The following is a 60,948-nucleotide window of genomic DNA, read 5'->3' as shown; positions in this document are numbered from 1 at the left end:
GAAGAGATTTAATAAATAAGGGATGTTAGGGCTTTGGGGAGAATTACAATGCAAACGCCATGGCTTAATCAGGCACCATTTCAACACCTAACTCTACATTCAAGTCAACCAGTCCTACAACAGGATTTATTTTCCAATAAGCGAAATCCCCGCCCGCCAACTCCGAGGCGCTTGGATGCTAGCTCTGTGGGAAACAGCAGCGATGAGGAGAGGCTATTTTGGGTGTGGGAAGGAGGAGGGAGGAGGGGCGGCGCCGCCGGGCTGGGCGCGGGTGAGCGGGGAAAGCCTCCAGCTCGGGCTGCCACGGCAACCGCGTCCAGGCAACGCGCCCGGAAGCGGCTCGGGCTGCGCGCGGCTGCTCGCGCCGCGAACCCGGCCGGGCCGCGCGCGGGGCCAGGCGGCAGGCGCGCGCTGATTGGACGGCGCTCCCCGCGGCGCGGGCCCGCAGCCGGGCGCCCTGCACAGCCCGCGCCAGTGGCCGCCGCACCCAGCCGCGCCGGCGAGGATATGGGCAGCCGCGGCGCGCCCGCCCCCCGCGCCGGTGAGTGCCGCGCCCCGAGCCCCCGGCCGGCCACGCTCTGGGTCCCGGCAGCGGGCGCTCCCTGGGACCGCCGGTGACCTTGGGGCCCCAGCTTAGTAGATAGGCATGGGGAAGAAAGAGAGCTGCGCGTGGCCCATGTGACATGCTGCGGGCGAGAGGGTTAACTGCATGCTGACGCGAAGGGGAGAAGTTGGGCACAGAGCGCAACTGGCATTGCATTTTCGCGGGGGTTGCATGCTAGCAAACCAACAGGCCGGGAGAGACTGTTTGGGGGCGCTAGGTGGTCTACAGATTGCTACCGGTAAGGGCGAGTCAGCTGTCCCACTACTCAGAGCTGAGTGACCTTGGGCAGGTTAATCATTCTGTTCCCTCGCGGCTTTTCTTTTTCTCATCTTTGAAAAGAAGGACTCAGGTTCTTTGCATTGTACTGTGAGCTGAGAAGGGGCCGCAAAGTACGGTTTTGCGGGTACTGTATATACAAGGCTTAACCATATTAATTTTACTAGGGGTTTTTGTTAATTGATTCCCCAAACGGCAAGAAATGTTATTGCTTAGTGGAAGGTTAGTAATGGAGAAAGCAGTCGTGGTCTAGAGAGTGGCTTGCTAAAATGCACAGGTTAAAACCCCTAAGGTGCCCTAACATAGTGAACAAAATCAGGATTAATGCTCCCGGAGTACTTCTTTCCTGAAGTTGATCTAATAGAAAACTTTGTGTTTGAACAGGTAAAATCAATCCCAGTAGTGGCAGGCAGCAGCAAATTAAGTGAGTCATTTCTTCAATGTGCATGAGGTTTTGTGTGTGTGTGCGTGTGTGTGACAGTGCGCACGCGCAAACCCTCAGCTTAAAATCTGTCACTGTTAGAAATTATTTCATAAGAATAATCAGAATAATTATTTGAATCCACAGAGCTGTAACTCTCTCAGAAGCAGGGACAAACATTTGCAGCTTATTCTTTAGATAAGAGGTCTGTGAGTGTAAATATGTTCTTTATTGAGAACCTTTCCTAGGATTTGCACATAGTATCTGTCATGAAGTGTGTATGTGTGTGTAGGGGGTTGCCAAATAGGCTGTGGTACTTCTTTTACTTTAGCGCTAGTTAGTACTAAAAAAAGATACTCAGGCCCCTTTCCATATTCTGCTTCCATAAACCTTCTCCTGAGAGGGAAAGAAGAAGTGTTCTGGATTCCTCTCACAGATCCTTGGGATGCATGCCCCTTTTGACTTTCTGCTTCAAGGATGCCCTTGATAGTCATTCAAATTTGATTTTATCTGTATAAAAATATGAGTTAGGAAGATAAAGTTGTTAATATTAAATAAGCTTCTGCAAGCTTGTTTACCTGAGGGCTTAATAATCTTTAATGGTTTGCATCTTAGAAATCTGATAGCATTCAAATAGGAAAATCTTTACTGTTCAGAAATTCAACCACTAAACCCTACAAACTCTTCAATGAACTATATCTCATTGTACTTGGAACCCTCATAGCAAACTGGTCTTCCTCTCTCTGCAGGGCACTGACCTGCATGACTCCAGACTGCCTTTCAGTGTCTTTTTTCTTGCACCCTGCAGCCATACTTTTTTATTTTCTTGCTGAGCCTATCTTTTCTCTCTCCCCTCACATCAGAACCTGAGTGAACAACTCCACTCAGAAGAATCCTCTCTACTATCCTCTCCATTGCACCAGAAGGGGATGTTCTTCTCCTTGCTCCTTAGTGCCACCTCATTCCCAGCCAAGTCTTCTCTTAGAAAGTAGTTCTGTTTTCCCAGTACCTTCCTTCTTATCTTCTGGTTTCTTTCTTATCTTAAACCTGGTGGCTCCTCAGAACATTTTGAAAAGCCTGGCTTGTTAGACTCTGTTAAATATACCATATTAGAATCATGAGGATGAGTGAGACCTAAATGATCCTTATTTTAATAACAAACCCCAAAAGAAGGAGGAGTGATAGGGGAGGGAGAGAGAAAACAGAGTTTCCTGGATGGTTCTGATGTTCACTCAGGTTTGGGAATCACTTCCCTTGATGCCACAAAAAAGTAAGAAACAGTGTGAGCAGCTAGCTTCTTTCCCTTCTCTGTCTTGTCTGTTGCTAGTGACTTTGTGGATACGTTGAGGCTCTTTTAATTCATTGACTTTGAAGTTCTTCAACATTAACTTCTATGGCTTCAGTTTTCATTCTACTTCAACTGCTAATATCTTGGACCTATTTAGACTTGGGAATTTTTCTACCTTCAAGAGCTGAAACTTGGACTTCTGCCACTGACTGTGCCCTATTTTAACCATCACTTAAGACTCTGGTCCCTAAATCGCTTGCTGTTCCAAAGCTTCAGCCCCTCATGGCTCCATTTTTCCACTTGGAATGTATAGGTAGCCAGCCATTTCAGTTCTGTCTGGAATCAAGAATCCTTTGTCTTAACATTTTGGGCTTCTCATATTCTAGTCCTCAATCCAAAATCATCCTTGTTATCTGTATATTCTTCTCCCATCCTACAAGTTATCCAGGAGAAAAATCACAAAGACCTTCAGACTAGTTACTGTTGCAAATTATGCTGGTTCTAATTTCACTGAGATCTTGCTTGTCTATGAACAAAACCAAAAAAAAAAAAAAAAAAGCACCATTTATTAACTCTGTCTGCATCTATTTAGAGGTTGAATGCCATATCTTTCCATTACTTAAACTTCGAGGTACTTCCATTTCAGGAAGTAGCCCCTTTTTACTGTTAAGATTAAGGATGTCTGCATTCTAGTTTACTGTCCTTACCTCAATGTAAATTCCCACTGCACCCTCCTCAGTACCTCTGAACACTTTTCTCTGCTTCTCCCTGTCCTTTATCTTCTCTTTCTCCATGGAAGAAAATGTCTATAAGTCCCTTCACTAAGATTAGCCCACATATACCACACTGTCCATTCTCTGGACTTTGTTCCTTCCTTCTTGCCCCTTTTGGGAATTTTTTTCCAGTTGTTATTCCCTTTCTCTGTTTTTATTTTGGTCCCTCCTTCCTCTGCTCCAGCCCTCACTACACCATGTATTCAGGACATCTTTCGTATAACAAATCCTTCCAGAGTCCCCACTCTGTCCAATAAAACTTTCAGTGGTGAGGGAAAATACTGGATTGTCCACATGGTAGTCATTGACCCATATGTGACTATTGAACTTGCAAAATGGGTCTTGCTTTGTAATTTAGGTTAAATTTTAAAAAATTTACATTCACGGGGCTGAGAGTAGGGCTCACCGATAGATCACACGTTCAGAGTGCATGAGCCCCTGTGTTCGATCCCCAGCACCCTTGCCCCACACAATTTGAGTAGTCACATGGGGCTATTTGCTGGCATATAGGACAGCACAGTCCTCTACTCTGTTGCCCTGTCCAACTCTCTTCAAGTTTCTCCCTTTGACTGCCCACTTGTCTCTGGCTTCACTCTTACTTTCTGTTGAATCTCCTTCCTGAAGGGCTCCAGCAGGGGTGTTTTGGCAGCAGATCTGAGCCTGTGCTGTCCAGAGCTCCTGGATGGTGCCCTTCTCCCCTGCATTTGCTGCCTGTGTCAGCCCTCCTTCTGTGCTTCCTTTTCCCTGTCTCTAAGGCCTGGCTCTCCAGGTCCCACTCAGACCTCCTTTGTTCCTTTCTTCTTCTGGCCTCTAGGAGTGGGGATTCGGTGAGACTCTGTCCTTGTCTGTTTCTCCTCCTTTCCTGGCCTCCTCCCTTCTGCCTCCCAGCTTCAATCTCACTGCCAGCCCCTGATAGCCAAGAGGAGTGGGCACTTTCCCTGTGCTGCCCTGGGAGCCTGGTTCATCCGTGTTACCCTTTAGTGCTCCATCCGTCTCTGTGTGGCCAGCTCTTCTTATTGCTGTCATATAGTGAGGATCCTGGAGTAGAGGGGAGTAGAATAAGCCAAGGGGGGGGGCATGCTTTTGGGGAGCAGATCTGGGAAAGGAACTCTGGCATCATTCTGACCTTAGAGCCCTGGTTTCAGCCCTGATTTGCTCAGCTCCTCAACCCCTTCTCTCAAATTCCATTTAGAATTTAATACCAGAAAGCCTGACTGTTTTGTCATCTGGCTTCCATAAGCATTTTTCCTGTTTCTTAATTGTTTACTTTGAAAAAAATTGAGATTTACAGGAACATTTCAAGAATAATTTAAGTAATTCTGATATACCTTTCAACAAAATTCAATAAATATTAGCTTTGTATTACACTTGCTTAGTCTTTCTTACTCTATCACATTCTCTCATTCTCGGAATCTATATACATCACATATGTGTCCGTATACACACATACTGATATCGAAATTTTTCCTTGAACCATTTCAGAGTAATGTAGACATGATATACCTTTATCCTCCTAAATACATAAGGGAATATTTCTTTCTTAAAAAAGGTCATTTCTTGTATAACAAGTGTCAAAATCAGGAAACTAAGATTGATTCAGTCCTGTTATCTAAGCTACAGACCTTATTCAGGTGTCACCAATTGTCCTAATAACATCCTTTATACAAAAAGAGGGGAAGAAAGATCTCAAAACTGAAAAACCAAAACCAAAAAGATTCTGTCCAGGAGTCCATCCAGGATCATTGTTACATTAGTTGTTATGCTTCTCTGGTTTCCTTTAATCTAGACTATTTTCCCAGTTGTTCTGTTTTTTGTGACCTTGACCTTGACACTTTTGAAGGGCACAGGCTGATTATTTTGTAGGATGCCCTTTTCCTCCTCCTTTTTTTGTTTTTTTTAAGATACTGAGAGTTAAACTTAAGAGTGTTCTACCCCTGGCCTACTTCTTCCCTAGCCCTTTTTATTTTTTATTTTGGGACAGGGTCTTGCTACATTGCGAAGGCTGGCCTTGAACTTGTGATCCTCTTCTCTCAGCCTCCCAAGTCACTGGGATTTTAGGCATGTGCTGTTGCATCTGGCTGTAGGGTGCCACTCACTTGGGCTTGCCTGTGTGTTCTCCTGAGTGGCCCTGTGGTGCCCTTGCTGATGGTTTAGAGCTGACATTCTCTGCCCTTGGGGTTAAGCTTTCTGCTCTTCTTTCCTCTCCCACATCCAGTTGTCATCTAGTGCGAGGTGCAGTCTCTCTCAACTTCTTTCTTCCTTCTGTTCCTGCTGTCTCTCCTGTTTCTAGCAATCGTGGAGTGAGGGCCTCTGCACACGGGCCACACTCAACTCTTCCAGCCTTACCTCCGCTATTTACCTGCTGATTTCCACTAGTCAGTATTTCCTCTGCTTTGTCCCCTCTTCATCTTTCCACTTGCTGCCCTGAGTTCACTTAGCCCACCCCTTGGGACATTGGACTCAAATGCCTGCTCCTCAAAGGCTTTTCCTGATGCCCAGTTCAAACTGATCCAGCCATCCTTTTGTCCCGTAGCCTTGGCTGGTTTGTTCCTGGAGCCCTTAGCAGCCTCTCCAGTCTTGCTTGGTGGTCTGCTACTGCTATTTCCCCGTTGAGTCAAAGCTCTTGCAGTGCAGGGACTGTGTCTTGTTCAGCACTGAAGAGTGTCAATGAATGTTTGTTGACTTGACTAAAGTATTTGGTTAAATCATGAAGTGAGCGCACACAGTGACGGCAGAGCTGTCCACTACCATCCAGTCCTTGATGGAGGATGTCAGACCTGTGCCTTCCCCTTGGAGTCAGATGAGCATTGGTTCAAACTAGAATCTTTGAGGAAAGTGGTGGAAAATTTGGGAAGGTATTTCCATATTGTAAGTGGGAAAAATGATTTCCCCTGATGATATCTTAATTTTGTGTTTATGTCAAGACAAAGAAAGAGCATATTTGATTAAGAAAATGAGTAGACAAACCTCACAGAGCATATTAAATATGGCCCATCTAGTTCTTCACACCCCAAATGAGCAGCTGAATGTGAGAGGAGCAGTTTCTCAGGCGTCCTCCCTTTGGAGCCCCAGCCACCTGTTCTTTGCATTGTCTGGCCTCCTGCTGTCCCTCCTCGGGCTCCCTCAGTGCTGCCTCTTCTCCTCAGCCTTCCCCTGGCTCATCCCCTCTTCTTCCTTATTTTCACTTTTCCTGCCTGTTCCTTCTGGTCAATATGCTTCTGTTTCCTCCCTTTCCCTACATTGGTTACTTCATTTTTGTCTGATTAGAAGTGGTTTTATGTTCCATGAATTTTTTATATGAAAGCAGGTATTTTTTTGAAAAAATAGGAAACTCAATTGTGTGTGTGTATGTGTGAGACTATTCAGTTGTCTTTTGTTGATTCTTTTCCATGGCTCAGTGGTTCTTGGTATTTTATTGACTTTTTACAGTGCAGGGGATAACCTAGGTCTTTCAGCATGCTAAGCAAGTGCACCACCCAACCCCTTTACTATTTTAAAGATGTAGTTATTGGTGATCATCAACTACCTGTTTCAGAAATAATCAGCTCTTTCTGGAACACCAGGAAAGTTACTGGGAATTTGCTGTTTGACAAGCTTCAAAAGACCTGAATTTTTTAGTCTCTGCTAAAGCAACATTTGTTCTTGTTAAAAATCAGATTTTCGTTTGGTGAGTGGTTGAGGTTGTGGGGAACTGCTGACATCCCTCCTCAGGGTGTGTCTGCCCTTGCTGACTGGTGGTCAGCTCCGCCACCTCTAGTGCTTCTATGGAGATGTCCTCCCTGGACAAGGAACCGCAGAGGTGAAGGCAGAGATCCTGCTGCTGCAGTTCAGAGTGGCTTGAATAAAGAGCGTGTTTGTGTGGGAGAGAATGTGTGGGGGTTGCTTTCGCATTATGGAATTCTTAAAATTGTTTAACCGGGAAGATGTTATTCAGAATCCCCTGGTGTCTTCAGCTTGTTTTTTTGTTTAGTTCAGATTTCTTTTTTTTTTCCCTGCATTTTTAATTATCTGTGGAAGAGCTCAAGAGTCCTCCCCTGCTCTCTCTAAATAGTTATAAAATTAATATGCTGTGCTCCAGTTGTTACTCCAAATAAAAGAATCTCCTGGAGTCTCCCATGTGGGGCAGAGCAGTGCCACCACTCCCTCTGCATGTGAGGAAAGGGCACAGGCTGGGGCAGGGTCCTCGTTCAAGTCCACACCCTTGGCTTTTCCCTCAGCGATTCCACAAAGCCACAACTAGCATTTTGCCTGCACAACACAAAGTCGTGCCTTCCCCTCCCATGTGAGCCCTGGTGCATCTGGGGGTGTAGGTAGAGAGTTCAGTAGGTAGAGAGTTTATGCCGGCTTTAAATAATATTTTTTTCTGTTCTTGCTATTTCATTTGGCAGATTCCCTTTTTAACATTTGGTAATGTGTCTTCTGTAATGCTAGAAAGAAAAGTTGCCAAATATAGCTGTTGATAAAAGTAATATTAAGACATTTCTTTTTTGGTGTGGGTGTGTGCACGTGTGTATGCCTGGGCCCGTTGCAGGGTGACCTCAAGCAGTCTGCCAAGTTCACAGCTGGAGGGGCACCTTGAGTCAGCCATCAATACGTCATTTGAGCAGAGCAACTCAATAATTAAAATGATGGGCCTTTCCAAATTAGAAAAACAAAAAGGCAAATGAACACATATTTATGAGCATCTGTGAAGAGGCACTCTGCAGGCTTACATAGGATGTGGTCCCTGCTGCCCTGAAGCAGCTCAGTTGGGGAGACATAATCCATGAAAAGTTCAAATAACAATAGAAGATTTAAATAGTATTTCAAAATAGCTGTTATTAATAGAGTAGAACAAAAACCAGCCTGTTTTTACTGGGGTTCTTCTAGAAATGTTAATATTATTCTAAGCTGTGGAGAGTGGCTTAAGGCAACATCAATGGCTGTTCTTTGGGCTCCAGGGGTTCATTTGTGAGTCTGTCTGTATGTGGCAGAGTCCACATGTATGTTACAGGATTACTGGATCCCTTCAGTTATGCAGTGACCACTGGTCTGGCTGGAAGACCACTGTAAATGTTTTAAGCATTTTGAAACCCATTTTTGTGAATCAAACACATTCTCTTCTTATCTTTCTATCTCCAATGGAGTTCCCTTTGTGAATGTAACAGAGTGGAGGGGAAAGGAAGCAAGTCTTACAAAGTAGAATCAGGTCATTTTTGCAAAGGACATTGGGAATATCTGCCTGGGACCCTGTGGAGGGATCATACTTTCCCTGGAACTAAGGCTTTTATAATGCTGGCTGATGGCACTCTAGAGCCACTGTATCCGTGCCACATGCCTGATCTTCTTCTACAGGCAATCCAGGCTGCAATCATGACTTTGCTAAGGGTGACAGGCTCAAGCCTTATTATGTGCCCACAAGAGAATGAGGTGAAGGTAAAAATTGACAGCACAGTTGTTTTAATTGAACCGTAAGCTCTTTCAGACTCAGAATTGGGCTGGTTTCTTGGTTTTGATAGCATTAAATGAGCACTGTCTGCATTTGTTGTTGTTCATTGGTCCATTCTTTTACTCAAGAAATACCCCACTTATTAAAGTTCTGAAAATAAGAAAGAGCAGAATAAAAATGTACTCTGTGCCACTATTAACATTTTGACTTATTTCTTTCCACTATTTACAAAGATACTACTATAATAAATTTCCAGTGTGGAACTCCTGCCCTATCCTTTCTAAGATGGTGGAGGGATTTCTGGGTTGTTGGGGTAATGTAAGTTTGAAAAAGCATCAGTATATAACAGATGAATGGACGCTTCATCTGCCATTGGTCTAATATCCTTTGGTAAGGATACTCAGTACCTTAGAGGCCAAGGGTGGCCTTGAGGACTTACCAAAAAATTCCCTAGATCCATCTCACATCCATCATGCGTTCTACATCTCTGATTATGCAAACACAGGATATTTCATCCAGGATTGCTCATTTATTCTCCAAATTTCTAGTCAGGGTTGGGAGCTGCCTGTTAAGAAGGTAGCTGTGTTTACTTGCCATTTTTGTTTGCTTGGCACACAATTTGGAGTACTTAAAGCTCCTGTGGTGAGCAGTGGCCCTTCCCTTCGCTTCATCATGCTGGGTATACTGGCCTTGCAAAGTAGGTATTGAGGCTTTAGTTGCACAGTCCTCCTCCTGCTCTCACCAAAAACAAATGATATAGCCAGTTACTGACTACCCACACCACAGGGGAAACTCCAGAAATTTGGCATGGGAAGAGTGGAATGGTGTATAAGAGGGGGGAAAAGGAAATAGCATTAAAAGTAGCATGAGTCCATGAAAGCATCCATGCCTTGGAAAAGGGACAGGAGCTGGTGTGGGGAGTGGGGGAAGGCAGATAGCTGGTGTTCTGTGCACACAGTAGGACAGTGACTGCTTGGCTCTGGCCCTGGATCTCCTGCTCCAAACACCTCTGCTGGGTTAGGATCTGGTTGACTTCTCACCATGGGGAGAAGGAAGGGAAGAGGAAGAAGAAAGTGGGGTATAGCAATAGTGGCATTGGTAGTGGTGGTAGAGAATTGGCAGGATTCTTTAAACATAAGTTAAAATATTTGTACCACCTAAATTGCAATGCCAAGGAGCAAAGCTTGGGATTCCAGACCCTGATTATGGTTGTATATAATACTGTAAATTCAATTTGTTTTGGTCTTAAACCTTGGCATTATAACTGCACATAAATATTTCCTATGTTACTTCATAGTCTGTATAACCATAATTTTAATGAGCTATTGATATTCTATTGATAAATAGCTGTAGATGTCTTTGATAAATAGCCATTGATGCTTTAATTAGCTCCTCTTCTATTACTAGACACTTAGCCTGTAGCCACTTATAGAAATATTAACATCTAGTTAATATCATGGATAAAATGCTTTAAGGGTAGACATTTAGTGCAGATTAGTTACCATTGCCATGAAATTCCATTTGTGGGCCTAGAAAGTATAGGGCAAGATTGAGTTCTGGGCATGTCCTGGAGAGTCTAATAGTGTGACAAAAATTTACATATTTTGTCATTTTTTAAAGTGGGAAATGGAAAAAGTAATTTTCTTTCTTTTTAAATGATAGTGTAGAAAATTGAGCTTAAGAAGTAAAACATCTGGGACTGGGGTTGTGACTTGGTGGTAGAGCATTTGCCTAGTATGTGTGAGGCCCTGGGTTCAATCCTTAGAACCATATAAAATAAATAAATAAAATAAAGTTATTGTGTTCAACTACAACTAAAAAATAAATATTAAAAAAAAGAAGTAAAACATCTGTCAGTTTATCCAACTCCCTCAGTATTCTGCTGATTCCCTCTAGCTCCAACTCAGAAAAAAACATAACCCTGGTTTGGTACTGGTTGTTTCCATGTTCACCTTCTTTACTTGTTATAGATTTGGCTTATTTTTGATATATTTTAAGATGGCATCATAGTGTCCATATCATTCTTTAATTTGCCTTTTTCACTTCATGTATTTGTGAGATTCTTTCAAATTTGGCTTGTAAATCTAATTAGTTAATTTTCAATACTGTTTATTATTTTATTATTTCATTGCATGAATATGTCAGTAGGTTCACCAGTGGCCTAATGATGGGTGTCTGGCTCCCAAATGCATTTTTTTGCTATTAGAAACAACACTATCTCAGAGGGAAGGCTGGGAAAAGTAGGTTGGATTTGACTAGTGAGCACTATATGCATGTATGGGAATAGCGCACTGAACCACATTAACATACATAAATTTTACTGAACCATGTAAAATTTATGTATGTTAATCAGAAATAAAATAATTGTTAAAGAAACAACACTATCTTAAGTATCCTTGTAAATGTGTCCTTATGAACATATTTGTAAAGTTTTTTGAGTAGTTCTCAGCAGTAGAATTTTGGGGTCATGGGATTTCTGCATCTTCAGCATTAGTAGATATTGAGCATTGCTTTCCAAAGGAGTGATACCAATTCTTATTTTCATCTGGTGTTGCTGTTGTTCCATGTAGATTCTTGTCATTAGTTAATCTTATCAGACATGATTTTTGCCAATGCAGTGGAATGAAATGATATCTCTTGTGATTTTTCTCTGGTGGTGAATTAGATTCATTTTGTAATTTACTTTCACTGCCAGAACAGAAGTATGTATGAGTGGTACGAAAAAAACTTGTTAAAGTTCTTGTTGTTTTCAGTCTTCTTTTGATATATTTTAAGCAAGATATCCATTTGAAATTTGTGAAAGGACTTAAAAATTAAATTATAAAATAGCTATTCTATTTCTAGTGAACAGAACTACATCCCAGGTGATTTGGTATCAGAATTGCAGCTAACTACAGCTGCCTACTGTTCTTCCTGCTGCTCTGAACTCTTAGGTTCTTGGAAACAGTTTATCTCTTCAAATTACCCAGTGCAGTGTAGCATGCTATAGTCCAGCTACCTGGGAGACTGAGGTAGGAGGATCATTTATATCCAGGAGTTTGAGATTAGTCTAGGTAGTGTAGCAAGATCCTATCTCAAAGTAAAAATTTTAAAAATTAAAAGAAGAAGAAAATTTGTTTTGACTAGACATGCTGTATGTACCAATCCCCTTTCTTTTTTAAAAATTTTTTTAGTTGTAGACAGACACATTACCTTTACTTTATTTGTTTATTTTTATGTAGTGTGGGGGATTGAACCCAGTGCCTCACGCATGCTAGGCAAGCGCTCTACCACTGAGCCACAACCCTGTCCCCCAATCCCCTTTCTTATTGTATATTCATTTGCTGGTCAAAGTATAATTCAGTTGATCACACCCAGCATTATTAAATTACTTCAGTTTAGACACGTGTCCCTGAGATTCACTCATCCAGCAAACATTTGTCGGTCAGCTACTATGTGCCAGGTTTTGGGGATATGACTCTGGACAATGTGGCTCCTCTTTGAGCAAACAGAACAGAGCCCCAGACTGACATTGAAACCAGCGTGAGTGTTTGCCTTGTTTCAGTCTCCCATGTCATTTTTACAGATCAGCTGGCTTATCACTTCTTGATTCTTCAGATTTCATTAGCAGCATCTCATCTTAACTTGAATTTTGCATGTAGCTTTTACTTTGCTCCATTTATTTCCACATACCTGAATCATTTTGTAGAACAAGGGAAGGAAAACAACATGCCAAAAAGCTGAACTAAATCATGATTATAAACAGTATTTCAGTGTAAATGTCCATCAGTAAGGAGCTGGCTAACAATTATGATATATTTGTTTGGGGGACTATTTTGCCGTTATTAGAAATAGTGATATAGGGCTGGGGATGTAACTCAGTAGTAGAGTGATTGCTTAGCATGCCTGAGTCCCTGGGTTTAATACCCAGCACCCCCACCTCCCCAAAAAAGTGATCCGTATTTTTTTTTATATCAACATCGAGAGATGGGTATAACGGTACAAGTTAGGAAATGCTGAGTACACATATAGTGTGAAGTATGCTTTCATTATTTTAAGAGGAAAATTATATGTACCTGAGAGAGATTTTTTTTTTAAAAAGTAAATTGTTATAACATCAGCAATTTCTCTTTTTTTTTTTTCTTTATTGGTACTAGAAATTGAACCCAGAGCCTCAGGCATGCCAGGCAAATGCTCTACCGCTGAGCTATCCCCAGCCCCAACATTAACAATTTCTGAGTGTCAGCTTTCACTTTATTCTTTTGTGTCTTTGTAGGCCCTGAATCTTAATAATATATTATTTTATTAATCACAGAAAAACCCTGTTTTTTAGTTCAAGAAGATGTGTTTCCCAAAATGTTCCAAATTTCTTCAAACAAAATACATGTTACAAATTGTTCTTTTCATGTGTGTGCTCTGGTTCCCCAACCACCAAGTAACAGCACCATTGCTTCAGTCCAGCTGTAACCCCAGCACACTGAGACCCAGGAAAGACAAATTTGGCCACAAAGAGGCTACATAGTAGGTACTTAACAATTTTCCATTAGCCCCAAACAGAAAACAGTATAATAGTTCTTTAAATATACCAATGAATACTGTTTCCTAGAATCTAGTTTATAAAGTTTTATTTAAAAAGTTTTATTAGAAAACACATCTAGTTTATTAGAAATGTTTTCTATCAGATGTACATGAAGAGACATTAGCCAGGGAAGGAACCAGCATTTTTTGGGAAGCTTATCCAGAAGCGCAAGGCCAGACACTATCTTAGAGGCCCGCACAGCTTCCTTCTGATGAGGAGGTCAAGGCCCTGGGTTCGAATCTCTGCCTTCCTCCTCCCTGGCCTGGATGTTGGACAGTTGCTGAACATTTGTCGGGCTGTTTCCTTCTGTCAAATAGAATAAATGATTGTGAGAATGAATTAGACTAATGCTCGGAAACACACTTCGTCAGTGCCTGACCTAGGTCAAGCCTTAGGTGAGTGTGCACGGCCAGCCTGCTCAGATCACAGGGCCTTTCCCTGTACACTGTCCGTGTTTTCCACCACTGAAAGCTATTCGGGACTGTAGTGAGGAAGGGACTGTAGTGAGGAAAAGGGCGAGTGAGGGGAGGGAAAAGTGGTGGAAGGGAGGGAAATGGAAGTGAAGGCAAGGGAGAGGGCAAAGGGAAGTGAGTGGAGCAAAAGAGTAAGAAAGGACAGAGAGGAGGCAGGAGGAGAGCTGGAGGGAGCTGGGGTGGGCTGGAGGGGGCAGGAGGAGAGTGGGAGCAGCAGCTCCAGGGACCAGTCCTGCTCCAGCAGGATCCCATCCCGGGTGCCTGGATTCCTGGCCTGGCTCCTGTGCTGCCCTCCTCTGACTTCTGCCCACCTGGATGCTCCCGAGCTTGCCCTCCCCATCCTGTTCTTACACTTCCCCAAGACACACCGCCCAACCCCCATGCCCCGGGGAGCCCAGGCTAGAGGCACCTCAGACGGAGTTAGAGCTGCTCCCACCTGTCTTGCACACACCTTCTGCTGCTCCCGCCCTCTCTCACTCTATTTTTAACTATAAGGAAATGGGCTTTTTTTTTCCTACTACCAAATTATGATCATTTTATTCATAAATTCATTGCCGATTTTTTAAAATCTGACACTTGGCATAGCATATCAGCACTACATTTTAATAGTGAAGTGAAAAACGACATTTTTACATGATTGATATTCAGATTTTCAGTACAAGTTGTCATTTTAATTGGTTAAATTCATCCTTGTTTTACATTAGAATATTTCCATAGCATTTCTATCCAGTGTCACATTACTTATAAAAATATAGTAGTTGGCAATAATGTCTTCTTTGGTCATTGAGGTATTAAATATTCATAAGTATGTATACACAGCCTTTATGCATCTTCTTTCACAGAATCCTCATTGACAAAAAAAAAATTTGATTTAGATAGTAGCATTTCCCTTTACTGTTGTATGAGCCTCCAAATTCGATGAATGGATTGCATATTTGGGGCATTATGAGTTTGCCTTTCTTATGCTTTTTAGTTCTTCTCTTTTTGCTTTACCTATCTGTCCCGTCCCCTAATCTCCCCCAAATCATAAAGTGGAGATCATTTATTGTAATAGTGAACCTGATACAATCAGCACAGCACACTACATAGACCTGCTTGGTAAGGCTGTGGACCACTCACAGTATCAGTGATCAGATTTATAAATGCACAGGTGATGATAACCTCAGCAGATAACCCAGAGTTGACAACAGGGAAGATGAAGAAATGCTGCTTGAGGAGGTATTGATTAAATTGGATTCAATAAGGATCTGTGAGTGAATGGAGACTTTTGTCACTGGATTCAGTGATATATTTATTATCAACTCTTATTCCTCTGCAATATAGATCCCATTGTTCTGGCAAAATATCAGGATGCTAACCAATTAAGTGACTTAACAGATGAACAGATCCTCACCATGTTCACGAAAGGGCACAATTCTAAGTAGACAGCAGTGTCACATGAAACTTCCTGTCATAGAGCTAGAGCCATAGCACTGGTTATAAGGAAGGTTTGCTACTGAAAACCTGTTTCCAACAAGTAGTGGTGTACACACTGCTTTTTCAGAAAGTTGATCTGTGGGTGGCACAGGCCAGGTAATTCCAAATGGATGAAAAGAACTTCAAGGGGTGGGGGGTAGCAAAAGTTTCCATTCACTCACAGATCCTTTCTGGGTTTCTAACTGTTGAAATTTTATCTCCATAAAGAACTCTACTTTTTAACTAAAGCATATTTTCAGATGCCTTTATTGCTGCTATTTCTGATGCAGGAACAGTAGCCATTTGCTTATTAACAAACATGTCTGGCATATTCTAGGTCAGTTCTCTGCCTATTAAGGTTTGAAATGTGTGCAGTTTAATAGAAGAGGCAGCCTATTAAACAGCTAAAAACCAATGGTGTACAATAATTAGTGTAGAACACACAGGTAGAGAGCTGGAGAAATACACAAGAGACACTTTCTACAACGAGGGCCTGGAGGCTCTTAAAGAATGAAGAAGAGTTCTTGAGGCAAACAGGGATGGGAAGGCTTTTCCAGAGAGCACAGGACTGTTGCAAGCACAGTTGCAGATGGGGTGGCAGAGGGGATGTTGACAGGAGCAGGTGTCTGTGGTAAGGTATGGCCAGATGTGAGGCTGGAAGAACAGTTTGGCCATAGCTGAGAGTGGAGGAGGAGAGCCAGTGTTAGGAAGCCAAGGAGAGACACTTGGGATCATCTCTGTTCCCTACTCTGGGAAATCCTGCTCATTCACATCAGTTCTTCCCTGACCTGGCTGCCCCCCAGGAAAAAAATGCACCTCTCTCTTTTTGTCCTCCCCATGTGTTTTTGTTCATGTTATTATTTATCTCCCTGCTTTATGGTTGCATTAGCTGGGCTACTTAACAGATGCTAATAAATGTATCTTTTCTTCTTTTTTGTACCATGGATTGAAACCATGGGCGTTTAACCACAGAGTTACATCCCCCACCCTTTTAATTTTTTATTCTGAGGCAGGGTCTCACTAAGTTACTTATAGTCTCCTTAAGTTGCTGAGCCTGGCTTTGAACTTGCCATCCAGCTGCCACAGCCTCCCGAGTCACTGGGATTACGGGCAGTGCTCCACTGTGCCTGGCCCATAAATGTTTCTTAAGTGGTGCTACTCTGTAAATGAAAATTTCAGCTGAGGTGTCTTATAATTTTAAAAGTAAACGATTCTGTGATTCTGAATAATAGCATTCTTTATACCAGTCTAATTTTATTTAGTCTAAATGGCAGCAGTTCTTATCTTTGACACTTAAGAACTCCTGGGCATCATAGCTTGTTTGGCATGAATTACTTTTCTTCTTAAATGACAATTGTTTAAATTTTGAAGTTCTTTGTCTATGAAAGTAAAATGTTCACATTCTGAAACCCTAAAAATAAAACACCAGAGAGATGATGCCAAAACAATGGTGTCAATCAGAAATGCCTTCTGAATTCAGTGTCTGAGAACAATGACTGAGTCAGATCCCAGTTACTAGGCATTCATTGTTTTAAACCAATTAACAGCTAAGAAACCGAAGTAATGAAATCTTTTAAAAACTCTCTATTTTCTAATGAGTTGTGATGATCAAATGTTCCTTATGTGTTAGATGCAATCTGTATGATTATACCTTATAGTTTTACAGCTTTAATTAAGAATATTATTCTCATTCTGTTAGTGGATAGCTAAGTTCTCCCAAATCATATCACATTGATCATGAGTTATTTTATTTTTGATTTAGAAACAAGCATTCTTAATTGCCATGAAACTTACTGAGATCAAATTTACTAAGACAGTTTCCTGCAAATTTCTACAGGGAAGTATAAGATTGAAAAAAAAAAAATCTATTAAAGAAATTACCTTGCCAGCAGGCATGGTATAATCCCTCTGACTCTGGAGGCTGAGGCAGGAGAATCACAAATTTGAGACCAACCATGGAATTTAGTGAGACCCTGTCTCAAAAAGAGCCAGGGATAAATCCCAGTGGCAGAGTTGCAGAGTTCCCTTAGGTTCAATCCCTAGTACAAAAAAAAAAAAAAAAAAAAAAAAGGAAAAGAAAGAAGAAACTGCCTTCTTCTTTCTTATTTCTGAAAAGTGGCTTTTTGTTTGTATGTTTGTGGTATTAGGGATTGAACTCAGGGGTGCTGTACCACTGAAATATATCCCACCTCTTTGTATCTTTTTATTTTGACAGGATCTCACTAAATTGTTGAGGCTGATTTCAAACTTGTGTCCTTCAGCTTCAGCATCTTCAGTTACTGGGTGATAGGCGTGTGCCACTGTGCCTGGCTTGGAAAAGTGGTTTTTCAACTTGAGATATAGTGTAGGATTAGGAAACTTCTGGAAACTCCATTTGACAGTCTGTGTTGATTGGTTCAGCAAAGTTTTATAGTATTAACTTTAGAAGCATGTTGATTTTGCTAAGTTCTTTTCTCCTTATTTGGAAACATTTACTGTTTATTTCATTTATGAGATACAGCCATTCAATAATAGAACTGATCACTGTGTCAGCATAATTTATGAGCCACTTAGTACTAATTTCATAATAAACTTGGAGGTCACTTAAAGTTCCAGATATAAGCTGTTAAATAATTTAGTGCTTGTTTTTTCAACAGATGTGAATTATTAAAAAGAAAATGGCCCAACGGAACACTGTATTTCCTAATCTTGTCACCGAGGAAAGGTATAATATATGGAAAATATGCATCTAAGGTATACTTTTCCTTTACACCAATCCCATGAGGGCTGCTAGTGGGTGTGATGGTCTTTATAAGTGAAGCTTTGTGGCTGTTGCATTATCCAAGAATAGTTTTGTCCAAGGGCAAGAGAAGTATTATAGTGTCCCCACTCCTGGTTTCCAGTTTATTGGATACCATGGACCACTCCATGACCCCAAGAGGTGGAGATTTCATAGTTTCCCTATAGTAGGATTAAACTTTCTATCAATAGTGAAATATAACTCTGGAGGCTTGAGGTTAATGTCTCTGTTATTTAATTAATTACTTTGATTGATTGATGATTAATTTATACATACTGGGGATTGAGCCTAGGGATGCTCTACCACTGAGCTATATCCTCAATACTTTTTATTATTTACTTTAAGACAGGGTTTCACTCAGTTGCCAAGGCTGCCCTCAAACTTGACATTCTCCTGCCTCCTAAGTCACTAGAATCATAGGTTCATGCCACCAAGCCTGGTCCTTTTTACCTTTTTAAATAAAAAATTGGGGGCCTACATGACAAAATTGGCTCTTGGAAATACATTGCATGGACTGCATGATCTTAAATGCTTTTTAAATGAGTTGTCAACTTTTAAAAATAGGGCAATTTCACATACAAGTCTGAATTTTCTGGCTCATTTGAAAATACCAAATAATCTGAAAAGATGAACCTGTGTTCCCAGATGATCACTTATAGGAGGAGCAGAATTGTGGCTCCCTTTTAGCTGGGAAATGCCCTGTCGAGTTCTCCAAAGTCCCCATCACTCCCTATTGCACCATGCATGGCATGCTTTACTCATTTATGTCACCTGCCTGACCCCTGTAGGCATTTGACTTTGTAACCACTGCTTCAGGGGGAGGGCTGGGGAGGAGATCCTGTCAGGAGAATGTGTTAGTCAGCTGGATCTTGATTTCACAACTTGAGCTGGGGATACCACTCTGCCCGGTTCTGCCAGCCTCTTGATCTTAGAGGTCATAGAGCCTAAGCCTGTGAGCACAATTATCTCAAGATCCTGTCTGGTTAATGGAGGAAACTCTTTGGGGCAGAAACCTTGCCTCAAACCCTATTTACCTTGTAGGGGTAGACAGTATGTATTTTTTTCTCTGTGAAGTCTTGAATCTGGCTTTAAGAATTATATTTTCCCAATGAGCCACTCCCATGCTGTGGTTTCCTTCTGCAGGCGAGTAAGAACCATGCCCCGACACAGCCAGTCCCTGACCATGGCACCCTACTCCTCTGTAAGCCTTGTGGAGCAACTAGAAGACAGGATCCTCTGCCATGAGAAAACCACCGCTGCCCTGGTGGAGCATGCTTTCCGGATTAAAGACGATATTGTCAGCAGTTTGCAGAAAATGCAAAACAAAGGGGGTGGTGACCGCCTGGCCAGGCTTTTCTTGGAGGAGCACATCAGGAACATAACTGCCATAGTAAAACAGCTTAATCGGGACATTGAGGTAAGGTGTGTGCAAGTCATGTGGCCTGTGTCCCAATTGATCCTTATCGTCACCCAACTCTAATTCCCACCTCTCAGGCAGTATGCACGTAGGCCTAAGCTGTCTGTCTTGACTGTAATGATCGCCAAGGAAACAGCTTGCACAAATATCCTAATTAAAGTTATTCCAGTATTTGATAGCAGTTTCTGTCAGTGTTATTTGTGTTTATTCCAAAATTGCCTTGCTGTTTATTAAATCACTTTGTTTTGTTTGGCTTTCAATGGGGAGAGAGAACTAGTCAAAAAGTTTCCTTGTAAAACCCTTCATACCTGTGAAGATAGCTATTAAATCAATTACTAGGTCAGCCTTTGCTACTCCAGATTAGATGTTTCTAGGCCATAATGATTATATATTATGCAATTTATTATTCAGAGAGCTTAGGTATTTGGATTGCTTCTCAGACTCTCCTTTATTGCTCTATTTTGCTCTGAAATGGGCCCCATAAAAAAGCCAATATTGTCTATTTGTAGAATTTAAAGGTTTACTGCTATTTTGGGGGCAGTCACAGAGACCATACAATTTAGTTCAGAAAACTTAGATCATTTAGGGCCTGGGTTTCTATTGCTACATAATGGTAATAGACTTCACATGTAATTATTAAATATAGGAATAAATGTATATGGCTAAATTAAGGAGAATCTTTGTTTCTTCTCATGGGATTGTACATTAATGGTGTTTTCTGAAATTAAGCCCCCACCTTTTTTCCATTGTCAGATTTGTGTTGTTATTAAACAGTTTTATTGAGGTATAATTTAAATACCACAAAAAACACCCATTGTAGGTGTACAATTAAATAACTTTTAGTATATTATTGAAATGTGCTACTGTCAGCACAGTTCTGTTTTATGACATTACCCTCACCTACCACAATTCACACAAGCCCTACTTCTACCCCAGGTCAGGGCTTATCCACTTTCTATAATTATAAATGTGTCTTTTCTGTACATTTCATATAAATGAAATTATACCATATGAAGTCTTTTGCATCTGCCTTCTTTCACTAAGCATAATACTTTTGAAGTTCACACATATCCTCACATGTGTCATGTTCTTTTTTTTTTTTTAAAGAGAGAGTGAGAGAGGAGAGAGAGAGAGAGAGAGAGAATTTTTTAATATTTATTTTTTAGTTCTTGGTGGACACAACATCTTTGTTGGTATGTGGTGCTGAGGATCGAACCCGGGCTGCACGCATGCCAGGCGAGCGCGCTACCGCTTGAGCCACATCTCCAGCCCCAGTCATGTTCTTTTTGATGTCAGAGTAGTATTCTATTGTATAGATGTACCCCTTTCTGTTTATCCATTCATTAATTGATAGATATTTGGATTGTTTCCAATTTTTAGTTACTACCAGTAAAGTTGCTATAAGTATTTGTGTACAAGTCTTTGATATGGAAAAGTTTTCATTTCTTTTGTGTAAATTACTAAGAGTAGAATTGCTGGATCTTTTATCACTATAAGATATATGTTTAACTTTTCAAAGCATAGCCAAACAATTTTCTAAAGTGACTGTACCATTTATAATCCCACTAGTAATGTATGGGTGTTCCAGTTTCTACATAGCCACACCCATATTGTGTGTGTATATTTTTTATTTATTTTTTTTCAGTTCTGGGGATTGAACCCAGGGCCTCAAGCATGGTATACCCCAACCCTTTAAAAATTTCATTTTGAGATGATCTTGCTGAGTTCTCTAGGCTGGCTTTGAACTTGCAATTATCCAGCCTCCTGAGTCTCTGAGATTATAGGTGTGTACCATGGTGCATCCCTACCTCTTAATGCTACCACAGTGGGGACAGAGTCTCAACATGAATTTTGGAGGGGACACCATAATTTAAATCATAGCAAATGAGTATTAGTGAATAAACACCCAATTGAGAGTGAAGGCAGTTGTAGATTTCCTAGTAGAGACTCTTAGCTGTCTCTACAAAGTGCATCCTTTTCAGGATAGACCCAGTTGAAGTGGCCTCAAGTCTCAAAACCATTTAGTGGCAGTTCTGGGACTAAACCCAGGAGATTCAAATCTCCAAAAATATGTTCCTTTCCCTTTTCTTCTTTTCCTCATGGGAGCTGTTCTGGAACCCTGATCTTATATAACCAACTCTCAAATGTGACAGGTTGGCCGCTGTAGCCATTCTCTGCTTTCCGAGGATTTCTGACCCTCCAGAGAGTTGTTCATGAAACCAGGTAATTCCAGCTGTGGTTCTCACTAGTTCTCCCTGGCCTCATCATTCTGTTGATGAGAGTTCACTTGAACTGGGATCAGTAGCAGATATATCATCAATCATTTTATGCTTTGCTAATTATTTCTCACCAAACATATTTCTTTAAGACAGTTTTTTGAACCATTTACAATGCACTGAGTTTTAAAGTAATTGCATTTTTTTATTGATTGTTCAAAACATTACAGAGCTCATGATGTATCATCTTTCATACATTAGACTCAATTGGGTTTTGAACTTCCATTTTTACCCCAAATACAGATTGCAGAATCACATCTGTTACATACTCACATTATTGCATAATGGCATATTAGTGACTGTTGTATTCTGCTACCTTTCCTATCCCCTACTATCCCCCCTCCCCTCCCCTCCCCTCCCATCTTCCCTCTCTACCTCCTCTGCTGTGGTTCAATTCTCTCCCCTTTTTCCCCCCCTCCCCCTTGCCCCTCATAACCTCTTATAATTTTGTGTATCATTGAAGGTCTCCTACAATTTCCATATACTTTCCCTTCTCTCTCCCTTTCTCTCCCCCCATTCGTCTTTGTTAAGTAATTGCAATTTTGCCGTTTTTCCAACATGTGAAACACATTTTATATACTGATTATGCCTTCCTCACCCAGACAGCACTTTTTTCCATTTCCATTTATTTTTAGAGTATGCAAATTTTGCAAATGAAAATATGATTTCTGTTGTAGAGAGGGAAAACTGAGTAAAATCTAATTCTAAATTCAAAAAATTTACTTTGGCCATGTGAGTGTTTACTTTTTTTATAACTGGCAATAACTACATATCATAGTAAAGTAACAGCAAGAAAGTTTAGAAATGTAAGACTGGTATGAAGCACTAATTATATGTACTTGTGTATATTATGAACTTAGGCATGTCTACCCAAACATAACCAAAATTAGAATGCTTCATGAAACATAAGAATTGCTATACTGTAGCCAAACTTCATCAAAATGAAATCATGACAAATTAGTCTGGGTGGCTTAAATAACAGAACTATATCTCCTGCAGTTTTAGAGACTGGGAAGCCAAAGATCTGAGACCCTGTTTCCTGGTTTGTGGGCGGCTCTTTTCTTGTGTCCTCATGGGGCAGAGAGCAAGAGCAGAAGCAAGATTTTGGGTCTCCTTTTTTAAGGGCACTAATCCCACACATGAGGGCTCCACCCTTATTACCTAAGTACTCCCCAAAGTCTCCCAAATCCCACCTCCTAATACCATTGCAGTAGTGGGGATTTCAATATATGCATTTTGGGGGATACAAATTGTATCCATAATCATAGTCCATAACTGTAATATAGGGTAAAAATTTTAAGAAGTCCTTATATATAAGTAGTATAAAAATTGGGAGGGTGGGTATTATACAAAAGATGATAGTTGAATTTTTAAAACTATAAATGTGACAATATTCCAACTGTATTTCATTCTTTTGTGTGTTTGGATGGGGCGAGGGTACTGGGAATTGAACCCAGGGGTTCTACACTGAACCACATTCCCAGCCCTTTTTATGCTTTATTTTGAAATAGTGTTTCATAGAGTTGCCCAGTCTGCCCTTGAACTTGCAATCCCACTGACTCAGCCTCTTGAGTAGCTGGAATCACAGGCATGTGTCACCATGACCAGCTTTAAATTATATTTCAGTGATGTGAAAAGTGTCTTTTTTAATCTATAGATTCTGAATTTCTTCTGAAAATTGCCTGGCATTTTGTTGTTTTTATTACTGGCTTCTACTTGTTTTTCAGTTCTCTCAGTAAAATTATACTGGGCAATTGTTTTCTAAGAATCATCCTGCAGGTGATTTTGCAATACAAAATTAAAGTAAAAACCATTCTTAATATACAGAGCTCACTCTAGGCTCTTTGACAGGGCTGATCAAATTGAGAGATATTAAATCTGCAACTGGGTAAATGTACCTAGATAAGCCTTTAAGATTTTTCTATCACATGGCTCTGAATACAGTTGTACACTAGAAAAAGAGTAAAATATGTTGTCAAACCACTAGCCTGCATGATCTTCAAGAGCTAGAACAGAGTCTTAATTTTTCTATTTTTAGTGTGTACCATGGTGTTCAACACACAGTAAGAGCTCAATCAGTGTTTCACAATTAAAGGCTCCAGGGTCTTTTGCCCTTCTAGAACCCCATAATTATTGCCCATATTCCAAGTGCAGATTCCAATGTGAAAACAGATGACTCTTGTACACTAGATCATAGTAGGTGCTTAATAAGTGCTGGGTGGAAGACTCTATTGTTTTAATACATCCCCACCCATGATCTCCACTAGCATTTTGCCTTGTACATAATTGTATGTCATCAATTATTTATTCCCCCAAGACTTTCCACAAATTATCATTGTCATTATAAATTTAGAAGAGGTAATGTAGTCACTATGAATTATACATGTCTGGATTATCTATACTGTCTTTGGTTTAAGCACCATCATCCCCAGAAGCCAAGTTCTGATAAGTAGTCTATAGTCCCTTTTTGGGTGATAAGCTTTCCCTTCTGTGCCAACTTGACGGCTTGGGAAGTAGTTTGTATCCCCTTGTGTCCCCTTAGAGGTTTAGTTGTGTCTTTGGCCTTTGGGGAACCAGGCAGTGGGGCCTTGTGGTTAGAATCTGGAGACCTACTCCTGGTTTTCATGTGCTCAGACCTCATGGTGTCCTGCTGGCTTGGCTTTCTGGCTTTGACCTAGTGGGGTTTTGGAAAACTATACCAAGCCCTCCTCTAACTGAACAGGTCATGTAAAGTTTGGCAGTTTAACAATTTGCAAATGAACTACTGAAGAGTTTTCTGAGCTCATGTGATGAGTGCAGTGTGGGATGTCATTAACATGTCAAGGTAGAGGTCTAAAAATGATGCTACTGTGCAGTTGGACCGCAGAGGAGCTTGGCTCAATGTATACCCAGCACTGCTAGTGAGGAGGAAATTTTGACTACTGAATTTCATGTATTGTACCTAAATCTGGAATCTAGAAAGGCTATTTGGAAAGCATGCTGCTGAGATCTGGCCCCTGTATTCAGCAGAGGGATTTTGGTGATTTTGATTATTATCCAAATTCATTTTAACTCTACTCACTAGATTTGACTTGAGTCAAGAGAAAGAAGACAATGAATTGAGTGGACTTTGAATATTCATTCAATTCTGGTGATGGAAATTTTCCAGTGTAATTAAGTTGGTATTTGGTATCTGCCTCATCTCTAGTACATCTTAGCTTGTCCGAGTTCATCTTTGAGGGTGTGTGGTCACCTCTGGTACAAGCTAGAGATAGTCTCTGAGCCTTCAACTTGAAAGGCCAGATTCTATATCATGGGATTAAATTAATTGCTAAACTTCTCAGTTACCCAGGGTGAGCCAGGCACTGTTAAAGGTGACAGGTACTACGTACTTACCCAAGCATGCAAGGTCCTTGCCCTTAGCCCTACTCCACATTCTAGTGTGTGTACAGGGAGTAAAAACTGAGGAACCAAGGTAACATCAGCCCATGTCAATGGTCTGATAAGATAATATAATGGTGGGTAATTGTGGGCTGTTTAGAAAGGACGGAAGGATGGTAAGGTGACATGAACTGAGACTGGAATGGCAAAGGGGTCAGGCCAGCAAAGGTGGAAGAGACAATGGGGAGATCATTTCAGAGAGAAAGAAGGCTATAGGCAGGGAAGAACTTGCTGTGTTTGAGCAGAGAGGACCAAGGGACCTGAGTACCGTGAGTGGAGGGAAAGGGCCAGTCAGAAGGCTTGAAGGCTCTTAATAAGAAGTTTAGGGTTTGGATGTGGGAAGATGTTAAGTTTCCTTCTTTCCTTCTTTCTAGATGGGGGTCTTTTAAGTTGCCCAGGCTGACTTTGAAACCCCAATTCTTCTGCTTCAGCATTCCAAGTAGCTGGGATTACAGGCACACACCACTGTGCCTGGCTTTATTATTTAGTTTTAAGCCAAGGACTTTAAATAATTCACTCACACACATGGTGCTGGCAATACACTAGTAAACAAAACAGATAAAAGCCCTTGCCCTTGTGGGACTTACAGACTGATTAATGTTTCAGGAAGGAGCACTCTGACTACTGTGAGATGAAGGGGTCGTCTGGGAGCAAGAACAGAAGCAGGGAGTTGGGTTGTGTCTCCTGCAGAAGTTCAAGGAACATGTGATGGCAGCTTGAATTAGGAGAGTCACTGTAGATGTGGAGAGAAGTGGGTGGATTCTGGACTTATTTTGGAGGTAGAAATGGCAGGACTTCCTGCATGTTGGAGTCTATTTGGGACTTGGCATCTTTTAGGGGCCCACTTAATACCCAAGTGGAAATGAATACCAAGAAGGCCATTTGGTACAGAGGCTGGAATTCTGGGGAGTTGCAAGCCTTAGTGTGGAGATGAGGAGCCACGGAGGGAGGTCCTACTTTGCAAGGCTCTTCCCTGAGCAGTTGGGTCTTTCTCTAGTGATGTTGGAGTTATACTTTTATTTCCAAATCCTTATCAATCTAGGAAGAGCTGGAGAAGGAGAAATATGGAGAGCTCTTTCTTTTTTGGTTGTTCCTAGGCAGCGCCAGCCTGGCTAATGACTTGGAGATCCCAGGGCATGGGTTGTCAACACCTCTGTATAGACAGCCTTATAGAGCCTGACACAGGAGTCCTGTTCCATGCTGTCTTTGGGAAGGGAGGTTCTGTAATGATAGGCCATAACTTAAAAACAAAACAAAACAAAACAAAACAAAAAAAACAGCAGAAGGTCCCTCTTCCAAGGTGCCTGGCCTCTTCTCTGTGTGTGTGCGACTCATGTTTACTGGATGGACTTGGTTGTGAACTCACCCATCCTGTAGGCTTTTCTGCTACAAATGAGCTCCCTGAAATTATGCCTGGTGCTCTGAATGTAGTAGGCAGACAAAAAATTTCTTGAACTGACAGTAATGGAGAATTGATGATTTACTTAAGGATAACCTTTTTAAAGTAAATGCATCATGATGATAAATTTCTCCAAAATGACAAATTAGGGCACATTACTAATTTTACAGAGGGATTATTTTTCTAAGGCTTCATTCTCAAATTCTGTTAAGTAGTAAGCTCTGCAGTGCCTTCTGTTTTCATGTAGCTTTTCAGTAATATGCATACTGTGTTAAGTTCAGATAGAATTCTTTTCTGTGTTTTTCAAAGTACTTCTAATACAATACCTTATTCACCTGCATAAGAATTCTGAAAGATAAATGGTCTTTTTTCTTATTTCTAAGCATTAAACAAAATGCATTCTTTTATACTGGTTATAAAGTAATGTATGTCCATTGTGGGAAATACACAAAAAAGGGATCACCCATAATCCCACTAGAAATCAGCAAAACTTGAACATTCTAGTACTTTATGAGGATTTCAGCGCATAGCTGGAATCATGCTGTGGTTATTTTGTGCCCTTTCTTTTTGATTAATATTAGATTATACACATTTTGCTTTGTTTTAAAAAAAAAACCCCTCTATGAACCTCCTAGTGCTTGTATAATGACACTCCTCGTGAAAGACTTCATGTGTGTCACACTATGAAAACATTTTTATTTTTCTTAATATTTCCTTTAATATTAATTCTAAGAACCAGAGTCATGAATCAGAACCAGAGTCAAAGTCATGAACATTTTGAATGTATTTTGCTGTATCACTCTTCAGAAAAGTTGTTTCAGGAAGGGCCAACTGTGCCTTTTTGATTTTTGATATACTTTTTTAGTATTATAAGTTAAAACTACTTGCTACTGCTTCTCTCTCTCTCTCTCTCTCTCTCTCTCTCTCTCTCTCCTGGAAATTGAACCCAGTATGTTCTACCACTAATCTATGTCATCAGCCCCTTTTGTTTTTTATTTGAGACAGGGCCTCACTAAGTTCCCCAGGTTGGCCTGGAACTTGTGATTTTCCGGCCTCAGCCTCTCCAAATCCCTGGGATTACAGACATGCACCACTGCCTGACCTAAAAATATATGCTTCTTCAACCAATAAAGACGATATGATATTTTGATTTTTTAAAAAAATACACTTTGGGTTGGGGATGTAGCTGAGTAACAGCACATACTTTGTATGCACAAAGCCCTGGGTTTGTTTCCCAACTCACTTATTTAAAATAAGTATATAAAACAAAAAAATAAATAAAAATAAAAAGTAGACTTGATCTTTTTTGAGCAGTTTTAGGTTTGCAAGAACTGAGCGGAAAGTACAGAGAGTTCCCATCTAGCCCCTACTCCCACACATGTACAGCCGCCTCCACCATCTACATCCTGCCCCAGAGTGGTACATGATAATGGTGTGATCTTATTTCCTGACTCTTTGCTTACTAGAAAGGTTGAATCTTTAAAAAAATATGTTGTTTAATTATTTTTAGCTTCTCTTTTATGAAATCACTTTCCATTTTCTTTGCTTACTGATTGAAAATCAACCCAAATGAAGTACGACCGGCTATAGCCTTTGCTGTTTCTATGATGTCTAATGCGATGTTACTATCTCCAGGAGCAGGTTCATGATGCTGAACAGCCACACTCCTGGGTCCATTCCTTAACTCTGGTTTTCTGGGGGATGGAGCCTGGGACTTTGCATGTGGAATAAGCCACCTGAGTGATACTTATACATCCCAAAGACCTTTGAGAACGACTAGTCTTATGCTTTATAATAAAGGTTTGAAACATTCCACACAGAAAGCGTAAGTATTAGTTTCTATTAACTGTAACTAATAGGTGTTACTTCCCATTAAGAAAGAGAAAATGCTCACCAGCCTTCCATTCAGTGGGAGAGTGCCAGGACCTGATTAGTCAGATCTGAAGTGTTCTTGCAGGAATATGTTCAGATGACTAATGTTTTGTCATTCACAGGTGATTGTAACTAGTTTGCATTCTTCTTCATAGAGCAAATTCATTCAGAAAAAAAGTTGGAAACTACAGAAATAACAGATGGATCTGACAATTACAGATTCCTTTCAGTGAAACATTTCTTTATCCTCATTGTCACTCCTTCCAAAATGACCCTATCAGATTTCCAATAAGGAAAACAGAACACTCTCATTCCTAATTTCTGCTTTTTGCTAGGAAGTTTGAAAATCTAAAAATGTACATTAAATACACTTTTCTGTGTGTACATTATGACAAAGAGAGAGAAAAGATAAAAGAGTTGAGAAAAGGTGCACAAAAATGATTTCTGTAAGCGTAATTGCATCGTCTTGAATTGGGTTTCCCTATTCATTTGCAGCGGCACCACAAATTTGTCAGTATATCAGAAATAATCAAATTTCTAGAAATAAACAGCAGCATGTGGATACCCTGGACTATATCCTTAGGAAAATCCTTATGTTGGTACAGAAGGGTGAGGGGAGGTGGTGGGTTAGTGCCTACTTCTCCATCCTAGTGCCACCTTCCTAAAAATGGCTGTGCTAAACAGGCTGGAGACCCTGGGGACCCTTGCAGAGACCTAGCTTGGGAGAGCCATGGATCCAGGATCTAGAACCCATAGCCAGGAGTCCATGGAGGAGAGGGTCCACCTCATGGCCTCACTCTATGTACTTAAGCCAGTCTCCTGCCCTTGGAGACCTGGAAGGCCTGTGGAGGTAGGCTGTGTCCCCAGTGCCTCCTGACTGGGGCAGGATGCAGAGAGCCTTCCTCCTATGCCTTACTTAGAGCCTTGCCTGCCGCAGTCTGGCTGGGCACAATTCAGGAGCCACTTGTCAAAAGAAACAAACTTTATTTTTAGAACCACACACACCAAACAAAACAGCTCCTCAGGAAAAACCCTCAGAGCCCAACTGCCACCACCGGCTTCCCACAAGCCTCTCTCCCCCAAGCCTCTCACCTAACACACGCCTCTCACCCTCCCACAGTCCTCCTGCTCTTGAGGCCGATTGGCTGGGTCGTGTGGGCGGAGCCAAAAAAGTCCCCCAATGAGCAGCTCCGTGGTCTGAAAGGGCAGGGAAACAGCCCAATGAGCACCACCACAGAGGAGCCAATCAGCTAGATGTTGCTGGGGCCGCTGTGAGCCAATCATCAGCTGGCAGACTGAAAGGACGGGGAAACAGCTCAAAGAGCATCTCCAATGAGCATCACCACAGAGGAGCCCATCAGCTAGATTTTGCTGGGGCTGCTGTGAGCCAATCATCAGCTGGCAGTCTGAAAGTTTGCTGGCAGCTGGAAGTTTGCTGGGGCCCCTTCGGCTGTGGCTCTCAACACTTGCCCTGTGCCTTTCCAGGCTGCACTTCCAGCCCAAAGCTCCTCCTACACTCAGGAGCACCTACTTAAAGCACTCCAATGAGCAGAGAAAGGAAGGTCATATCACACTCAAGGGGCCCAGCAGCCAGAGGACGGAAGAGTAAGAACAGCCCCTAAAACATTGGAAGCAGATGGACTATGAATAAAAAACAATTCACCCATTTAGGAGACCCTAGTGCAACATAAAATTTGTTCCTTAAACTCAAATTTTTTAAAATGAGCAGATGAATGGGAAGCAATTAGTTGTCAAACAAGACAAAGTAGAAGAATTCCATGAGACATCAGAGCCAAATGTAAAGAGGGAGGAACCAGGAGAGAAAGAGAGAGGCGTTGGTGGACAGATGTAGGACATCCAGAATGTGAATGACAAGGGTTCCAAAAGGAGAAAATAAACAGATGGAGAAGAAGTATTAGTTCCATAGGAGAAGAAATTTTACCCAAGTTAAAGAAAAATCAGAGACTGTAGATTGAAATGTTCACTGAGGTCCAAGTAGAATTGAATTTAAGAAAAAAGAAAAAAAAAGTCCCACAATCAGGAATCAGGTACATTCTGGTAAAATTTCTGAACTCCAATGATGAAGTACCTACTTCTAGGTACCAGAAGCCAAGATACTTACAGAGAAAGAAACACTGGACACTCTGGAACCCTCAAAGGTCACCCAGCAGAAAGGCCCAAGAGTTCTGTAACCCATCCGCAGATCACCCACCTTCAGGGTGGGGAAGGATGGTAATCCATATGGCTGGGATCAAGAGTCTTTCCTCAGGTGCCTGATCTGATGAAAATGTCAGAGAAAGGACTCCAATCAAATACACCAAGTATAGTACACATGAGCAGAGAACCTGAGGTAGGGCAGAGGAAAAACACAAAGATGATCTATGATCCTTAAAAAAGATCCATATAATTTCAGGCAAATATATATTGATAAATGCCTAGGACTATGTAAAGAAAGCATTAAAAAAATAAAAATTTTAGAGAGATTCTGCAAGCAAAATTCTAATGATAGCCCAATCCAAAGTATCAAGATATTTTAGCAAAGCCTATTGGGAGTAGGGGAAAGGGCAGAAGGGAAACAAAGTAAATTTTTTTCCAAATAAGACATCTGGGTTTGAAGAGCGAAGGAGGTAGCCATGCAGATGTGCTGAGTGTCCATATCAGGACAGCCATGCAAGAGCAGAGCCCAAAATAGACGTGCATGTAGTGTGAACATGGGGAATGGAAAGTAACTACTCATGGAATGGCTATGTCTGGAACATTCCCCGATTAATAGGCAAGATGAAAGCGTGGATGTAACCTGATTAAATCAGTTTAGATAAGGAAAAGGATGGGGCTGGGGTTGTGGCTCAGTGGTAGAGCGCTTGCCTAGCACGCATGGGGCACTGGGTTTGATCCCTAGCACCACATAAAAAAAAATAAATAAACAAAAGACACAATTACAATAGACACAATATTAATCTAAAAATATTAAAAAGATAAAAATAAGGAATAAATAAGGAAAAAGATAAAGAACAACACAGTGACATACATTGAATACATACAGTGAGATGAAAATGCAGACAACCAAAGCAATGTGGTGTCATGGTTGAGAGTATACTATGGAGCCAGACTCCCTGGGTTTGAATCCCAGCTCTGACACTTGGTGTCTGTGTGGACTTAAGCAAGTTGCCTAGAGATTTCCCCATCTGTGAAATGGGGATAGTGATAGTACCTTCTTCTTGGGACTCTGTGAGGATTCAGTTAACATGCCTGATGTACTTAGAACAGTGCCTGGTATACAATCAAACCAAGCAGTTAACACAAAGCTACTGTTTGCTTCATTGTTTCTGAAAAATACTAGCAATAGTCATATCAGGTAAGATGAAACTTAGTATTAAAGGTACTAAAGAAGGTTATTAGAGGATGGTAATAAATGCTTTTATCTAAATCCATGTGTACCAAATAAAATGGCAGCTAAACGGAGAACTTGATGAATATATTTTACAGTGGGAGAATTCATAGTTATTCTTTCACAGATGAAAAAATGAGGTAAAAACAAATAAGATTAAAAAAACAAAAGTAAATAGGATCTAAGGGAAATGAATAATGAAATCAGTAAACTCAGAGTAGACAAATTCAAACCTTACATTCCTCAAGTAGTAAATATATACTTTTTTTTTTGTACCAGGGATTGAACTCAGGGGCACTCAACCACTGAGCCACATCCCCAGCCCTATTTTGTATTTTATTTAGAGACAGGGTCTCAGTTGCTTAGTGCCTTGCAGTTTCTGAGGCTGGCTTTGAACTCATGATCCTCCTGCCTCAGCCTCCCAAGCCGCTGGGATTATAGGCATGGGCCACCGTGCCCAGGAGTAAATATGTAGTCTTGCATGTCTATGGAACGTTAAAAAAAATCAATTGTGCTACAAAGCAAGCCTTAACATATTTCAAAATTATACTATATTTATCATAAACCAATATTATGAGAATTAAATGATAAAAATGACCACAAAACATAACTGCTTGAAAAAGATGTCAATTCTAATTTGTTTTCTTTTTTGAGATAGGGCCTCATTATGTTGACTGCAATTCTAATTCTAAGTAATCCTTAGATATCTAGATATTCTTATGTCAAAGAGGAATCCAAAATTGAAATTCAAACAATAAAAAAGAAAACAACTACCACAACAAACACACCCACACACACAAAAAACCAAACAAACCCACTTCATACTTGACCTCTGGGCACAGCAATATTATACCTAAAATGCCTTCATTATTAAAAAAAATAATATAAAGGAATTTAGTTCTTATTGCTGAATTAAGGGACTTAACCCAGAGTGGTCACTAAGGTCTCTTGCTTTCTTCCTAAGCCTCCTGATTTCCTCCTAACCCACTTCTTTCTATCAGGTGACTGTTAAAAAGAAGCTTCTTGTGAAATATATTAATAATAATAATAATAAGTTGTTAAACATTTTTATTTTTTTCCCCAAAATACAAAATACTTTTGTGGCTGCATATAAATTTGCAAATGACCTTGAGTGGTCTCTGTGTACTCCAGGTACTCCAGGAGCAGATCCGTGCCAGGGACAACATTAGCTATGGAACTAATTCTGCCTTAAAGACCCTGGAGATGCGTCAGCTCTCTGGTTTGGGAGATCTCCGAGGAAGAGTGGCAAGGTAGGTGTTCAAATGTTGGGGTCTGTGCTCATCAAAAGCTGTGTTTCATAAACTCCGTTTTAGTGAGCATTATATTTGTGAAGCCCCAAATTCCTTGCATTTCTTTTCACATCCCCTCCTTGCTTTGCCCATAAAATTAGTGATCCAAGTCAAGCCTGGTTGTGAGCATGCCATGATTTCTTGTGTTTCTGAAATCAGCATGGTCTTCATGGGAAGAAATGAGCAGAAAGCTCCCTCCACTGACCTGTGGCATTTGGTAAGGTAACATGTTCATTTTAACCAAATGAACATAATTAGTATGTTGGGACTTACATTTTGTATGCCTTTTAAATTTTTTTATTTTTCTTATAATTTGTTTTTGTTTTCTGAAAGCATTGAGTTTTGATAGACTTGAAATTTTAAAAAGAGATCCATCTAAGATAATGTGAAAAGTGCTGCTCTCTCTGCTTGATGTGTGCTCCATGAACCAGCAGCACCAGCATTACCTGGGACATTGTTAGCAATGTACAATCTTGGGTCCACCCCACAACTACTGAATTAGAATCTACATTTTAACAAGATCCTTGAATTCACGTGCATGCCAGTGTTTGAGAAGCACTGCACATGACTCTGTCTAGGATTATTTTTATCTAGCTGGGATGAAGTTTTCCAAATTATTTATGCTCCTCTTCTGCCCTCTGCTGCTATTAAGAGCCAAGCACATGGATGTGTTTCTACACAGGAGCTTTGGAGTGAATGTCAACCTGTGATGACAATGAGGGTGATCTGTAAGTGGGGGGTGGAAGAAAGAATAGAGACCCCCCCAGGATCCAGGGCCTCTTGGGAATAGTGAGGGGTAGTATTGGAGTGCATTTGTGTAGAAACCACACTTAGGGCTTTGAATGCTGGGTATGTGTGTTTGGGTTTGCTTAATATCAGTTTAGTAGCAGAGGGCTGCATGGATTGAATGAAGGACTACTTGACCACTTTCCTATGGCTTTCTATCCTCATCAGGATGAACTCCTGTTTCCTTAGTATGGGCCTTGGTGGTGGACAGCCTGCTGACCTCTTCACGAGCTCTACCCTGGAGCCCCTCCTGCTGCCCCTTTGCCCTTGCTGTCCTTGTACTAGCTTGCCTGTCCTCTTCCTTTTCTGACTTCTTGTTGGTCTTTAGCTTCTGCTCAGATGCACTCCTCTGGGAGTCTCTCCTGACACCGCCTCTCCACCAGGCTCCCCTTACATGCACATTCCATTGAGTCTCTGTTTCCTGCTCACTCCTGCAATCATCGTCCTGGAGTGTGGTTCCATGTCTTTTACTTCTGTAGCCCAGTTCCTGGGATAGTCTCTGGAAAGCAGTAGGTACTCAACAAATGTTTGTTTGGATGAGTGAATGATCTAGAAAAATCACTGTTTATAGACTAAAAACACTTGAATCCTTACTTGCTGAGTGGCTTAAAAGAAGCCCTAGTTCTGTGCTACCTCTCAGAATGGCAAGGAGTTGGAAGAACCTTAGAGCAACAGGGCAGAATAGGGACTTCAGGAGAACCTTGAGGGTCTTCCTAGCCCCTCTAGTTGCAGGTTCTTGAAGATTAAGTGAAGCAATATATGTAAGAGGCCTCAGGCACAACATGGGATGGAGTGAGCTTGCAATGAATGGTAGCTGTCACCTCAGGGGCAGTAGTGAAAATTGAAATTATCCTCACAATACTAGATCTAACACCAAGTAGAAAAATCATTTTGAGATACTTTTAGAAATCTTACATTTTCTTCAGTTTCCTATCAATTTCTCTACCCAACTTGTTCCTTCCCTGTAACAAAAATACTTCTAAAATTGTCAAAAACATTTGTTATGAGCACCAGATATTTTTGCTTTGTTTTGTGGCTATATTTGTCTTTCCCTTGGAATGCTAATGAGAGTTTGATTGTTGAAATGAATTCATGAGAAATAAAAATTCTTTGGCAATGCTTTTACTTTCTTTCATTTATTATGTAATTGTATTGAAGGGGTATGAAATTTATAAGTCATATTCCTTTTTTTTTTTCATACTGGGGATTGAACTCAGGGATGCTGTACCTCTGAGCTACATCCCTAACCCTTTTGAAATTTTATTTTGAAACAGGGTCTTGCTAAGTTGCTCAGGCTAACCTTGAGCTTATGATCCTCCTGCCTCAGCCTCTTGAGTAGCTGGGATTACAAGTGTGCACCACCACACCTGGCTGTGATATTAAGTGATTAGACTGCAGTGTTAGTATTTAATTTTGTAGTTTTATGGTACATTGGTGATATCATGAATAGCAAACAGACCCTGATTTTTCCCTGTTAAATTAAAGTCAGAAGAGCACAGGTAAATTCTCATTAGAGGTGAGGGACACATTTATCCCAGTGAGCATAACATATCCTAAACAGGACTTGGTCCAAGATTTTCCCATTTCTCCTAAAAGCAGAGCTCCAGGAGTTTAGATTTCCAATCCTACTAGAACATTTGGACCATCATCTGGTACATTGTTTTTACTTTTCCAAGATTCAGTGGCTTCTTCCATTTTCCTCTGTGAGGTTGGTTGGCATGGTCAGAGAGCTTTACAGGACAAATGTCCGCATGCTGAGGCAGGTGCCTGAGTTTCTTCCTATGTGCTTAGCGGGAACTGGAGTAGGATAATACTAGGAGCCAGCCCCTCAGGAATGGCACAGCAGAGATGCATGATGACCTCTCTCTCTCTCTCTTTTTCTTCTCTCTTGCTCTTTATGAAGAGCTTTGGTGAAATATAATTCACACACCATAGAAATCACCTATTTAAAATATACGATTCAGTAGATTTCTTTTTTTCTTTCTTTCTTGTTTTTTAAGGCGGGAGGTCTTGCTACATTGCCCAGGCTGGCCACAAACTTGTGATTCTCCTGCCTTATGCTCCTGAGTAGCTAGGGTTACAGGTGCATGGTTTTTAGTATATTTATAGAGTTTTGTAACTATCATAATTTATTTTATAATATTTGTATCATTCAAGAAGAAACCCCACACTCATTCCCCATCTTTACTCTCCAATCTCTATTCCTCCTGTTTCACCCCCTAGTCCATGGCAACCATTGAATATTTTCTGTTTCTTCTGGACATGTCACATGAATGGAACCATTTGTGGTACTGTGAGACTGCCTTCTTAGTCTGAGCATATATTTTCAGGGTTCATCCATATTGTAGCATGTATGAACACTTCATTCCTTTTTTTTGCCATGTTAGGGATTAAACCCCAGGCCTCATGCATGCCAGGCAAGTGTTCTACCACTGAGCCATATCCCCAGCCCAGATGTCTTATCTTTTCATCAATTGGATGTTTAGATTATTTCTACTTTTTGGATGTTATAAAGAATGCTGCTGTGAACATTTGTGTACAATTTTTTTGTGTGTGAGATTATGTTTCTTTTCTCTTGGATATGCACCTAAAGAGGAATTGTTGAGTACCATGGTAACTATATGCAACTTTTCAAGGAACAGAACAGCTAAACCATTTTCCAAAGTGGCTACACCATTTTACACTGGCACCAGCAGTGTATGCAGGTTCAGATTTTCCACATCCTAACACCTATCTGTCTTTTTGATTATAGACATTCTGTTGGGTTTAGAGTAGTATCTCATGGTGGTTTTGATTTGCATTCCCCTAATGACCAATGATGTTGAACATGATTTAATATGTATATTGGTCATTTGTATATCTTCTTTGAAGAAATGTTTTTTTCAGTATGCATGCTCATTTTTGAGTTGGATTGTCTTTCTATTATTGAGTTGTAAGAGTTGTTTATAGATCCTAGCTACAATTTCCTTATCATATCTGATTTCATTTTTTTTCCTAAGAGTCATGGAGTCATCTTCTCACTTTCTTTTTCTTTTTTGGGGGGGACTGGAGATTGAACCACCCAGGTGTGTTCTACCACTGAGCTACATCCCTAGCCCTTTTTTATTTTTGAGACAATGTCTTGCTTTGCTGAGGCTGCCCTTGAACTTTCAGCCCTCCTGCCTGAGTAGCTGGGATTACATCACTTTCTTGATTGTGTCCTTTGAAACACACACAAAAAATTAATCTTGATTATATCAACTTATATATTTATTTTTCTTTGGTTGTATTTTTGGTTTCATATTTTAGAAACCATTGCCTAATCCAGGCCATGAAAACTTGTAATTACATTTTTTTCTAGATTCACCTCTTAGATTAGAGTCTTTGATCTATTTTGACTTAACTTTTTATATATGGTGTGGGGTAAGATTCCAAATACTTTCTTTTGCTTGTGGATATTTAGTTATTTCAGAATCATTTATTGAAAAGTCTGTTCCCCCCCGCCAATTGCATTGGCTTGTAATCCTAGCTGAAAACCATTTGGCCATAGATATGTAGGATAATTTATAGACTCTCAATTCTGTTCCATTAATCTGTTAGTCTGTTCTTACGCCAGTACCACACTTTCTTGATTACTGCAGCTTTGTGGTAAGTTTTGAAATCCAGGAATGTGAGTCCTCTAATTTTGTTCTTTTTCAAGATTCTTTTAGCACTTCAGAATCCCTTATATTTCCATATGAAATTTAGGACCAGCTTATCAATTTCTGCAAAGAAGGTAACTTGGAATTTTGATAGGGCCTGTGCTGAATCTGTATATCAATTTGGAGAATATCATGATTCTATAAATATTGTCTTAGATTTATTAATGTGGGTATCACTCCATTTGTTAAGTTTATCTTTAATATCTTTCAAAAATATGGCTTTCAGAGTATAACTTTTATACTTCTTTAAACTTATTCCTAAGCATTTTATTTTTGTTTTCTTAATTTCAATTTCATCACTACTATATAGAAATATTATATATCAATAAATATTGATTTTTTTGTATTTTGGTCTTTTATCCTGCAATCTTGCTGAACTCATTTATTACTTTTAATAATTTTTGGTGGAATTATTGGGATTTTCATGGCATCTGCATATACAGTTTAACCTCTTACTTTCCAACCTGAGTGACACTTATTTCATTTTCTTGCCTAATTTTGTCACTAGAACCCCCAGTAGGATGTGGAATAGGAGTGGCGAGAGCAGAGATCCTTGTGTTGTTCCTGATCTTAGAGGAAAGCATCCAGTCTCTCACCATTAAGGATGATGCTTGGTGTTTTCTTTTTGTTGTTGTTGTTGTTTGTTTGTTTTTTTAGTCCTATGTATTGAACCCAGGGGCACTTTACCATGGAGCTAATTTCCCAACCCTTTTTGAGACAGGGTCTCACTATCACTTAGGGCCTCACTATGTTACTGAGTCTGGCCTTGAACTTCCAATACTCCTGCCTCAGCCTCCCAAATCATGGGATTAAAGGCATGTACCACTGGACCTGGCTAGGTGTGGATATTTTGTATATTCTTTTTTTTAAAATTTTATTTCAGTTGTCAGTAGACTTTATTGATTTAAATGTGGTGCTGAGAATCGAACCCAGTGCATCACGCATGCTAGGTAAACCCTCTACCACTGAGCCACAACCCCAGCCCTGTATATTCTTTTTATCAGGTTGAAGAAATTCCTTTCTATTCCTAGTTTGTTGATTGTTTTTATCATGAAGAGTGTTGAATTTTGTCAAGTGTTTTTTCTTCATCTATTGAGATGATTCTTTACCCTGTTGATATGGTATATCTAATTAACTGCTTTTCTGTTGTTGAATCAAACTTGCATTCTTGGAATGATTCTCTCAGTCATGATATGTAATTGAGGGCAGCTTTCTGAGTCCACTTGAACCCCTTAAAAAACATGATTGACTGTGCAGTTTCTGTGAGCAGGGCTTTGCATTTTATAGTATGTAAGGAAGCTTTTGCACATGTTTTTAAATTTTAATAAGAAGTAGCTTTGTTGTTTGCCTGGGCAGATGTGATGCCAGCATAGCCAGACTCTCTGCAGAGCACAAAACAACCTATGAGGGGCTCCAACACTTAAACAAAGAACAGCAAGCTGCCAAACTGATCTTGGAAACGAAAATCAAAGATGCAGAAGGACAGGTATGACCTGTTTCAGGTAGCTTTTAAAAGCAGGTAATTTGTTCTTAGCTAAGAATAACATGGTGTTGATTATTTCTTTTAGAAGCAACTAGCTTAGATTTATGCAAATAAGCATGTCTTTTCTCTACTACTTTCTTCTCTTTTTCACTGGAGTGGCTCTTGATGAGTCTGGTAAGCAAACCACCAAGATTTTTCAATATGTTCCTAATTGCAAAGATCTGTCCCCTTCAATCTAAAACAATTCATGTAATCCAGTAATTTCAAATTTTGTCTCCAAAACTACCTCTTGCACAGGTAAGTGATCCAGAGATTTTTTTTTTTTTTTTTAACATGCCACTCACCTCAGTTTTTGATTCAGGTGTGGCACTGGGACTCATTACATGTGCCTCCTCATTACATGGTCTGTATGTAGGACACAATCAGAACTAAGCTAGAAGAGAGACTTGCTCAGAATGTTAGGCTATTCTAGCTTGAAATTGACAGATTAATTTTACAAAGCAAAACTCTTGGCATTTCAGGTTTTTTTGTCTGTTTTGTCATAATAATAAGACCTGTCTTCTAGAACTTTTCCCATAGTATCTGCCCTATTTATTATTCTTCACTCATAGAGAGGCTGTTCTAGAAAAATAGGGGTATCTGGTTAATTTATTGGATTAAAAATATTTATCTCCTAACTACCTCCAATAAGAATCTGAAGTACTGATGTGAGCGACACAGACATTATTAAACTGTGAAAAAAAAAAAAAGAATAAAGACAAGTCCACTTTTTTTTTAAGAATAACTGAGGATGGAATTATTATGTCAGACAATAGATGCAAAATAAATCTTATGCTGTCTGGTAGCCAGGCCAAGTAAAACACTTACAGAAACCCATCAAAAGAAGCATACTAGGGCTGGGGCTGTTCAGTGGTAGAGCATTTGCCTAGCATATGCAAGGCCCTGGGTTCAATCCCCAGTACTGAAAAGTAAATAAATAAAAATTTTAAAATGAATAAATAAAGGCATACTTTTTTAAAAAAAATTTGGTTCCAGATCTGATAGATACCATGAATCTTTAAGTAAAGAATGTTGAACAATTGAACACAATTTCCTTCTTCTCTTTCTTTCTTTCTGGAAAATGTGAACACTTCACACAGGACAAGTTTTAGGTTATATTTCAGTAAAAATATAAGGGAAATGGATAGGTAGTGAGAAAAATGACCAAGAAGGAGATAGTCTAAAATTATATTTGCTGGTGACTTGACTCTATAGTCCCCTCTGGGTCCTTGATGGATTTTTATAAGCAATAGGAATTCCATTTCCTGTGCCTAACAGCCACTTGAAATTCCAAGGTAAAGATGCCTGTATTTTGTGCCGGCTGGTAGAAATGCTTATCATGGGCAGAAGCTGGGCTTGCTTATCAGAAAATGGAAAAGGTTCATGCTAAGTGTGGGATGAGTATTTTGTTAATGCTACTAGTCTCGATTTCTGATGGCTGTGTAAGAAAGAAAATAGAGGAGAAAAGATGAAATGAACTCCTAAGTGAATTTATTAGACTGAAAATGATGCTGATTAGATTATAGCTGATGAGATGATTTCTGAAATTATATCTGATGAAGTGTGATATTATAAGCAAGTCTTTTCTTTTCCAGATTTCTCAGCTTTTGAACAGAGTGGACTTGTCAATATCAGAGCAGAGCACCAAATTGAAGATGTCCCATAGAGACAGTAACCACCAGCTTCAGCTTTTAGATACTAAGTAAGCATGAATTTATCAAAAAAGGTTTTGGTTGAAACTCTTTCTGAATTTAGGTGCTACTAGAATTTTTTCCTCTTGATTTTTACTTATTGCACATAATGAAATCAGTAATGGAAGTTAAAAGGGAAAGTTTACATGTAGTATGTGTCCAGTTTTCCTTCGTAATTATTGTTCTTAGTTGTTGGATAATAACTGATATATTTATTCAGCTAGCATTTGTTGAGTACTGGCCTAGGGGGTCAAGAATCCAGTAATGAACAGAAAAATGGACTCTATTCTTATCCTTGTAGAGTTTATAATCTAGGGAGCTGATGACTTTTAATCAAGAAGGAACTTAAATAAACCTATGCTATATTATTATTAATAAGTATTTTGAAGGAAAGTTACATGATTGTGGTAGGCTGAGTAATGGTTCCCAAATATCTCCATATCCTAATTCTAGAATTTTTAATGTTACCTTATGTGGCAAAAGGGTCTTTGCAGATGTGATTAAGTTAAGGATCTTAATTGAGGTGGATAGGTTATCTTGGGTTATCCAGGGAAGCCTGATGTAATGAATAAAGTCCATAAAGGAGAAGGCTCTTATAAAGAACAGTAAAATTCCATATAATGCTTATTTCTTGGTGAGTAGGACAATTATAGAGCATACTTGGGGCTTCTGTGTCCTGGTGGTGTTGTATGTTTTAGGCAGACTTGGGGTATACAGCTGCATTAGTGTAGGGACAGGCTAGCTTCAGTGCCATGGCTCCCACATAACCGTTCCAAGATCAGTGTCCCACGTCAGGAGGGACAGCACCCTACTGTGTGGTGTCTCCACTGCTCCAGACCTCTTCCCTCCCCAGTCATCTGGATAGGGAGAGATAGGGAGAGAATCCAGGGCAAAAGTTTTGTTTTTAAAGATATGACATCTGGTCATATCTTTAAATATATATCTGATATGAACTTATATATCTGATATGAACTTATCACTTCCAGGTATGTCCCATTGCCTAACTTAATTATATGGCCACATCCAGCTGCAAGGGAGGCTGAGAAGTGTGGTCTGTGGCTAGACAGCCTTATACCCTGGATGAAGTCTTCTTTTTTTTAATTTTTTTCAATTTTATTTTTTTTATTGGTTGTTCACAACATTACAAAGCTCTTGACATATCATATTTCATACATTAGATTGAAGTGGGTTATGAACTCCCAATTTTACCCCAAATGCAGATTGCAGAATCACGTCGGTTACACATCCACAATTTTACATAATGCCCTATTAGTAATTGTTGTATTCTGCTACCTTTCCTATCCCCTACTATCCCCCCTCCCCTCCCCTCCCATCTTCTCTCTCTACCCCATCTACTGTAATTCATTTCTCTCCTTGTTTATTTTCCCATTCCCCTCACAACCTCTTATATGTAATTTTGTATAGCAATGAGGGTCTCCCTTCATTTCCATGCAATTTCCCTTTTCTCTCCCTTTCCCTCCCATCTCATGTCTCTGTTTAATGTTAATCTTTTCTTCCTACTCTTCCTCCCTGCTCTGTTCATAGATGCTCTCATTATATCAAAGATGACATTTGGTATTTGTTTTTTAGGGATTGGCTAGCTTCACTAAGCATAATCTGCTCTAGTGCCATCCATTTCCCTGCAAATTCTATGATTTTGTCATTTTTTATTGCTGCATAGTACTCCATTGTGTATAGATGCCACATTTTTTTTATCCATTCATCTATTGAAGGGCATCTGGGTTGGTTCCACAGTCTAGCTATTGTGAATTGTGCTGCTATGAACATCGATGTGGCAGTATCCCTGTAGCATGCTCTTTCAAGGTCTTCAGGGAATAGTCCGAGAAGGGCAATAGCAGGGTCAAATGGTGGTTCCATTCCCAGCTTTCCCAGGAATCTCCAAACTGCTTTCCAAATTGGCTGCACCAATTTGCAGTCCCACCAGCAATGTACAAGTGTACCCTTTTCTCCACATCCTCGCCAGCATTTGTTGTTGTTTGACTTCATAGTGGCTGCCAATCTTACTGGAGTGAGATTGTATCTTAGGGTGGTTTTGATTTGCATTTCTCTGACTGCTAGAGATGGTGAGCATTTTTTCATGTACTTGTTGATTGATTGTATGTCCTCCTCTGAGAAGTGTCTGTTCAGGTCCTTGGCCCATTTGTTGATTGGGTTATTTGTTATCTTATTGTCTAATTTTTTGAGTTCTTTGTATACTCTGGATATTAGGGCTCTATCTGAAGTGTGAGGAGTAAAAATATGTTCCCAGGATGTAGGCTCCCTATTTACCTCTCTTATTGTTTCTCTTGCTGAGAAAAAACTTATTAGTTTAAGTAAGTCCCATTTGTTGATTCTTGTTATTAACTCTTGTGCTATGGGTGTCCTATTAAGGAATTTGGAGCCCGACCCCACAATATGTAGATCGGAGCCAACTTTTTCATCTATCAGACACAGAGTCTCTGATTTGATATCAAGCTCCTTGATCCATTTTGAGTTAACTTTTGTGCATGGCGAGAGAAAGGGATTCAGTTTCATTTTGTTGCATATGGATTTCCAGTTTTCCCAACACCATTTATTGAAGATGCTATCCTTCCTCCATTGCATGCTTTTAGCCCCTTTATCAAATATAAGATAGTTGTAACTTTGTGGATTAGTCTCTGAGTCCTCTATTCTATACCATTGGTCCACCCGCCTGTTTTGGTACCAGTACCATGCTGTTTTTGTCACTATTGCTCTGTAATATAGTTTGAAATCTGGTATCGCTCTACCGCCTGATTCACACTTCCTGCTTAGGATTGCTTTTGCTATTCTGGGTCTTTTATTTTTCCATATGAATTTCATGATTGCTTTATCTATTTCTACAAGAAATGCCGTTGGGATTTTGATTGGCATTGCATTAAACCTATAGAGAACTTTTGGTAATAATGTTAGTTCTGCCTATCCATGAACAGGGTATATTTTTCCACATTCTAAGATCTTCTTCTACTTCTCTCTTTAGGGTTCTGTAGTTTTCATTGTATAAATCTTTCACCTCTTTTGTTAGGTTGATTCCCAAGTATTTTATTTTTTTTTGAGGATATTGTGAATGGAGTGTTTTTCCTCATTTCCATTTCAGAAGTTTTACCGCTGATATACAGAAATGCCTTTGATTTATGCGTGTTGATTTTATATCCTGCCACTTTGCTGAATTCATTTATTAGTTCTAGTAGTTTCTTTGTAGACTCTTTTGGGTCTTCTAGGTATAGAATCATGTCATCTGCAAATAGTGATAATTTAAGTTCTTCTTTTCCTATTTTTATGCCTTTAATTTCTTTCATCTGTCTAATTGCTCTGGCCAGTGTTTCGAGAACTATATTGAATAGAAGTGGTGATAGAGGGCATCCCTGTCTTGTCTGGATGAAGTCTTCTTAAAGGAAATAAGAGAACAGAAATTACAGGACAATTAGAAACTGTGCCCCAGTGGGTGTTGTTATTATTTAAATCACAAATCTACATCACATGTATTAGTCTGTACTTTTATTTCATATCACAATAAAAAGTAACTAAGGGAGGTAGCATGTATAACAGCTACTTTTAGGAATTTGGAAAGGGAGAAAACTAAAGGAGTGGAAGGTTGGGAGGATTTCCCCCCCCCTTTTAATTTTACTTCTGATTTAAATTAGGATGTGTCCATATGGGGCAAGAGTAATTTGGGGAACAATATAGAGAAAGGGAGCCAGGTTCCAGTCCTGGGAGACAAAAGGAACAAGAAGAGCCCAGAAAAGCAGGGAACCTGGAAGGGTAGATCAGGGACGCTCTGTTCTCCAAGAGCACCACAAACCCTGGGAACTGCAAAACTTAGCACCTGGCACAGCTTGGGGAAACCATGTCACCTCAGTGCCCACACTGCCAGCTCCTTACAGGTAGCAGCAGCATCAGATGCTTTTCTATTGTATCTTCCTGCCCTCCCTGCTTTCCCAACATGGTGCTGAGTGTAATCCTAAGAAAAGGGGAGCATGCAATTTGGTCAAGCTGAGTTTAATGCTGGCAAATTTATCAGAAATCTGATAGTCAGAGGTTGCTTAATATCATTTAAAAATTGTTTTATATACATCTTTTTTTTTTTTTTTTAGATTTAAAGGTACAGTTGAAGAACTCAGTAACCAGATTTTATCTGCACGGAGTTGGTTACAACAGGAGCAAGAACGAATAGAAAAAGAACTTTTACAGAAAATTGATCAGCTTTCCTTGGTTGTTAAGGAAAACAGTGTAGGTATTAATGGTTAGCAATAATTTAGCAGTTATTCAGAGAGGGTGGGGACTACAATGTTTGACTAATATAATGTCTACTGACTTATTACTGATGAATTTGGTACCACTTAAAGCTGTTCTGTTGTTTCTTGCCTTTGATCACATTCTGGTGGTACATATTCTTTCTTCTTTTTTGGTTCTGGGGATTAAACCCAGGGTCTCTCAGATACTTGGCCCATGTTCTACCAGTAAGCTGTGCATGTAGCTCCTGTTTTTGTATCCTTTGTAAAGAGGTGGTGGAGCATTTTGACTTGTTTTGGATAACACAAGCTGGAAAGAAAATTTCAGTATTTCCAGTTAAGATAAATTTAAGTCATGATCTTAATGATTTAGTTTGCCTATCTGTCTTTCTGAATAAAACTAACAATTCCCAGCTTGATCTTTATTGATTTTAATTTCATAACTTGGTTGTGCTTTTTACCAGTGTCCAATAGATTTCTCTCTGCAGACCCCTCAATACACTGCAACCACAGTGTGAGGCATCCCAGTGCAACATGTAACTGTATCCATCATTGTCTTTGCTATCTCCTCCTTCTGCCCCAGTCTCTCACAGAGCTGAGGTTTGCAGAACTGCTCCAAAACCATATCAAGAAAGTGTTGTGTACATGGTGTTCAAAACCAGTAGACTCTGAAACCAGTTCTTGACAAATAAATTTTTGTTGGTTTTAGTTAGCATCACCATTTCCTTTTCCCTTCTCTTTTCTTGCACTTCCTCCTCCTGTTGGGCTTTAACTGGCCAGAAACAGTGAGCACAGTTTACATCTCTGACTGTGCTCTCTCCAGTTGAACAGCTGCTGAATTACAGACTTTTGCACTGAGTAACATCAGAGAGCTTTATCATGCTGTAGCAACTTACAGCTTGGTCTTTGTAGTCTGGGCCTCCAAAGCTCACCAGCAGACAAAGATTCCTCCCAAATCCAAGCATGGTGAAAAGGAAAGGAAAAAAAATATTTAATATTTCAAATATATTCTTTTTGTATTTTCTCCTATTTTCATCAGATCTACTGAATGTTTTACTTAGTTCATGCTAACACATTTGTAGGTTTCTGGGTCTTTGGATTACTTTTATTATTATTTTTACATGTGGATTGATTTAATAACTAACAGTAAACTCTGGAATAATGGTGACTCTAATAAGATAGAGGCTTATTTCTGTTTTACAAAAAAGACATATGGACGTAGGCTAGGCCATACTGATGTTATGGCCTGTTACTTATTGATACTCAGGATCCTTTTATGTTAACTTTCTGCCAATCCCAGAAAATGATCCTCATTTTTATAATTCAAGAGATCTGTTAGAGCTCCAGGAATTGTCTGAATTATAGAAACAGAGGGGAAAGGAAGAAATAAGGATAAGTATCAGCTGCCTTGTAACCTTGTCTGGAAACTATCATATACTTGTAGTTACATTGCATTAGCTGAGACTTAATCACAAAGTCAGGAGACAGAGGAAGATGTAGTTTGTGTTCTGGATGACCTGGTACTGAACTAAAAATTGGGGGTCTGTTAAAGAAGAAACAATTGAGAATGGATATTGGAATAGGCAGCAAGTAGCCTCTGCAGTTCTGTCCCAGCAGATTATTATGACTGACATGAATGCAATGCAGACTTTCTTTTTGGAGTAATAAAGTACAATTCTTATCATGGATCTCAGGGAGCCAATGAAAGGGACATGGAAAAGAAGCTCAGCCAGATGTCAGCCAGACTTGACAAAATAGAAGAGAGTCAAAAGAAGAACATGGAAGGGCAGAGAACAAAGCAAGAAGAAGAGAAGGTGCACGGGCGAATCAGCAAGCTGGAGTTGCAGATGAATGAGGACATGAAGGAAATGAAAGCAGAAGTTAATGCTGGTAGGCCAAAACCAAAACAGCTCACATGGCTTATTTTCCATTTTATCTGAAAATCTTTTAATTAGTAATTCCTTACAACTACTTATGAACCTTGCTAAATGTAATAATGGTGAGATGTTCTTGGTTGCTTTTCTGAGTAGCTGTACTGTATTGAACTAAAGTGCTATTCAAACTCCAAATATGAAGAGCCACCCTGAGGCACAGGCAAACAAAACTGTACATGCTTAGCTTGCAGCTGAGATGTTTTCTTCAATGCCATCTGCTGACTCTTTTATGTTTCTAATCAAGTTCAACATATTTCAGAAATAAGCATATATCTTTGAGAGGCTTGTGAGGGTTTATTTTATACTGCTGACCATATACTAACTCGGTAATGACTTCCCTCCACTCAGAAGTCAACAAGGCCCATGAATACACCTTGTTTACAGGTGACTCTCAGAGCTGGTTTCAAGGTCCTAGTGCTGCTATGTAAAGGGAGGTGTCAGTCATTTTCCACTGGCACAACAGAATACCTGAGATTGCATAATTTCTAAAGAACAGAGGTTTATTTCTTACAGTTCTGGAGGCCAGGAAGTCCAAGAGCATGGTGCTAGCATGAGGTGAGGGCCTTTCTGCTGTATCATATCATAGTGGAGGTCATCACATGATGGGGAAGCACACACACAAGACAGAGAGAAAAATGAGGCTGAATTCACCCTTATAGCAGGAACCCATTCCCATGATCATGGCCTTAATCCAATCACATCTTAAAGGTCTCACCTCTTAATACTGTCACAATGGCAATTAAATTTCAACATGAGTTTTGGAGAGGGCATTCAAATCAGCAGAGTGGTTAGATTTACACTCTGAACTCAGGAATACAGAACTGGGACCAATAAGTAGAAGTGACCCAAGGACAGATTTTTAACTCAATATGAGGCAATACTGTTTTGGAATTCATGGTCCTAAAGACACTGGTGGCTTTATGAGTTTGAGAGCATTTTGTTATTGAAATTGTCAAGCAGAGGCTGGTGGACCCTGGTTAGGACAAGTCCTGTGTAAGAGTGGGACTAATTTATCTCCTAGCTCCTTCTAGTTCTGTGACTCTTGTATTTTCTTTTCTGGAACTGTTCTGTTTTGGCCACATGGAAATAAAAATAGTTATTTCAAAACTGATTTTGTTTCCACCAAAAGTTTATTATTTTATTTAAGTAGAAAGTACAACTAAACTTATGAATGGGAGAATTTATGCAGATAAAAATTAATTTTATTGTTAGGCTTTTGGGCTATTAGAACATGGCAACTGAATGTTTCATTCAGTTAAACTGAATGTTTAACTTTGTATCATTTCCAGAATGAATTTATTGCCATCTACTTACCCTACCATTGAGGTTGTTAATATTTGGTTCCTAATAAGAAACATATGTGAGTTTTTTTTAAATTAAAAAAATATTTTTAATTTTAATTATATTTCTTTTTTTAATGTAATAACAAGGATTTTTTTTCAAATAATTATTTTTTAGTTTTAGGTGGACACAATATCTTTATCTTACATTTATGTGGTGCTGAGGATTGAATCCAGTGCCTCACACATGGTAGGCAAGCACTCTACCACTGAGTCACAATCCCAGCTCCATATAATACATTTCTTAATGGAAAATTATAAAGCACAAGATATTTTTAAAATACTCAGACCTTCTCTCACCCAGAGGTTATTTCTTATGTATATATTTCTATACATGTAGGACATATATGTGCTCTTTTCCAAATAAAAGCACATACTACACATGCTGGTTTATAACTTGCTATTTTATTTAGTTAGTAATATGTTCTGTCTTTTCATGTCAAAAATATTTTTAATGATAATTTTTACATAAAAATTTTGGGAGAAAATTTTAAATTTACTAATGAAGTTAAAACTTAAATTTTAAAAATGTAAAAACCAATAGGAATATAGAATAATAAGATTTTTTGTGGTACAAGAATTGAACACAGGAGCACTTTACCACTGACTACAGCCACAGCCCCTTTTAATTTTTTATTTTGGAACAGACTCTCCCTAAACTGTTGAGGCTGATCTTGAACTTGTAATCTTCCTGCCTTAGTTTCCTGAGTAGCTGGGTTTATAGGTGTGTATCACTGTACCTGGCTTGAAATGCTTCCAATGGTGATTTTTTTCTTTAAAAAGTTTTTCATTTCAAAAAGAGATAATTTCAAATTTAGGAAAACTATAAGAGTAATCCCAAAATTCTATAAGTCCTACACTTAACAATTGTTGACATTTTTGGAAATATATTTAATATCTCTGTGTATGATTATAACTTTCTTCTCTGAATCATCTGGGCATTGCAGTAGTCATGCTATTTCTTTTTTATCCCTTTATTGTTTCAATATATATGTCCTAAAAACAAGGACATTCTCCTACATGACTATAGTACCACACAATATTGTTGAGGTGTTTTCAATATATTGTTTCCTTTACAACAAACCTTCACGAGTCAGGTTCTTTCTTTGATTTTATTTTTCTAATCAAATGTTCATATATACATATATATATATATATATATATGCAGATGGACACAATACTTTTATTATATATATTATTTTATATATATTATATATATAAAATAAAAGTATTGTGTCCATCTACAACTAAATAGATAAATATATATTTAGTTGTAGATGGACACAACACTTTTATTTTATTCACTTTTATTTTTATGTGGTGCTGGGGATCAAACCCAGTGTCTCATGCATGCTAGGCAAGCACTCTACTACTGAGACACAACCTGGGCTCCTCAAATGTTTCTTTAAATAAAAAAATTAGCTATACATATTTAAGGTGTGTATGATGTTTTAATGCACACATACATAGTGAAATCGTTTTTTATATTCAAGCAAATTTAATGATGGTTTCCATATTCAAACCATCATCTCCCATAGGTGTGTGTGTGTGTGTGTGTGTGTGTGTGTTTGTGTGTGTGTGTGTATGTGTGTGTGTGAAGGGCACCTAAAATCCACACCTTTGGCAAAAATCCTGAAGTCTATACAATATTATTATGTTCCTTCTATATTGTATATTAGATCTCTAGACTTGTTATCCTACATATTTGAGGTCTGTATCTTTTGACCTGCATCTCCTTATCCTCCCTATTTGTTGACCCCATGCCCCTGGTAACTACCATTTTATTCTTTGTGTATTTGTCTTTCTTTTCTTTTTGATCCCACATAGGAAATCATGCAGTATTTTTCTTTCTATGTCTGGCTTATTTCACTTATTGTGTCCTACAGTCTGACAGACACTTTGGTTGTTTCCATATGTTGTCTATTGAGAATAATGCTGCAATGATCGTGGGAGTGCAGATGTCTATGAGATGATGATTTCCTTTCTTTGGGTTAGATACCCAGTAGTGGGTTGCTGGGTTATCTGGTAATTCTATTTTTTAATTTCTCCAGGCTCCTCTAAGTTCTTTTCCACTAGGGCTGTACCATTTTATACTCCCACCAACAGTATACAGGGTTCTCTTTTCTTCAACTGGCCATCTCTTGTCTTTTTTTTTTTTATAGTAGCCATCCTAACAAGTAAGGGGTGATATTTCATTGTAGTTTTGATGGTATTTCCCTGATGATTAGTGATGTTGAGCACCTTTTCATATACCATTTGGGTTCTGATCCAGAATTATATATATCATATGTAGTTACCATGTTTCTTAGTCTTTTTAAGCTAGAGCAGTTCCTCAGCAATCTTGAGATTTCAAAAGAATGTAGGCCAGTGTTTTGTAGAAAGTCCTTTACTTGTTTTTTACTTCCTTGTGATATGATTTGGGGCAGAAATGCCCCAGGAGGGAATGTTGTGTTCTTCAGGGGCATCTTATCAGAGGTACATGACATTGGTTTCTCCCAGTGTTACTGTATCACTTGGTTAAAGTGTTATCTGCCAGATTGGTCCATTGTAATTGGTCCTTTTCCCCCTTTGTAATTAAGGAGTAATATCTAGGGTGATACTAGGTAACTATGTAACTCATGTTCCCCATCCAACTTTTACCCCTAGAGTTTAATCATATATTTATGTTTGTCAGAAGTAACTATTGCATATACTATAGAATCTGATACAGTATCATTTTTTAAAATGTTAACTTTTGAAATTTACCTCTTCTTAAAGGGTTTACAGCCATCTATGAAAGCATAGGATCCCTCAGGCAAGTTCTCGAGGCCAAGATGAAGCTGGACAAGGACCAGCTGCAGAAGCAGATCCAACAAATGCAGAAGGCAGAAGCTCCCGTGTGAAGGGAGCTGGGACAAGGACCTGAAAGAAGGTCTTGCCAGTGGGACTGGGAGCTAGATACCTCTGTAGCCAGGCCAGTGCTGCATTCTGGATTGTTCTATCTATGGCGTGCATGTGCCAAGAAACGTGTTTTCATGGGTCTAAATGTTTACCTTGAGTCTTGAAAACACTCTTTAAAAATATGAAAAACACAGTTTTTACCACTTCTCTAAATTCAGTGGAAACCTACCCCTCAAGGTTTTGAAATGCTTTTCTCCATTTTATGAATGAAAAGACTTAGATTTTCCCCAATGCTTGATGCTCTACCAACACTACTTACTATTCTGAAAAATGTCATGGTGATTTTTTTAAATTAAGAAACTGAAGTCTCACAAGAATGTGTTGCTCCTCACCCTAAAGTAAGAGAATGTCCCAATAGATTAGAAATCAACCTTTGAGTCCATATTTGGATTTTATTACGTTGTCTGTACATTTCTTATATTGGTTATCTTCCTGTAAATCTCTGTCTTTTGTAGGGGGAAGAAATCTAACATTTGGAAAATACCTAACTCTTTATTTATGTAATGAAAATAGTTAAGAACTGATAACTGCCATACAATTTGCAAATTAAATGGAAACATAAGACAATTATCTAGATAATACAAGGCACAATATTTATATCCACCTAGATATATCAGGTTTTAATATTTAAAACTTTTCGAATTATCCATAACTTGTATAGCTATAGCCATATTATAATGGAATAGTGGTTAGCAGTCTATTTATTGCACAATTAATTGCTAATTAATCATAATAGGATGTGAGAATTTTTCAGACTTTATGGTCTCTCTAAATGTTTCCAAAATTGGCACAAAGTGCTAAGGTTTATATATACATATTGTAACTGTAATCTTGTGCCTTGGTTTTTATCATGTCAATGCACTGTACCCTATAAAAGTTTTGCCAACAAAATAGAAGGCATGATAATACATCAGAATTATGATGTAAAAATGGGATCCTATGTATTTTTTAAATGTTCTAAAATTTTATCACTGTTAAGACATGAATCATTCAGTATTATTAATGGAATAGAAATTCATACTTTTGTATGGACAAATAATCAAATTGATATTGCATTTATAATATGGTCAAGAAACTTTCATCTTGAGCAACTTTGTAGATGACGGGTGTTTTATTTTTAATTGCCATATTTGATTAATCGTTGAAAATTCAAATGAGTGCCGTTTGTTCACCTGTATATGTAAAAACTGACAGCGAGACACACCGTTCTAAACTGTGAGGGTGCCGTAGGAAAAAGAATAGGAACACTTAAAAAGATTTTTCACCATCCCCCCTTTTTTTCCGTTCACCAAGGACTCAGGAAAATAAAAACATTTTCTATTTTTAGAATAAGTCACAAATGAAATATCAAACTAGCTATTACTGTTTACCCATATAAAATATGCTGCTAAAGTACATGATATTCTACTCTCAATGGCTTGACAAATTTTTTTTTTTTTAATTCGGACATGAGAGGTTATATAAGGAATCTGTCATTCAACAATATATTTCCTTTTTCTTTCTTTTTTGCCACAAGTCTTTTCATATCTATATAGGAAGACTAATTCCACTTAAAAATAAGATCAATATTCTTTTGCAATCAGAAAATTACTTTCTTTTTGTAATAGAGTAGCCATGTTTCATGGAGGTCTCCATGATTAAGCACAAGCCACAGGACAGTGAGCCACCGCCCTCTCCAGCATCCCCCCCTAGGGTCTCTCAAGAGAGAGGGTAGGCACATCGGACACCTGGGAAGAGTGGGGGCGGGGGACATCCAGTTCGACACTGGTTGAGGGGCTGATGTAAGCAAGTGATTTCTGGCTGTCAGCTGAATTTTCTCAGGTGCTTCCGATGTTGCCAGCCCCAAAAGATGAAGTATCACAGGGACCCTCCACCTTGGCTGCTTGTTGGACTCACTTGAGGGAGTTTAAAAAGCTATTGATGCTGAGCTGCGCCCCAGACCAAGTAAAGTCAGCACCTCTGGGAGGCGCGAGGCAGGCATCAGTGTGTATCAAACCCCCTGGTTATTCAGTGGCGTCAGGGATGATGAGCCACCGGTGACAGCAGAGTACTTTTCTCACCAAAGTTTAAATGAGAATCAGCTTCCGTGTTCTTTCCTTTACCCGAAATTTGCAATAAAAAGAATAAAATTTCCAAATAAATGTGGTGTATGATTTTTAAATTTAAAAAAGTCTTTTAGTTTGAGGTGAAAAATTTAGGTAAAATGTTTTAGGAAATATCCCTCTGTGCTTTCTTTGGAAAACCTTTGATGGTTAAAGTGCTGAAGCCCTGGCAGGCCCTATGGGAACTGGACCTGCTCCACCTGTGGGTCCCAGGACACAGGGCCTTCTCTGCTGCCTTCTAGCCTCTGGAGTCTCCCTGACTCATTCACACCCCAGATGCTGCACATATACCTTGTGCTTGTGCAGCGTCCCACGTGTACTAGTTCATTTCATTTTAACAACTAGTTGGGTTTCATACTGGTCATTTCACCTGTTTTACTGACAGGAAAACTGAGTTACCTAACTAAACAGTTTGCCCCTAATCCTAGAGCTAATAAGTGGGAGCCACAAGTCAAACCAAGCACCTACTTCCACAGCCTGCACTTTTAACCAGTGTACCACACTATCAAAAGATACCTGCTAATGTCCCCATGACTGACTTGCCAGGCCACCAACTCCAGCTCCTTCTCTGTTAACTTTACAGTCAGCTTCTGACTACCTTGCTTTTTTCCCCCCATTTTTTAAAATTGTTGATGGACCTTTATTTTATTCATTTATTTATATGTGCTGCCAAGAATGGAACCCAGTGCTCACACATGCTAGGCAAGTACTTTACCACTGAGCCACAACCCCAGCCCTACCTTAGCTTTTTAATGCCCCAAATCCAAATAAAGAGATTGGCAATCTTTCTAGCTTTCCTTGGGTCTGAGTTCTTTTGTTGTATTTATGGGAACACAGGAAGTGGGGTAAGATGGTGCCACAGACTGTAGAATCATCATACACATTTCATCTCCTGTGCTTAGACTAAGCTAGGGAGTGGACTGTGGCTCCATCCTTTGGGACATGGGTGGTATTGGGTAGAACGGGAAAGAAGCCTCCATTCAAATTTGTGATTATCCCTAAGGATTTCAAATTGGAAACACACACACACACACACACCATTCATGATATCAATAGTAAGTATATAAAGTTTTTCTGACACAGTCCTCTTCTAGCTGTGTAACTTGGGTGATTCTCTAAATGTGAGTCTTAGCCGGGTGCCATGGCACATGCTTGTAATCCCAGTGGCTCAGGAGGCTGAGGCAGGAGGATCGTGAGTTCAAAGCCAGCCTCAGCAATGGCAAGGCACTAAGCAACTCACTGAGACCCTGTCTTTAAATAAAATACAAAATAGGGCTGGGGATGTGGCTCAGTGACAGAGTGCCCTTGAGTTCAATCCCCAATACCAAAAAAAAAAAAAAAAAAAATCTAAATCTCTATGAGTCTTAATCATTTGCACAATGGAGAATATAATTAAAAGAGAGAGGGCTGGGCTGGGGATGTAGCTCAGTTGGTACAGTGCTTGCCTTGCATGCATAAGCCTCTGGGTTCAATCCCCAGCACTGCCCAAAAAAAGAGTCCCTTTTGCTGGGGATGTAGCTCAGTTGTAAAGTGCTTGCCTTGCATGCACAAGGTTCTGGGTTCAATCCCCAGCATGGCAAAAAAAAAAAAAAAAAGTAATTACAAGTCTTTGGGGCTGGGGATGTTGCTCAAGTGGTAGCACGCTCACATGGCATGCACGGGGCACTGGGTTTGATCCTCAGCACCATATAAAAATAAAATAAAGATGTTGTATCCACCGAAAATGAAAAAATAAATATAAAAAAAAAAGAGAACTGATTTGTGATTTTTCAAAATGCTAGTTTATGCAATATTAGCATCAAATAGTGAAAAGTGGAGTGTGGGAGGGGAGATAATCAGTGATGTGACATAAAAAGTATATGGGGTCCATATTTTGGTCCAAAAGTTTCCATTATCTGCTGGAACCACATCTTGGAAGTGATCTTATCTCCAAGAAAGTGATATCCCCATCTGAGACATAGGAAAGCAGTAGGGCCTGGGTGAAGAGAAACAGTCTGGACCAGATTGTAGCAATCCCTGAATATGGGAAAGAGCTGGGCTAGTTAGTTTCATAAATAGAGCATCCAGTGGGGTCAGCTGTGGGGTAAAGGTAGGCCCCAATCAGGAGGGGCAAGGGCTCATATGGACAGAGATAGGGGTGTAGAACCCAGAGCTCAATTTGGGAAATGACAGCCAGAACAGGTGGTACTGAGGCTCAAATGGCCAGCCAATACAAACTGGAGGAGGCTGTAGGGCCTTGTTGGACTGACAGGTGTGTGTGTTGTCAGCTTGTAGCTACATCAGCCCTTAAAAAAAACTGGCAGTCCCACTGAATAGTGGTATTACCTGTGCAGAATTATACCTATTAAAATGTATGGTAGGGCTGGGGATGTGGCTCAAGCTCGTCTGGCATGCGAGCGGCCCGGGTTCCATCCTCAGCACCACATACAAAGATGTTGTGTCCGCTGAAAAAACTAAAAAATAAATATTAAAAAAAAATAAAAAAATAAAATGTATGGTAGATTATATTCTCATTCTGGGTTTTTGGTGCAGTTAGTTTCAGAATTTTGTCATACATATTACTTTGAATCCAAAATTCAAGGGCCTTTCTAGATATCCTTTTATATAGACCCTATGCCACAGACCCACCTAACTATTACAGTCAGGATCCTGGCAATCTCTAGAATGTCTCCCAATGGGCTCCCTTCTGCTATTCATCATCTGTGTAATCTGGAGGATGTGCTAGATTTGCTTCTCATGGAGAAAATGGCAGAAGTGATGGTGTGTCACTTCTGCGACTAGGTTATACAAAGATAGTGGCTTGATTCTTGTTTTCACTTTTTGTCATTCCTGGCATTACTGGATGCAAATTGCCATTTTGTAAGCAATCTCTGGGGGGGGGGGCATATGCTGTGGCAAGGGACTGAAGCCCTTGGTTCAACAGCCCAAGAGGAATTGACACTTTCCAACAATTACGTGAGTGAGCTTAGAAATGGATCTCTACCCACAAAAGGAATTGAAAGCAGGGACTCAAACATATATGTACACACATGTTCATAACACCATTATTTGCAATAGTCAAAGGTTCATTAACTGGTGAACAGATAAATAAAATGTGGTATGTACATACAAGATCATTAAAAAGGAAGGCATTCTACCTGGGCACCATGCATATGTCTGTAGTCACAAGTACTCAGGAGGCTGAAGCAGGAGGAAGGTGAGTTTGAGGCCAGTGGAGCAACTTAGAGAGACCTGTCTCAAAAAAATAATAAAAAGGGCTGAGGAAGTGGCTCAGTGGTTAAGTTACCCCTGGGTTCAATCCCCAGTACTGTGTGGGGGGGAAGGGAATTTTGATCTGGGTACAACATGGAAAACTTTGTGGCCATTATGCTATGTGAAAGAAGTCCATCACAAAAGGACAAATATTGTGATTCTACTTATATGAAGTACCTAGGGTAGCAAAATTTGAAGAGACAGAGAGGATTGTGGCAGTTTCTAGGGGATGGGAAGGGAGATATGGGGAGTTAGTGTTTAATGAGGTTGGAGTTTCGAGTGGGGAAGATGAAAACATTCTGAGATGGGTGTGGTTTTACAACAATGTGCATGTACTTAATGTCATTTAACTGTACACTCAAAAATAGCCAACGTGGTAATTTCATGTACTTGTTACCCAAATTAAAAAACAAAAGAAAAAGGGAGACAGTAGAATGAATCAAATATAATTTTCCTATGTTCATATATGAATACATGATCATTGTAACTCCACATCATGTTCAACTGTAAGAATAGGAAGCTATACTCTATGTATGTATAATATGTCAGAATATATTCTACTGTCATGTATAACTAAAAAGAACAAGTAAAAATTTTTAGAAAAGAAAAAGAAAAAGGGAAAAGCAGTGGGCCTTCTGCCCCTTCTGATGAGCTGCAGATCCAGGACTTTCACTATGATGGGGGAAACTGAGTCACAGATTCTGTGCACATTCTGACCACATTTCTGACCCACAGACACTGAGATAATAAATATTTGTTTTAAGTCACTCAATTTTGGGGTAATTTGTCATCACAATAATAACCAATTTGCTGGCACTGGGGAAACTTGATAGAATTTGTTGTAAAAATATCTATTTCTAGATGTATTGCAAGTTACATGTTCACTCTTTTGGGGTGGGATGCTGGGGTTTGAACCGAGGGCCTTGTGCATGTGAGGCAAGTATTCTATCAACTGAGCTATATCCCTAGCCCATATGTTCACATTTACAATCTCATTCAATACACTTTTGAGGCAGGAAATGACCCTCACAAACACATTAAATGGCATGTAATCACATTTAATGTTTGCATTTAGCCTATTTGGTATGTACTGTTATTTTCAATTTGCAGCTAGAACAGAGAGAGGTTAAACAGTTATTCAAGGACAAACAATTAATGGTGGAGAAGAGAGTTGAATCCATATCTATGTCTCTGAAGCCATTTTGTTTCAAGATAAGAAAACCAGCACCTGAAACATAAAGTGATTTGTCCAATGTCCCACTGCTCTTTGGTGTCAGAAGAGTGTCTAGATGAATGGTTCTCCAAGTGTCCCAAGACCAGCAGTAGTGCCATGATCACTTGGGAGCTTGTTAGAAATGTAAACTCTCAGTGCCAGCCCAGACCTCCTAGACAGAGAGAGGCTCTGATGAAGGACTCAGCAGTCTGTTTCAACAAGTCCTGCAGATGATCCCAACATTAGGTACAATTTGAGCATTGCGGATCTAGGGCTACCCTGTCTACAGACAGTAGTCATGGGTGGCCTTTATTTTTCCTCCCTAATCCAGAGGCTATTTATTTATTTTTATACTTATGATGCCATGAACTCATAGGGAATAGGTTCCATCAGTTTGGGCTCCTTTCCATTGGTTCTCATGAAGTGTGCTTCTCTGTGTGAAGCAAGGATCCATTTCTCTGGCTTCCTCCCCCACCCCTGATAATTTTCCTTCACAGATTTTAGGAAGTTAGCTCTTAGAGTGGTTAATATTCTCAATATGCACTCTAGTCCTCTTGGCAGAAATCTTGCCCTTACTGTGTTTGTTTACAATGCTAACAGCATGAGGGATACCATTGTAGACTCTAGTTTTGCCATGAAACAGTTGTGGGGCATTCCTTAAAAAAAAAAAATCACCCATTCCTGAATGTCTACAATATCACTTTTCTTGTATATCTGTATGCATGTGGCCAAAGGAACAATTTGCTCTCTAAAAGGCTCAGAGAACATATAACAAGCACCTCTCCTGTTTTTCTTTATGTTAGTCATTTTGGTGAATCACTATAAAACGTCAGTGCTTGCCAAAAGGAAACACATGGCCATTTAAACTAAAATATAAATCAATCAGAGTTAAATAAATTTGAAAATTCAATTCATCAGTTGCACTAGCCACATGTCAAGCTCTCACTAGTCACATATGGTTAGAGGCTGCGGTATCATCCTGTGCAAATATGGAACATTTCTATGACCACAGGAAGTTCTATCAGACAGTCCTGGTCTAGAGCTTTGGTTTCTCATTCTTTCAACTTATAGCCCTACCCACAACTTTGTATCTTTTGTCAGCCTAAAATGAACTTTGGACCTGGAACTTCCACTGGCCTTTGCTGCCTCCTCATTCCTAAAATGTGATGCTAACTTTCCCCTTTAGAGATAATTTTGCAGGGCTTTATGTGTAAGATTTATATTTAAGCAAGATGAATAAGCTCTAGAGATCTCCAATATGACATTGTACCTAGAGTCAACAGTCATGGATTGCACACATAAACATCTGTTAAGAAGGTAGATTTCATGTTCTGGGTTTTTAGCATAATAAAATAAAATTTAAAAAGTGATTTTTAATCTCATCTGTCAGTTGTGATCAGTAGATAGAGGTGCCCGGAGCACTTCATTGAGAAGGACCTAGTGGCTGGCATCAAAGTAGGGTAGGATCCAAGGTGTACCAGCCACACGGAGGGACAGAAGGGCACCTGCCTGTTCACAGTCTGTCTGCAACTTTACCCCAGAACATTCTAGGTGTATTGGACAAGGGTGTTTTTTGGGGGGACCCTTGAGTGATTCTGATGTTACCTGGAAGGTATGAGATTAAAGTGAAGTAAAGTGAGGCATTTATCTTGGAAAACTGAGAGATGTACCAAAAAGATGCCATAATTAAGATTAATATTTTAATGCAATATTTTAAAGATCAAAATTAATACCAAAAACGCATGAGCAAAATATCAAATCTTATTTAAAGGCCAGATCCAACAATTCTGCGTAGTGTCATTTTGGAATTGAGACAAAAGAGAAATGTCTGCCCCTATTATGTTTTTATGCAATTTTATATAAAAACTGAACATTTTATTATTTTATTGTTGTTGATTTTGGTTTTTAGTAATATTGCAATGAACTGTTATTTAACTTAATCACTGTGGATTTGGGCTGACTGACCCTTCCTTACATTCTGCATTGGAGGTGAATGCGTTACTTGCCTTTCCCTAATCCTGGTCCTGCCAAGATGCCTAGAAATTTGAAGCTAAATTCAGGGCTCAATTATTGTAATTAGCTTATTTGGGGGGTTATCCGATTGTTTAGATGGTCTCTGGTCTGTTTTTATCCCTAATTGCTATGCTTTGTTTAACTTTCAAACTCGTGACTTTTCTTGAAATTAGGCTGGGCCACAAATAGAGCAAAGATCTGACTCTGAACTGTGTGACTCCTCTTTGAAAGATGTGGAGGAAAGAGGGAGGAGAGCGAAGATATTTGCTCATTTCATCGCTCACACCGGGCCACCAGGCTCTCTGGGGTTCACTGGCTTTTGCTGCCCCCACATGGACAGAATGGGAACTACTAAGGAATCTGTTTCGCTGAGAGAAGCAAGAACCAGACTGCCTCAGTGCGGCGCGCTTGGAGATTAGTGGGCTCAGCTCTTTTTCTAGAACAGGAAACTAAGTATCAGAGAAATTTGAAACAGAGAGGCTGAACGATCCTAGGAGAAACAGGCTGCACCCATAATACCGACTCAGTACCAAATCTGCAAAACAGACAAATCTGAGCAAAACAGACAAATCTGAACCAAACGACAAAAAAATCTGCCCTTATGGGGTTTTCACCTGGGCAGAAGTGGGGGCAGGAGAGAAAACAAAGGGGTAGTGAAGCCCAGGTGGGGTGGGTGATGGTCACTCTTTTGGAGGAAAGCAAAGCAGAGTAGGAGTTCCAGGAGAGGAGGTGGAAGTCAAGGCAGGATGGTCAGGAAGTCCTTGCTGAGAAGGGGACATAGAAGCAAAGACCTGTGAAGATGGAAGGGGAGCCAGGCAGGAATCTGTTGGAAAATACTTCCAGACAGCAGGAACAAGACAAAGGCCCTGGGAAAAGTATGATTTCATTTAACAACCAAACAACAACAACAACAAAACTGAGCAAGGTTGATTAATTACATTTTACAGATGAGGAGCTGAAGGGATTTACTTCATCAGAGGAGGATTTTACTTATTTACTTCCCTGAGAGGAGGCCTGGCCCAGCACCCATAACCCTGCCACACCACTGGGCTGCCTCCAAAGTTTCCATAAATATATTCTGAAGGGTG

General features: G+C 39.7%; 1 protein-coding gene across 5 annotated transcripts; it reads left to right on the top strand.

The window, feature by feature from the left end:
- Window positions 1-371: 371 nt before the first annotated feature.
- Window positions 372-54,189, top strand: FAM81A (family with sequence similarity 81 member A). Of its 5 annotated transcripts, none has more exons than XM_081292249.1 (10): window positions 373-541; window positions 1,265-1,304; window positions 17,913-17,980; window positions 19,199-19,472; window positions 32,980-33,098; window positions 38,960-39,089; window positions 40,721-40,827; window positions 44,929-45,064; window positions 46,761-46,956; window positions 51,098-54,185. In XM_081292249.1, the coding sequence occupies exons 3-10, from the start codon at window positions 17,934-17,936 to the stop codon at window positions 51,220-51,222; spliced, it is 1,134 nt and encodes a 377-aa protein (XP_081148375.1). In that variant the 5' UTR covers window positions 373-541; window positions 1,265-1,304; window positions 17,913-17,933; the 3' UTR covers window positions 51,223-54,185. The 5 variants fall into 5 exon arrangements, with proteins under 5 accessions (XP_081148378.1, XP_081148375.1, XP_081148374.1 ...); XM_081292251.1 differs by having other exon boundaries at window positions 374-541; window positions 17,913-18,009; window positions 51,098-54,184; XM_081292248.1 differs by lacking the exon at window positions 1,265-1,304.
- The last annotated feature ends 6,759 nt before the right edge of the window (window positions 54,190-60,948 follow it).

Source organism: Spermophilus citellus, assembly GCF_964194105.1.
Source record: "Spermophilus citellus genome assembly, chromosome: 4".
NCBI lineage: Eukaryota > Metazoa > Chordata > Mammalia > Rodentia > Sciuridae > Spermophilus > Spermophilus citellus.
This window is presented reverse-complemented; position numbering and strand designations above follow the sequence as displayed.

Bases quoted from the DNA above. Each gene is read 5' to 3' on its own strand.
- FAM81A (XM_081292248.1), top strand. From the start codon at position 17,934: ATGGCCCAACGGAACACTGTATTTCCTAATCTTGTCACCGAGGAAAG. The intron at 45,065-46,760 runs GTAGGTATTAAT...CATGGATCTCAG, and splicing joins TGGTTGTTAAGGAAAACAGT to GGAGCCAATGAAAGGGACAT. The intron at 46,957-51,097 runs GTAGGCCAAAAC...CTCTTCTTAAAG, and splicing joins GAAAGCAGAAGTTAATGCTG to GGTTTACAGCCATCTATGAA.